General features: G+C 46.7%; 1 protein-coding gene and 1 non-coding gene across 2 annotated transcripts; both read right to left on the reverse strand.

Moving 5' to 3' along the window:
- Positions 1–8,204: 8,204 nt before the first annotated feature.
- Positions 8,205–16,859, reverse strand: LOC144120387 (uncharacterized). The gene is made up of 5 exons (XM_077652738.1): positions 16,410–16,859; positions 15,557–15,650; positions 14,947–15,022; positions 12,756–12,885; positions 8,205–8,329 (listed from the first exon to the last, which is right to left on the reverse strand). Exons 1-5 carry the CDS (start codon positions 16,423–16,425, stop codon positions 8,205–8,207), a joined length of 441 nt encoding a protein of 146 aa, XP_077508864.1. The 5' UTR covers positions 16,426–16,859.
- Positions 16,860–26,093: 9,234 nt separating this feature from the next.
- Positions 26,094–26,165, reverse strand: TRNAP-UGG (transfer RNA proline (anticodon UGG)). Its single transcript has one exon. It is a non-coding gene; the product is annotated as a tRNA-Pro (tRNA).
- Between the last annotated feature and the right edge of the window lie 45,924 nt (positions 26,166–72,089).

The following is a 72,089-nucleotide window of genomic DNA, read 5'->3' on the forward strand; positions in this document are numbered from 1 at the left end:
GGATTATAAACCACCACCGTAAAGTTCAATTTTATCACTAACCAAAAATGTAAATTCTGAGCTGCTAAATGCATTTAGGTTGTTCTGACGCAGTAATAAGTTCGAGGTAGTATGGCGAAGATGCGCATTTCCAGAGAATTTAGAATGATTCATCGATCGTTGTCGTTGCCACCAACGTCACCACAACAACCCCTCCGTGCTACCGTTCATTCCTGCCGCTCCTGTGGAGTTAAAATAGCTTCGCGAGATCGTATTTCTAGGGCCTGATAGCCTAAGAGAGCTTTTGGAACGGCGTCTTCCAGATTCCTGTTCCCGGGATGCGCTTGGTGGAGTTATTGCTTCGTAGGTGAGGATACCAAAGGCGGCCCCCTTATCTGGCACTACCTGTGCGCTGATATGGTGCTGTTTATTTCTTAACCTCTTGAAAACGCGCCGCATTTGTAGTAAAAAAAAAATTAAATCACGAGTGCTCCTGTACGAAAGTCCAGCTTTGTCGTGCAAAAATTTTGAAAATGAAAATTTTAAGACATTGTTATTAAAATATTGAAGATAATGGTTCATTATTCTGATATGTAGCAAAATATTTTTTTAAAGTTTTCCAGCGATCGCATCGAGCAGTTAAGATTGTCGTAGAAAACCACTTGGTAACGCGTTTGACGATAGCAAAAACGTGAATAGAAAACAAAAACTACAGGACTTCCGTCGGTTGATTTGCGGATATATTGATTGTTATAATGAAATCTTATATTGTGCAAAAAATGACTGCGTTCATGAAGGTTTCCCGCTCAAAAATGCTTTTATTCCAGAATTGATGGATATGGAGATCACAGAAGATTTTTATCCGAGAGTATAACTTGGCGTTCGAATGTACTTTTTGGAAAATGTTTAGTATCGGCACAAGTGCCACTCCGGAGTGTTCGATAAAAGGATTAGGACCTTGGTCGGTTTCAGTATCAGTGCCCTTAATACGTGAGCCGCTTGCTTTATCACAGTTTCCCCGTATCGCACGTTTTGAACATAGGACGCGTTTTTCGTCTCCGCGAACTCTCCTGGCCTTAACAAAAGGTTGTTCCAGCTTTCGTTTGCCCATCGTTAATGCGTTTTTGAAGTGCAGTGGACTACTTTCTAACCATGAAAAGCGCGCACATTTCCTTTGTGGGTTGTTCTTAACCCATGCATTCTTAGCAGTGCTAAGAACCTTAGTTGGCTGCAGGAAATATAGTTGATCCATGGCTAGGTTTATCTTCTTTATTGTCCTGTTATTTAATCAACAGCGTGGACACTGCCTTCACTTGTTTGCACTTACAATTCAAGAGTCGGATGAAGCCGCACAGTTCCCTGACACCCGTGTCTTTTACAAATGAAGCGCACTATTGATCTCACCTGTCCCGTGTCAACCGCGTTTAGTACTTCTTTGTGCCTGCGCCGTTACGCGTCCTTCGTCGACAAGATGTTAATGGCATTTATTTCACGTCACATAACTTTCGTGAAGTTTCATGAAACTCTCCACGACTGCGGGCTGATGGCCTTTGTGATGTAGGAATAGTTTGTTTCATGGGGGTTTAACGTCCCAATGCGACTCAGGCTATGAGAGACGCCGTAGTGAAGGGCTCCGGATATTTCCACCACCTGGGGTTCTTTAACGTGCACTCACATCGCACAGCACACGGGTCTCTAGAATTTCACCTCCATCGAAATTCGACCACCGCAGCCGGGATCGAACCCGCGTCTTTCCGGCCAGCAGCAGAGCGCCATACCCAATCGGCCACCGCGGCGGCGAGAAAATCATGGATCATTAGGGATATTTACAAGGGCATCAAATGAAATAAAAAAAAGTTTAGCCTGTATCGCAAAACAAATGAAGTTGAAACATCGCATGAATTTATGCGCTTCAGGAATAGGTTGAGTTCAGATATAAAAAAACTCAATTTCACGTTTTCTTCAACATAAATTTGAAAAATTAGCGCAAAATAGGAGCAGAACGTGGAAGGTTTTGCGTGACATGACCAATGCCGTGAGAAATCATTTACCATAAGAACTAGAAACTAATGAAAAAATATATTAACTCCAATCGTTATTAGGTCTGTTTAAAAATAATTTCATAAATGCCAGAGCTCCAATGACCGTGCCCGATAACCAAACAGAACGCAGCCCTTTATGTTCTATGAAATATGCCGTAAGTGACAGCATATTTCTTGCTGCTACACCGGACGGAAGTTGAAGTTATTTCTCTTTTAAGATCCTTCACAACAAATTCGCTGCTGGCGAAGATGATATTAAAGCTACACCGATTGAGGCAGTTGCAGGTGATATCGCAGAGCCTCTAACCCATATTTACAATCAGATACTGGTCCTAGTGTTTTCCTACAGAGATTAAAAATTGCTTGCCCTACTATAATACATAAAGGTGGTAAATACAATAATTTGAACTGCAGGCTAATCTCAGTCTTATCACTGTTCTCCGAAATTGCAGAGCGTGTCCTATATAAAAGATTCCGTACTTTTTCATCGTCAAGGAAAGTTATTGTTGAACAGCTGTGAGGATTTCAAAAACGCAAATGGCCCGAAATGGCCTTCCTGCGCACTAAAGACAACATAATTCGTAACATTGAAACTAAATTAGCTACTATTGAGATTTACTTAGATTTTCGGAAGGCATTCGATACTATACAGCATCATATCGTGTTCAGAAAGCTTGAAGCATATAATTTTAGAGGCGCAGCACAAAGTTTTATGCATATTCTGATTCTGACCAAATATCAGCATTTTGGGCAGAATATCCGGGTTACGAGGACTGCACATTTTCTAGAGGTACAAGAATAAGAAGAATCATCTTAGCATAACGGTAGAGGCAGAACTGAAGGCGGCCTTTGGTGTCACACTCATGAAACAAGCAATAATTGCAGCAAATGCACCTTGAGAAATGGAGCTCACCATCCTACAGCTTTGCTGTGCTGTCTCTTAAAGATAATATCTGGGAACTACATTCTCGAAACAGAAGTGGTATGGGAGGGGGGGGGGGGGCAAGTTGGTGGTCTTTGGGGTGGGGGTGATCTTCACCTGGTGGTGGCGGCGGTGACCACAACGGTTGATGAAATATTAATTGCCTAAATTCTCTAGAAACGCGGGCGCTATACCGCCTCGATTCTGTTAGTACGTCAGTTTAGCCGAAATGCAATTAACAGCACACAAATTATGTCTTTGAATAGTGATAAGATTTAGCTTTACGGAGAAATAATTTATAATCATATCAATATGAGTACTTTCTTTACTTAAAATGTGGCTTCGAAGTGAACACACCTTTTGGCCTTTCCGTGACTGCAATATACTACCTTGACATGAGTTGGTCGTCCAGGGTATCCGAATGTTATTATCGACTCCAAAATTGCATTATTAGGCAGGGAGGACAGCGAACCTTAGGGAAGTACTAATTACGACCCCATTGGACGGTTTCTTTCATTTACTTTAGAGACTAAGATGACTGACATTTTTTTGAGAAGATCCTACTCGCATCTATGGACAAGAAACTATCGGGTAAAAGTCACTAAAGTCATTCTGCATTAATATTGTGCCCACACGGAAAAAAACTGTTTAGCTAATCAGGCGAATCGCCACTAGATTTTCAGGGTCTGTTAACGAGATGAAGAGCACTCTGCTAGATCTCATTCTGACGCCAAGAGTGCTTCACGGTGCATTCCCCTTCAGATTGTCAAAACTGCTAGAGCAGAGGAGAATAGAGGAGCTGCGATAATAGAGGAGCTCTACTGCCTTATCAGGCTAACTCACATTAAAGAATTATGACAGACGAAACACAGGACGCTGAAACAGAGCTTCTAACAGTGCAGGGGTAGCAACTACTACATTTCGACTGCTAGAAGCACAATAAGATATATATATATACAGTCATTCTTATGTATGAGTCCTCAGGGCCGCATCTCCAAATTGCATACGGCAAAGCCAGCGATAAAAGAAAATGATGATCAGCGCGATATATGCAGAGGGGTATGTATGTGTTAGCAATGCGATTCTGATTGTGTGATCGAATTCTCTTGATGAACTAATTTCACTCGGAACTAATTTCCCTCGGCTACTGATCTGGAGTTCCCGGCTTCGAACCCGACCGTGGCGGCTGTGTTTTTATGGAGGCAAAACGCTAAGGCGCCCGTGTGCTCTGCGATGTCGGTGCAGGCTAAAGTTTCCCAGATAGTCGAAATTATTCCGGAGCCCTCCACTACGGCACCTCTTTCTTCCTTTCTTCTTTGACTCCCTCCTTTATCCCTTCCCTTACGGCGCGGTTGTGGTGTCCAACGATATATTCGACAGATACTGCGCTATTTCCTTTCTCCGAAACCAATTATTATCATTGTAATTATCAAGGCGTGCTCTAGCCAGAGTGAGGCACTTCTTACGCCTTTCCTTATTTCGTAACATTCGTCCTCCAGAAGTCGACAGGCATACCGCTGAATTACACTTAACGCCGACAAAGACCTGCGTCAATTTCCTGACACCGTGGATGGCAAAAGAAATTATCCTCTCCACAATTGGAGAACACTGTTTCAGTTCGACCGTCATCATTTACCAAATTGTTCGTACATTCGAACAAATAGTGCGATTGTACCGATACTACCAAGTGGGTCCTGCAAGGTGGTCACGAAGAGGCAGCACACCGGTAGCTTGGCTCCAGCAGCAGTTTGGGTTGATCAAAACTCATCAGTAGATAATATGACAAACCTAGGAAAAGAACCAGCGCCAAAGCATGCAACGCACACGAAGAAAGGACAAGACACAAGCGCTGACTAACAATTGAATTTTATTGAAGGAAGGCACGCCTTAAATAGGACGAGGAAATGAGGTGATAAAGAGAAGAGCGAAGAATCGAGAAAGATAACAGCAAGCCCAAGCAAACGACAAGACATGAAAGACTCAAACGTTAGCTGATTCTAAAAAGTCTACCATCTGCTGCAAAGAGTGATATTGAGGGAGTGCTGATGCAAGTGTCGCCATATCTCTTACTATAGTAAGCTTTCAGGCTAACACACGCAGTCTTGCGCAACCACATGTGCGTACTTATCTTTTAACTGACTTAAATTTCGATCATGTTCTCCCAATCGTTCGTTAATGCAGCGGTCGGTTTCGCCTTTTCAGAAGCAGATGCGTTTGAGTATTTCATCTCTTGTTGCTTGCTTGGGCTTGCTGTTATCTTTCACGATTGTTCGCTCGCCTCCTTTCCACCTCTGTTTATCGCCCTATTTAAGGCGTGCCTTCCTTCAATAATATCCAGTTGTTAGTGAGGGATTGTCTAGTCCTTTCTTCGTGTGCGTTGCATGGTTTTACGCTGGTCCCTTTCCTAGGTTCAAAATGCACCAACTAGCCCAGAAATATGTTTTACCAGGGAATGTGTAGTGCCAATCACACGTAGTAATAGCATCCGTATTCTTTGGATAGAGTATGAGCCGTGCGGGATAGTTGCTTCGACGTGAAATTTGGTACTAGACGAGGTATGCAGCAGTGTTGCGATGGCTGTTAACATTTCTGCCCTTGTTGGAGCGGCGCTATCTTGTCCAATCGGTTTTTCGCGGCCGGATATGGATCACTGGACATGTATTCCAGCCGCCTCTCCGGTTTCTAGATCGATTCAGACTCTTCTAGATTCTTTTTTCTCGGGTAGGGGGGTCGCACGGAGCTGTTCTGTCGTGCGGCGCTTAAGCAGCCACGTTCGAGGGGTGCGCTTTCTTCTCTGTCTCCGTCTGCTGCCAGCTGCTGGCTCTCCGTTTTCTGCTTCGTTGGTTGCGGGTGGACGATTGCTCAGCGCGGGCGCTCGCCTCATATTTTCTGAGAACGCGGCTCATGTAATTGGTACCTGATTTAGCAATCATTGGAATCCCGCTGTGTTTACAGATGCCTGCGTTTTATGCAACTGCTGTGACGTTTTATCAACACGCCCACCACGACAGCCCAGATTTAGATATCGCTGTGGACAGAGTATATAGCGGTGTATATGCACGTACTGCGTAGGCCTTTGGTGCCTCGCGAGCGCAGGCGTGGCGGAGTCCGTCTCTTGGTGGCTAGTGACAGCGTCGTTTCTTCCTGGGCACTTGCGTGATTTCGTGCGGCAACTGGAATGGGGGCTTTTGCCTACGGTCAGCGCAGTGCCCTCCCTGGCTGCCGCAGGAGTGAAACCGACATGTGGGTAAGGAATGTGTGGTTGCCGACGTTTTTTGGCGATCGGTGCATGTGGACTTTCGAGGCCTTGGAGTTGGCCGGTATATAGCACGCAGTCGTGGCCCTCGAGGCTGTTGTGCGCGAGTGTTGATAGTCGCGGGGGCTTTCGTGCTGTGGCGCAACCACTGTGTGGCTGTTGCCTCAAGTCGCCGCCAGTGCGCGCTAGTTTCGATCTCGACGCGCTTTCCTCGCGGAAGAGCTCTTTTTCCTTGGTAAGCAGGCATTTCTCCGCCATTGGTCATGTACTTTCGTGGTCGTATTCGACGGAAATGTCACGCTTGTTTTTCGGCCGACGTGATTTGTTTAACCTAACCGTTTGTTTGGCGCAAAGCATGGGTACTCCCGTTCCCAGAGTCGAATCATGTGTCAACATAAATGTCCCATAGCTATGCATCACAATGATGAAACAATACTTCTCTGCAGGTATGCATGTAAATTTCAAAGTACATCATGCATGCCTTCATTGTATATGTGAATGTATTCTCATTATATTATTATATCTCCAAGCTCACTGTAATTTTCTTGTTTATCTCATCGCCGTGAATTTGTATATAGTGATCCATTCTCTTCTGTACTAGCGTTTTTCTTATTGTCTGAGTTCTGATACGCGTCCTTTCTAGTGTTCTATATGTTTCCCGTTGTGACTCTCCGTCTCCTTTGGAATGTGAAATAAACTTTTTCTAACCACTAGAGAATGTGTATTAGTGGAAGCGATAGCAGTATTACTGTAAAGAAGACGACGATGTGAGCTGCAGTTTTGCACGAGTCATGATCGGATGCAGAGTTATCGTAGTGCTCGCAGTCTGTCTCTAGGCTCATCGTCAAAAACGCTAACTATTGGTTCTCTATGGCGGCGTCAACTGCTGGATGCGAGCGATGGAAAATCTATTTTGCCACGCTTTGGAAGAATAGACTAATACTTTCATTATTTCTATAACAGTAGGTAACAATATCGCAATATTGAAATTTTTTGTCCAAAAATGCTGGGCAAGCTTCCTAATGCGAAATTTGAGCGCTGCTCTCTCGCCGTCACACGCTCTGTAGGCTCATTGTTATAATTTTCTGGGTCCTTGGCACGTCCTTCGATGATATTAGTTGGATAGAAGTATTGGTTGATGAAGACAACCTTGTGCAATGCACACGGTGAGAGAATACGCATATTACTCCAATAGCAGCATTAGTTATGATGAAAACAACGGGCAATGCACAGCGCTAGTGTGTTGCAGTTTAACATGGGGCGCGATAGGCTGCGGCGACAGCCAGGTGCTCTAGAGCAGTGGCTAGCAAAGCTGATCTATTAGCGCCTCTGGGGCTTTGAGTCTGTTTCCGCAATAATTATTTATGTATTTTATATTTCTTCAAGGTCAATGCTTAAGCGATGAATGAACTTTTGCAGCTATGGGCATCAGAGCCCCATGGGTGTAAAATTCAAAATGAATCGCTTTGTCTACCGCCATTCCCAAGAACGAAGTCAACTTAAGAGTGAGTATTCCAGTCGGCGATCCAGAAAAAGCTATTTGCTCCATTAAATGGAAAACGCGTCCCAATCAAAACGCACTACAGGATTCTAAGACAGAAAATTTCTGTAGTCCGTAGTCTTGTCGTATTTTGGACATGTCTTGTGTAGTCTGTCTTGTCTTCTGTAGTCTGTCTTGTCTTTTGTAGTCCTGTCTTCTGTAGTCTGTCTTGTCTTTTATAGTCTGTGTTCTGTAGTTTGTCCTCTCTTTTGTAGTCTGTCTTGACTTCTGTAGTCTGTCTTGTCTTCTGTAGTCTGTCTTGTCTTCTGTAGTGTGTCTTGTGTAGTGCTCGTACGCTGTGTAACAGTCGTTACTGTCACCTGTCAATTAACACAGGATTTGTGTTCTGGAGTAGGCTATGCACAAAAATACACAGCTTGTTAATGGTCGCCTGTCAATTAACACAAGCTTTGTGCATTCCAGAGTAATTCGTGTACAAAACCACTAGAATTGAAATGAAAATGATCAATATTTATTTAATGTTTCGTGCTTTTTTTTCGAGCTTGCTGATGCATGCTGTCCAGCGTTGTCCTGACCGCAGGTTCCTAGATACATCGCCCATGAGCCAAGAAAAATGGTTTTTGTCTTGGCTGAAAAAAAAAAACAAAAAATAGAGATCACTGCTGCTACCTGCACAAAAAAAATGTGAAAGTGTTGATGCTTCCTCGACACTGGTCGCCTTTCAAATTTGGCGCCAAGGTTGTTTTCTCATTGACTTGATTGGTTATCAATTAACTCTTATTTTACCCTCATTTCATCCCAGCAACGATTTCGAGTTTTCAAATTTCCCTCCACGGATCGTTCCTGCCCACTCACTGAATACCCGCCCAGTCTAATCACGCGTTCATTGCCTTTCGCTTCTCAACAATTACCTAATTGCCTCTAATTTATCATTCTTTTTCCTATCTCCTGGTTAAGTATAGGACACTTATCACTGGTCACGTGATTGCTCATTTCGAGTTTTCAAACTTGGCGCCAAGCTTTGGCTTTGTCCATACTTCCAGTTTTTCAAACTTGGCACTACGCTGTAGCTCCACCTACTTTCAGCGTTTTCAAATTTCGCGGCACTTTTTCTCTGGCCCAGCCACTTTTTGGACATTTTTGGATGTAAATAATTATCCGATTATGAAATTTTCTTTTCGAGCAGCATCCTCACATCATCCTCTGCCAATTACACAACCAATCGTATGACGCTATCTCTTCTGAGTTGCCCACAACTGCTGCGGACACGATCCCCGGCAACATAGCCTAGTAAACTTCTCACTTTATTCAAAATGTTGTAATACTGAACAAGGCTTATGACTGGCCGAGTTGGTACTGACTCACCTTAAAACCAGCCAGAACACACAAGAAGACATGAGCTCATGAGGCGGGACTAACAAAAATTTAATTGAAGATTTTGATTATTTGATTTGTGAGGGTTTAACGTCCCAAAGCGACTCGGGCTATGAGGGATGCCGTAGTGGAGGGCTCCAGAAATTTCGACCACCTGGGGTTCATTAGCGTGCACTGACAACGCACAGTACACGGGCCTCTAAAATTTCGCCTCCATTGAAATTTGACTGGTGCGGCCAGGATCGAACCTGCGTCTTTTGAGACAGCAGCCGAGCGCCATAACCACTGAGCCACTGCGGCAGCATCATTGAAGGAAAGCCGCAAAAGGAGACCCGCGAAGAGATACAAGCGCACAATAACCCAAAGCAGTGAAAGGGCGAAGTGCAATCAAAGGTCACTGGCATACTAATGAATCATCTAAAAAAGCTAATTCCTTACGGTGAAGGTTTTCCGATGGCTTAGCCACACGTGTCCTTAGCCTTACCGATGTAGTAAGCCTCAACTACCTACCGACAGATTTATCCCTTCCATAAACCACTGATGTGTCGTGGAAATTAGGCGTGCAAAGAGACATGTCATCCTCAGATTTGCATTCCCAAGATTGAGCATACAGTTCCAGATTAGAATTTGCCTTCCCCCTATAGAGTGAAAGTGCTCAGTCAAGTGCAAATTCAAATATCTGCCTGTCTGCCCATATTAGTTGCAGCCATAAGGCAGTGGAACGCAATAAACTCCATTACTTTTGCAAGTGGTCAACCTTTTTTTGTGACACTGTCCATTGTGGACAAGTGCCCGTTTTATCAAGCCTTTTTAATGGCGGCGCAAAGGCCTCCTGTCTTGCACTTCGCTGTTAAGACAACAGCAGCATTACGCTTTCCCGCGACTTTCTTGAGACTGTGAAATACTGTGGAGGTAAGGTGTATCAGCATCATCAGAGTATGTGCTCCTTACCCTCGAGCGAGTGAAAACATACTATGAGAGGTTGTTGAGATGGGCAAGTGGGAACCCAGCTGCTTGGAAACCTGCTACAAGAATGCGTCCTCAGCAGTGATGGCATGACGTATCTAAAGCTGATGTCATGCACACGATTGCACACCCATCAAGTGTTTCCATCTTTACTGACCTTAACCAGTGCCAAATACACCTCTTCACCATCCTTCCCTAACAACGAGTGGTCCAACTCGTAGCTAAAAAGAGCCTTCCCCGATCTTTAGCTGTAGCCCCGACCAACATATTCGTCCACAAAGTGCAAGTCTGCATCAAGAAACTGCTAACGGTTCTGCTTAGACAATTCTGATGTAAAAGACAGGCCTTGACCGCATGCCTTAAAGACTCCTAAAGCAACTTGTGCCAACTTATCTGAGCCTTCTATGTCCAGAAAAATTACAGTCATGAACATAACGAAATGCTACTATGCCAAGGTCTTCCAAACAGGGCTCAAATGCCTCATTGACTTTAGACAAAAAAATGTTGCTGAGCAAAGGTACGACCTGCGTGTAAATACCGCCCTGCCAACTGACAAATGCGGATTTGCAGTAAAAGGACAACAGCCCCAAGAAGCCAGCAACCGAAATCACGCAATCATCTGTAAAAGCATGTTCATTGTTCACCCTGATGCAGTTTGCACATACCTCAGAGGTCTATCATGTGACAATGAATAGTGCAGGCCCTCCATGTCGATGCTCACTGCAGAGCACCTGCCCAGGTTGCTGTCCACAAGAAACTAGAACTCCACAGAACTCCACTTTTGTGAGTTGGCAAGGCGGTATTTACATCATAAATCAGGCATATGCAGAGGGTCCCAGGTTGCACTGTTCCTCATCGACATTCTTCTGTCCAGAGTCGATACCGCATCAAAGCCCTGTTTGGAAGGCCTCGGCATAGTAGCATTTCGTTATGTTGATAGCTACCTAATTTTTTTGCACAAGGAGGGCTCAGATAAGTTGGCACAAGACGTTTTAGAAATCTTTAGGCATGTGGTCAAAGCCTATCTTTTAGGTCTGAATTTCACTAAGCATAACCGTTTGTAGCTTCTTGACTTAGACCTGCGCTTTGCGGACGACCACATATGTTGGCGCCAAAGCCCAAGATCAGGAAGCCTCTTAGCTATGAGTTGAACCACTCGAGGGTGGTGAAGGACAGGTTGGCAATCACATGCATCACGACTGCTTTATGGAAGTCATGCCATCACAGTGTTTAGATTGCATTCTCGGAGCAGGTTTCCAAGCCAATGGCACCTGGGTTCCCACTTGCCCTTCTTGCGCACCTGTCAGAGTGTTTTTACTCTCTCGAGGGAACGGAACACCGTTCACATGATGCTGACGTAGTTGAGCAGCACAAAAAGACGGGCTCTATACCTTACCTCCACGCCATTTCGCACCATCCCATGAAAGTTGCACCAAAGTATGATGTTGCTGTTGTCTTGACCGCTAAAAGTAAGGTAGGAGCCCTTTGCTTCTTCGTTCAAACTAGGCTTGATACAACTACGGGTAATCGTCCACTATGCACAGTGGCAGATAAAAAATGTTCACCACTTGCAAAAGTAAACCGGTTTTTTGCATTCCACTGCCTCGTAGCTGAAACTACTATGGGCAGACAAGCAGGTATCTGAATGTGCACCTGGCTGAGAGCACTTTCAGTGTATAGAGAGGAAGGCGAATTTTCACCTGACACTGCACGTTCAATCTCGTGAATGGAATCGAAGGACGACCTTTCTCTTTGCACGCCTGATTTCTGCGGCACATCAGTGGTTTTAGGGAAGTGATAAATCTGTCCTGATATAGTTGAGGCTTACTACATCAGGAAGGTTAAAAACAAGTGCCTGGCTAAACCGTCGGTGAACCTTCACTGTAAGGAATTAGTTTTTTAGATGGTTTACTAGTACGTCAGTGCCTTTCGGTTATTTTTTTCCCTCTCACTGCTTTGGGGTCTTGCCTGCTTGAATCTCTTTGCAGGTCTTCTTTTGCCACTTTCCTTCAATAAAATTTCAGTTGTTAGACCAGCCTCATCTTGTGCTCATCTCTTCTCCTGTTTTGTGCCTTCCAGCTGGTTTTAAGATGTAATACTGAATGCCGAAAGAAAGCCATTGTAGAGTCAAGTGCACTTATAATGGCCACAGCTATAATGAATGTTCATTTATTACAAAAATAATGCTTACTTCATTAATTTATGCATGAACTATATGACACTGCATCAAAATAAAAAAGTACTAAGCCTCTAACCCTCATGGCCAAACTGCAGTTACAGCAAACAAAAGGACACCATAAACCTGCGCCACATGCAAAAGCTTGCACTACAGGCCAATGCAGAAATAAGATCAGATTACTTCCCAAACTGCATGACACTGCCATGCAAAGTAAAGATTGTGACAGGCAATAAAGGAGCAACAAAAAAGCAAACTGTAGGTAGCAGCCAATCTCATGCAGACAAGCTACAAGGTCAGGCCAACATAGACGTGGAAGAAATTTGAAAAAAAAGCCACAACAAGCATATAATTTTTAAGGTTTTCACAGCCCTTTAAATGGCAAATACTTTCCTGAAAAAACATAACAGAAGCGGCAACGTTTTTTTGGCAATCAATTTTTTTCATGTACTTCATTATTCATGAAGCATGAGCGGGCATAGAGTAGTCAGATTAGTGCATGCGTTCCTAAGCAATGCCATGCCAAAAACTGTACTTACAGGAAAAGCTTGCCTTACTGAGTGAATACCACTGGCCATCCACTAATTTCCCAGCCTGCTCCAGGTCCCTGGCAAAAATCACACGCAACTTGGTGGCTTGCACAACTTCCATGCAACTCTTGGTCTTTAGCTGGAAAAAAATTGAGGGATCAGTGAGATATAAAATTTTACATGCATTGCTTTGTTTCAATGTCCGACTAAGAAAGAAACAGCGGTTTCTGTGAGCGCAACTATTTTTTCACGCTAGCTTTCTACAGTAAACCATGTTTATCGCGACCTAATTCGCACTGACTTGCTGCACGGCCCCAGCACTACTGTGTATAGCTCTATGGTTTCAAATGCTTGTTAGCTCTGAGCCCTTGGGCTTGCACTCGTTAATGCAGAAAACCTCGGAAACGGCAACCAGAGCTTCGAGCTTTAAGCCATAGGTATTCAGAAGCTCAGTGGTCTGTGGGAGAACTTTTGGCTGGGTGACAAAGTAGCAAATGCTTCTCCAGCTACTTTCACTCCATTGCAAAAAACTCGCACAGCAGAGACCTGTCTTCCATTTTGCATTGCAGAAACAATCACTGAAATTCAAAGCACGCATACTAAATGCACACCTACCTTCCAACACAGCTTCATAATAATGGGTATAATTATTGGAATGAAATACCAGTCAGTACATGTAGTTTTCAGTTTATCCAAAAATTATAAGCAACCGACAAACAATAAACATTAAAAGAGAAATAAAATAACCAGAAATGTTTCAAAAATCTGTCAGAAGAATTATGTAACATCCACTACACTCCAGCAGTTCTTCGCCTTTGTGCACCTTCAAACCACACTTTCTTAACGGCACATTTGCACAGAAATTGGGTTGAACCTGATCTTTAAGAATCTTTTTTGGTGCAACAGTAGGAAGAAACCAGGTTTTACCCAAAAACGAAGCACCCTACACATTGCATCACAAGCCCAGATGGTGCACTTGAGTCACCTCTTATGCTTATGCAAGAAACAGGAACAGAGATATCTTGACTAAATCAAAAAAAGAGGAAGTGCAGTGCATGTGTAATGCAGAGAAGATATAAGCAATACCACACTAAAACACCGGGAGGATTCCAAGAGTAGGTGAATGCATGAATGGATGGCAATCAGGTGGCTAAATGAGATTAGAAAATTTGAGGAAAAGGGTGGTAGCATGTTGCACAGGAGACAGTTACCTAAAATGAACTAGAGAACCATTGTTCTGCACTAATTTTAACAGCACATTCACACGACAGACAAAATCACTAACTCCAGGAACAGACTGAGCATCATGCAACTCAATGTCAATCACCATTGCAAATGGCACCAGCACCGCAGACTGCACATGAGGAAAAGTAGACATATTTTTGCTCTCAACTTTGAGCAGCAGTCAGCTGCGCTTTTAGGAGCAAAGCTCTAAAGTACGGCAACATTGGCACTTCGTTTTACTGACATGAGGGTGCTTGTGAGCGTGCAAGTCCCATGTTTGTTTTGCACCAAATGTGTTAATTGCGAGGTATGTTTAACTAAAGAGGGGCATCTAACATGGGCATCAGCTCTTCATTACTTCCCTTCTATATCAATCCCTTATATCACGGTTCAAGTGTCCACCAAAATGTGAGACAGTTACTGTTACATTTCCTTGTATTTTCCTTCAACTAATTTTAAATTTTTCAAGTATACAGCTTTAAGAAGGTAGAGGTACAAACTGTGCAGTATAACCATATGCTATGGCAATAAACCAGCAATAAATCTGTGCTGACAGCAGCTTGCCCAGTGCATTGCAAGGATGCTAAACCATACAAGGATTGGTGTCATCGTGCAAAGTTACATTACTGACTGACAATTTGGTCTCTGTCAGAAATACTGGTAAACCATCATTGTAGAGCACAATGTTTGTAAAGAAATAAATGAACATATAGGTCCTTTTCGAGGACACATATGCATACCAGGCAACAGGTGTGCAATGTCAAAGCACATTTATGTTAACAGCAGCTGCGTCAAGAGCTACATCAGCGACTATACTTTGTGTACAAGCCTACAGTTCCAGTAATTATAAGCTGAGGTACTGCTGTGAAGTGCATGTAGAGTTTCATGCATTTCTAAGCCTAGCTGCAAGCCTATATCGAAAATATTTTTTCTAAATAGGCAGCTAAGATATGCATCACTGAAAAAGAATAACTACCATGAACGGATCAGGAGGGATGACACAGCCGAAGGCAGGAAGCACGCATGGCCCAATAGATGCTGGCCGCTGGCAACTGCAAATAAATACATCAAGAGCAACAGCTGTCAGTGGCTGTAGCCATGTCATGAATGACAAGAGAGGAAATCGTCTACTGCTTTAAAAACTAAACTTAGACGTAATATAAGTAAATAAAAAACCAATGAGCTAGCCCATGACAAAACAAATGAACAGATTTTATGTAATGCACCCATATACATTCTTTGAGAAGAGTCACAATGACTGTTATAACCACACTGAAAGATGAGCTGGCTGAAATACCGCACACCAATTTGAATATAGGATGTGCAGGTTTTCATTAATTCCTATCATGGTGCCTTGCACCAATGTCTAGGTATTAAATTGAAAGTTGCAACCAGTCTGCCTTGGTTAAATGAGAAGAGAGAATGGAAAAAAGCATGCCTTCACTAGCAAGAAGCTTGATATCTCACAGCACAGCTTGGCATCATAGAAAAATTGCTAGCGCATTTAACAAATCTTCATACAATTAAAAGCTGCACAAATTTGTCGACTGGCAATGCAAGTAAAGGCAAGAGAAACAAAAAAATACCAAAGAACACTCGTGAGTGCGGCGAAGGGAGGTCTGTGGGTAGGATCCCGTGCCTGGGAAGAGTTCCGAGCTCGGAGAATCGCCGGCACCACAGCTGATGGCACGCAACCAAGAATAAATAACAAAGCGAAAATAAGTAACAAAAAACCATCGACAATGGCGAACGACTTGAATGCGGCCAACAAAAGCGAGGGATATAGCAAAAAGGTAGCAATCCTAAATAATTGTGCAGTTGCATATCCGACAGCTCGCAGTGCTCAGAAGGAGAGGAAGCATCAACGTTTACAGCTCAGGAGACGCAAGATTGATCTAACTTTGACATAACACTGCCTCAAATCCTGTTCCACTGGGGAAGCACAGACAAGTTTACAAATGACAAGGCGATGAATATGAACTAGCCTTTCGCATGCGATCACTGTCTCAAAATTTAGTATGACGCATATTAAGGCACAAGCACTAATCCGATTAGTACTAACCCTGAGCAAAATAGTGCGGTGTCTGATCGCAGCTGGCCTAGCGCGAGCGCTCCGCCGCGCGGCAGTTCTCGCTCATCGTCTTCTACGCAGTGCAAATCCATGCTTTTGCACCGAGTGTCGAAGCGCTAGCAAGCGAAAGCGTAACTCTGTTGTGATATCTGGTGCCATTTTTATTTACCACGGCACGCGAGTAATAAATCACATAAAGACAATGAGAACAACACTTGTCATGCAGGATATAGGCCCTGCTTTTTGGCGCCGCATTATAGCTGCGGCAACCGCAGGCGGACTGCCTCCACTCACATCCCTATATAGCCGCATACAAATAGCGCGTGTGAATACAGATCATTAGCAAAGAAACGCAGAGCGGGACTCACCGGCCATGCGATTCATCCAGGCTTAGTAAAACGGCGCAGGAGTCTTCGTTCTCCTAACAGATGAAAAGACGTCGCAGCACTCTTCATGGCTTACCCGTTGAAACTCGCCAATGTTGAGAGGCCGAAATCCTGGTCGTTGGCTTCCAAAACACACTCCTGCTCACCTTCCTATTGAATGAGTTCTTCACACGTGTCCGCCGTACAAGTACTCAAGCAATGCCTCAAAGAGGCAAATAATACAAAACACGCGTTGTCGGTTGCGCTGCAATGGCGCCGACGGCTGCGCTTTCGTGTCGGTGAAAAATTACAACCGACAAAAAAATTTGTTTTTTAAACCATGAATACTTATATTATCTTCACAACAAAGACACTGCATTTATTTTAAATTATTTTTAGATTATTTAAGAATACTAAAGCGCTTTCAGTTACTTTTTCTGGCATGTCGTTTGTAGAAGCTGCGATCCTGTGATCCCCTGAAGTGAACCGGATGCACTAGCAGACGACGGAGCAGACGACGGAACAGACGACGGTGTTGACAGAATGCAATTTCGTTTGATGCCAGATAAAATTACTAAGTTGCGACAAAAACAGCGAAGAAAAGCGCCGTATCTCAAGCTGCCGAATATCGTGGATAAGTTGAACGCAATTGGCACGATGGAGAGTAGCTGCGATGCATTAGTTTGCGCGACACTGGCACGCTCACCGGAGTTCATGAAACTTAACAGCTTAATCGGTGACCAGTGCAAACGGAGTGATTTCATATCAACTGCGTTACGAAACTACGTCGATACTTGCGTCTCACTTTAGCTAATATGCAACAGTGGCTAGCACTCGCCGCATCCTGATCGCGTGTAGTTTAACAAGCAAGAGCCCACTAGCGCATCGAAGCAGGCGTGTTTTCGAGCTCGTATGGTTTCGGAAAATACGAGTTGTTTCGGCACGTACTGGAATTGAAGTTCTCAGCCTGTGCGTCACGGACGGTGACGATGGCGTCGCGGATGATCTTAACTAAGACTCGCCGCAAAGCAGCCGATAACCCAAGCATATGTGCGTTCAAGGTTGTTCACCAGTAGTGCAAGCGTGGGCATAAAGTATCGCTCAGTCGCAGCGCCAGTCGCTCGCTTCTCGATTTTCCAGCCTTCCGAGTGAAGGTCGCAAGCTGTTGAGCCAATCAGTGAGCCAGCGGGAGTGAGCGAGGCGAGCTTTCGGGAACGACGCCACCCGCGGGCGCGCCGGGCAATGAACTACGCGCTACCCCCTGGCTGCCCTAGTCGTCGCTAAGCCTAGCCGGTTTCGCATCGATGCAGCAGCTGAGTGCACTTCGAAACTGGCTAGCGCTGAGGTGCTGCTCTCGTCATCGTTTTACTGTGAACCTCGTCTCATAGTAAAACAAAGATATGCTCGGTTTCCGCGACACCTTCAGGAGCGGAGCCAGCTGAGGCCAGGGGAGCCGCGATTGAGCAGCAGCAATTAAAGGCGCCGTGGGGAGACATTTTTTTTTGTATTCCTGTTATCGCTTCTACCAACGACTCGATATTGGCCAACGATACTCCATCCGACGGCTTAGTATGGACTTGAACAAACATTACTGTCGCATTTTTCTGACGCTGGCGGCCGGTATTCATGCTGGCATGCCGCGCCCGTACGTTATCATGTCGCTCAACTGTACGGCCGTGGTGCACATCAAAACCCCCAGACATCCTCCTTTTCGCTCAGATTGTCATAGCACACAGTCACACTGGGACCAGAGTAGTTTAGAGGACCGAGCGCGGGTGCACAGGAGCTAGACTGTGTAAAGCAGGCGAAACTCTTTAAAGCGCGCTGTTGACGTCAGTCCCAAGACTTTATTCTCATTTCGACCCAGAATAAAATCGGTTCAAACTCGCCGGCCGCCGCATTTCACCTTCGGCTGCATACGCTGCTGTCTATATTTAGCGACATTTTCGTGTCACCGTCATGAAATTTTCAGTGAAGGCAATGAACGACATCGTAAAGTATTTTTTTTGCTATTTTATGATGAGCACCACGTCACTGCCGCTAAAACAAATTCTCCGCCAACACTGCATCAGCGTTGGACTTAAGAGCGTTAGCTACGAGAGCTTCAAGTGCTTAGATCGGGGTGTTCAGCAAACGTGGAGAAGACAAAATACAAACATCTGAGGGCATTTCGTTTCAGAAACATTCGTTGGATGGATGGATGGATACGGCTGAACCCTTTACATCCGGCGGTAGCTCAAGCCACCTAGCCATGTCTTGTGAAATTTTACTCCTGTCTTGCTTTTAGCCACCAATCAGATAACCTTCGCTTGGTTACTTCTAACCTCTTAAAATCCACTTTCCCTTCACTATCCCTATACCCCAATGCCTTGGGTAAGTCAGCCCCGCTGCCTTCCACTGTAGGGTGAAGCCCTTTACAGAAAAGTATCAAGTGTTCAGCTGTTTCCTCCTCCTCTCCGCACGCAATGCACAAAGTGTCTATCTCCTGGTACCTGACTCTATACGTCTTAGTCCGCAAAACTCCAGTCCTGGCCTCAAACAACAAAGAACTTCCCCTACAATTATCATAGATATTTTCTTTGACAATTTCCTTTTTAAAGGTCCGGTATGTTTCTAGTGCCGATTTCGTCTGCATCCATGTTTTCCACAAAGCTCTCTCTGTTCGTTTAACCTTTTTCTTAACCGATAATTGCAGAGTTGCCCTTGCCGCTGTCCAGATATTTGCTTGTCAATTTTCTAGTTCGCTTTCTCCATTTCGTGTCAACATTCTTTATGTACAGGTATCTGAAAACTTTCCTAGCTCACCGCTTTTCCTCCATCCTTCTCAATCGTTCCTCAAATGCTATCTTACTGCTAGCCTCTCTGCTCTCGAAAGACGCCCATCCCATATCACCCTGTACCCCCTGATTTGGTGTATTGCCATGTGCTCCCAAAGCTAACCTTCCTACTCCCCGTTGCCTAATTTCCAGCCTTGCTTGAACATCTGGCATCATACACAGGACCGCATTACCGAAGGTCAGGCTAGGGACCATCACCCCTTTCCAGATCCCTCTTACCACCTCATACCTATTGTAATTCCACAGTGCCCTATTTTTCATGACAGCTGCATTCCTACTAGCTTTATTCATTACATATTTTTCATGCTCTGTCAGATACTCAACACTGTTATTTATCCACACCCCAAGATACTTGTACTCATTCACTACTTTTAGCACGAACTCCTGTATTCTATGCTCGCCGCTTTCTTCATTAAATATCATGACTGCAGATTCTTTCTGACTATACTTGAAGCCTAATCTATCTCCCTCTGTACTGCATATGTTTAACAGCTTCTGCAGATCTTCCTTGTTGTCAGCCATTATCACTATATCGTCCGCGTATATTAGTCCCGGTAATGTCTGTTTAATCCATTCCCCTTGCTTGAAAAAAGATAGGTTGAAGCCTAGTCCGCTCCCCTCTAGCTTGGTCTCCAACCCTTGCAGGTACAACATGAACAACAAAGGGGACAGAGGACATCCTTGTCTAAGCCCCTGCTGAATCTCTACAGGCCCTGATACATTTTTTTCCCATTTTATGAGCACTCTGTTACCTCTATATATATATATATATATATATATATATATATATATATATATATATATATATATATATATATATATATATATATATATATATATATATATATATATATATATATCTTTTAAAAGATTAATTACTCCATTTTCCACATCCAATGTGCCCAATATGTCCCACAAATGCTCCTGAGTAACGTTGTCATAGGCTCCCCTAATATCCAGAAATGCTAGCAATAAGGGCCTATGTTACTTTTCCGCAATTTCTATACACTGTGTCAATGAAAATAGATTGTCCTACAACCTCCTTTGTTTCCGGAACCCATTCTGTAGTTCCCCTAACACCCCCTCGTTCTCCACCCAAGCCTGCAGTCTATCCTTTATAATTTGCATCACCACCCTGTAAACCACAGATGTCACTGTTATGGGACGATAGTTACTTACGTCTGCTTTGTCCCCCTTTCCCTTATATATCATGTTCATTCTACTTCATCGCCATTCATCGCGGTCTTTCTCATCCACTATCATTTTGTTCACTACCTGTATTAATGTTTGCTTGGATTTTGGTCCTAACTTCATTATCAACATAATCGGGATACCATCTGGTCCTGTTGATGTGCCACTAGGACCCTTCTTCTCTGCTCTTTCCCACTCTCCTTGCTCAAGTGAAGCTATTGCTGTAACCGGTCTATCCTCCTTCGATAAATTATGTACCACGTGCTTTGCTGTAAATTTTTCCGTCATCCTTGTTCCTATGTGTTTTATTGCTTCATCCCCTTCTAGTCGAATACCCTCATCTGTAACAATAAACCTTTGTTCTAGCCTAGTCTTATTACTCATTGCATTTAGATGTTTCCAGAATTTTTGGGCTGCTTTTCTATCCTTTTTATTTACTTTTGACATCCATTGGGCACCCTTTCTTCTAATTTTCTCATTAATCAAATAGGATGCGTCCCTTCTACACTTTATGAAGGTATCCCATTTTCTGTCTACTTCGGGTTTTGGTTCCCCCCTCTTCTTGGAATATCTGTGTTCCCTGGATGCTTCCTTGCGCTTTTCTATTGCCCTCTTGACCTCCTCATCCCACCAACTCTTGGGTTTGCATCTTTTCCCTTTTAGCTGTACTCGCACCTTAGCTAGCTCTAGCTCCAGTAATCGAGTTAATTTGGTATAAGTCCATTCTGTTTCACTATCCTCAAAAATTACTTTCTCGATTTGTTTGCCTGCTACTTCCAATTGCTTTTCTGAGTAAAAATTTCGCCCTGATTGTTTATCTTGATTCAGTCCTACATTGCTTTTTCTTCTGAAGCTCAACTTGATACGCTTGTGGTCGCTACCTAGACTTCTGGAACCATCTTCATCTATGCTCATTACCCCTAATCTGTTATACATCCTCTGTGACATTAGTGCATAATCTATCGTCGAGTGCAGACTCCCCGCCTCCCAAGTTATGAGCCCTTCACACTTCTCGGTGCTGTTGCATACAACTAAATCATGCCTGTCACACATGTCCTGCAGCATGCTTCCTGTCGAATCCGTGTACCCATCCAGGTCTTCTATGTGTGCATTCATGTCGCCTAATATAATTATCTCGCCCTGTCCTCCTAGCTCATCAATGTCGCTTGCAATACATTCTAACATTTTCCTGTTTTCCTCTTTGGCATTAACCCCTGTCCACAGGTATACAAAGCCAAGGAGTGTTTGCTTGCCTGCCACTGTTCCTTTTAGCCATAAATGTTCCCTGCATCCCAGTCTAACCCTTTGAAAATTCATACTTTTATGAATGAATGCCCCAATTCCACCTCCCTTTCTGCTGCCCTCTGTTCTATTGCAATATTCCCATGCGTAGTCTGGGTTACAGGGTGGTTGCTCCATGTCTCTAAGATGTGTTTCCGCTAAACCATATACCATTAATTCCTCCTGTCTTAACTGTTCTTCTATTTCCTCCCATTTCAGTCTATTCCTGCCACCTTGCATGTTAATGAAACCTATATCTGAATTAACTTGGCCCTGGCGCTTGCATCTCTTTCTTCCCCTATGGTTCCATTGTCCGTTTGATCTTAATTCTTCCTTCTCTACACTGGTTCCTTCAGAGCTCTGGGTCCCCCCAAAAAAGCTGTTGCCTGGCGACCTATCCTACTACCCACCTTCTTGCCAGTGGCACCACCGTAGTGGATGCCATCCTGTGCAAAAGGGTGGGGCCTAACCTCGTACACTTCCCTGTTGACCTCCATCACCTCGTATCTTAGTCGTCGACTCAATAGCCTAATTACCCGATTAGTCTCCACGACCCTCCTTTCCGCTTCGCGAGCCTGCCTCTGGACCTCTAGGATTGTGCATATGGTCACATGCACACTCTCAGAGGCCTCTCTAAGCCTACGCATCCCCACCTCCAACTGCGTCTCAAGATTCTGGCTCCTCCCCTGCAGTACATCATTGAGACCAGCATGGATGACCACAAGGTGTTCGCCATCCATGCTGCCCACCACCACCTCCCGGGCTCTGGCCATTGCATCCACTATGCACTTTCCCGACTGAGCCTCCACCTGCACCCGCCTGTCTGCCTTCACTGCCGTCAGAACGCCTCCCTCAACCCTCGATACATTCGAGTCCCCGACCACCAGAACTCTCCTGCGCCCCAAACGTTCGCTTCCTAATTCCATCTGTTGGCCTCCGGATCGCTCTAGCTGACTCTCCTGCCGCTGTACGCTATTGTCGCGAGTTTCCATGCCCGCTTTACCCTTTTTCATTTAGTTCTCATTTTTCTCACTCAATGCTCGCTGCACTGCAGCACTGTACGATCGACGAACCTCGTCCCCCACCTGACCCTTCTCCGAACTGGGGTGCCCAGCCGGCCGCGACCTGAGCGCTTCAACCTGTTTTTCTTGCTGGGTCCGCTTTTCCCGCTCTTCTTTAATCTCGCCCACCATTCGCTTCAACAGGGCGGCATTATTCTCCTCCTTTTTAATCAAATCGGCGACCTGAGCTTCCAGCTTAATCCGTGCCTCTCGTTCGACCTGCCGGTCCGCATTAAGTGCATTAAACCCAGCTTCCCATTCCCCTTTTAACGCATGAACGGCGTCCCCAAACCGCTTGCACATCTTACACACGAAGCTAGCCTCATCCGCCTCGGCTAAGCTCCCGAACCCTGTCTCATCTAAGTAACACCAACGGTCGCACTCCTGGCACTGTACTAACTCCTCGTCCTTGTCCTCCTTAACTTTCCTAGCTTGCCGACCCATCGTCCGGCCGACTACGCCTTGCGAAAGCCCGCCAAAATTCCTATGCGTAAAAACCCGCCAAGAATATTACACAAAACTTCGGCACTACGCAACGTAAAAGCCCGCCAAAATTCCTAGAGAAGAAACCTTCGGCACTAGTCAACGTAAGAGCCCGCTAAAACTCCTGCACAAAAACCTTCGGCACTGCGCAACGTAAAAGCCCGCCAAAATTACTACACAAAAAATCTTCGGCACTACACAACGTAAAAGCCCACCAAAATTCCTACACAAAAACCTTCGGCACTACGCAACGTAAACGCGCGACAAAAATCCTACACCAAAAACGTTCAGCAATACGCAAGGTAAAAGCGTTCCAAAATTTCTACGCAAAAACCTTCGGTACACACACTTCCGCTAGCCTTTCTACCCTTAACTCGGTTTAAAACTACTGCCCGAAAGCATGTACAAGCTCAAACACCAAAAGGCACTTAGCTTCAGACGTAGTCGCTGGAGCTGACAGTCGCTGGTTCGAAGTTGCGCCAGTCCCGTCTCGCCTGCTATGGGATCTGCGGCCACTGGTGGCACGTGTTAAGTTGCTCCTGCTTTGTTGTAGGTATCCAGCTCCTGCCGAGTACGTCATCGCCTTTCTAAGATACAAGCAGCGTCATCTACTTCAAAGATTTTGCACTACTATTGCGATTTACAGCCACCTTAACTATATCCGATATGTTTCCTCCGTATATATCAGTTAACGAATTTTATAAACGTGTGCGTTACAACAAGATGAATTGTTTGACTGCATCCGGAACTCGCTGCGACAAACGATTAGGCCTTATGGCTGTCTGGAAATCCCCGGAATGCACGGTTTGGGGGCGAAAAGGTCGTCGGTGCGAATCCCACACATATTTTAGGCTTCATCTAAATATTTATTTTATCCTCAGGAACATGACAAGTCAAATGACACCACTTCGATCGTTATGCGTCAAACGGGCGGCCCCCAAATTTGATGCAAATGGGGGTCCCCGGGGTTCCACTTCGATAGCCGCTATACTGGCATATGTAAAACGGATCGAAGGTATCTGTGACAACTGAGGCTCTACGCGCCCGCTGTTGCTATGTGATATAGTGTGGTAACTGTCTTGGCTAATTTGACCTTCCCTGCAGACAGACGTGTCCTTGACCAACGTAAGTAGTAAGAGCTGACGCTCTTAAAACTGAAACGCGCGGAAAAATGATATCGGGGTTGCCTTGAACATTTATACAGAGAACTGCGTGCATGTACACACATGCTGCCTTTGTGTAGCCGGATGATTATGGCGAGTAATTTTCCCTGATTGACGATTAACGACATTCTTTTCCGCGACGCATAGAAGTGTCCTTGGTTTTTTCTGCGCATATAGTAGTAGCGGTACATTATGTTACATGGCTTGAACATGTCACAGAAGCCAAGAGGACACTGACTTTCAGTAGCGCCATTCGACTTGCGCACACCGATTGGTGTGCAGGCGCTGTCGTGGCTGCAGCTACATGCCGCCACCGCAAGAGCGTGCGGATACGCAGGCACCGCTGGCTTCGCCGCTTGTGCATACAGATTTTGGGCTTTCAAAGCCGCATTATACTCTTGAGCATGCACTACTTTCGTCACATTGTCATGTGGGAACAGAAGGGAATTAGGTGAGTGCTCGAGCAGTGCCTCTCCTCTAGGCCAATTCTCGTTCGGTGAGAGAGCCAGGTCGCGGGAAGCGAGTTGAAAACTCGATTCGCCAATGTGAATGAGCACCCGACGCGGTGGCTCAGTGGTTAGGGCGCTCGACTACTGATCCGGAGTTCCCGGGTTCGAACCCGACCGCGGCGGCTGCGTTTTTATGGAGGAAAACCGCTAAGGCGCCCGTGTGCTGTGCGATGTCGGTGCACGTTAAAGATCCCCAGGTGGTCGAAATTATTCCGAAAATTATTCATGCGTTAATTATACATCACTCAATCAGCTTGTCAGCGAAAAAAAAGAGCGCCCCCTTGTGGATTTTGTATAAAAAAAGACCCATATCCCACGGATATGTTTGGGTGAGCAGGAGAGCAAGATCAGTAGGGGCGCATATAGCCACGAGCCGTCAGATGTCGCTGGCTAAGAGTTCGGTCACAGTTCCTGTGGTGTGCCCACTTTCGCTTATCTGCGATCTAGGGCAACTCACTGACCAAAAGAAGTAGCACAAAATACGGCCCTCTATTCGGCAGCAGTGGACAGCGACGTACTGTTGGCGCCAACAAAAAAAGATGTAATCTGTTCTTGGTGTTTTAGCGCACACAAATTTTAGTTTTGCAGCGTCTCAAGAGAAATTAGCCGACTGTTCGCCCTGTCAGCGAAACACTGACAGGATCTTATTTTTTATCGGTTTGCTTAACCATCTAATTTGTTATTATAATGATTGTACATTTAGCGTCTGCAGCATTTTTACTTACTGCTAGCGCTCCTATCGTGAATTTATGCTCTGTTTAGTTCGTTGACTTAGGTGGATCACTATCCTATTTTGGCCCACTTCCTGAGTCACTTTCTCATATTTACCTACGTTAACGAGCTTTTTTGTTTATATCTTCAGTTCGGTAGCTCTTCCGGATTTGTTCATTCACGTTTGCTTTTGCTCTGCGAATACATTATTTATAAGCAAAGTTTGAAGTTTCCGATACGATATGTATTAACACAAAAAGGGAGATGGCCCGCAGTAACATGACTCCACCAGGGCAGCAAAATTATGTGAAACCGCCCCGCGATGGCTACTATGAATGATCAAGCCCTCAGAATCCGTCGAGGCAAGCGTAGCTATTGGGCAGGAAACGCCTTCAATATTCTATTCCTTGCGAACATTGGAGAATAAATATTTTAGAAAAAAAGGAGCAACGGGCCCGTCCGGGATTTGAACCCGGGACCTCTCACACCCAAAGCGAGAATCATACCCCTAGACCAACTGGCCATTTTTTTTTCTTTATTGCATGGAAGAACTTCTGTAGAAAGGAGGAAACTTCAATCAGACTAGTTCGCGTCTCAAGTTACCGGGATGCTTAATATGAGCCCCCATAGCCGTAACTCACCACTGCATCCCCATCAAAACATCAAAATTCAGGGAGGCACACACAAGCATCTAGGCACGGCAGCCAGCTTGGAGGTTCGTCGCGAGCAGCATATACACTCCTCACCAACGCACACTGTTCCCGAAACACAGATTTGGACGATCTTGGTGGCTCGGCATGTCTGTCCATCATACGGCTTTTCCAAAGACTGAATAGTCCCATCAACACAAACACGTCATAAGGCACAACAGAGTTTTTGTCAACAGGCAGAAATCTAATAGTGTATGGTGTAATTTCAATGTCCTTCTTAAGAGTTCGTTGTAGTATGTCCCAAAAGAACATGGCATCACGGCACAGGATGAAGCAATGATCAATTGTCTCAGGCACGTTACACAGACGACAATTCACATTCCAGGGTACAAACATCCCCTTGTCATTAAGAAATGTCTTGACAGGCAGCGTCGCTGTGTGTAGTTTGAAAAAGAACGTTTTAGCGGCTGCCTGAATGCACATCCGCCTAACACGCTTTAGAATACTGATGTCCAAAGACCCCAGATAAGGCTGCCGATACAATGGTGTAGGGAACAAAGACTCAGTGAGAGCCTGGGTCATCTGCTTTCTCGAGAGGCTATACAGGTAATCTAAAGAGAAGCGCACAGTGAGAAAATTGAAAGTGTCAGCAACCTCCTTAAGAAATCCCCATAAAGTCCCCTCACGAGCCTGCACAGTCGGTGCGAATAAGTAAGGCAAATGAAAACTAAGCCGCCTAATGAGCACAGCTACCAGAAACGGGTCGTTTGCCGATTTGAAAAAGAAAAAACGGGAAACGAGCTGATGCACGAACAGGTGAACAAGGCCCACTCCACCACCCTCTAAGGGAAGGAACAAGTTGTCACGCCTCATCGGCTCCCATTGAGAGCGCCAAACAAATGCTGCAAATATTCTATGTATTGCTTGCACCTTCCTCCTCGCACAATGCAGGACTTGAAGGACATACGCGAGCTTTGCAAACAAAAAAATGTTACAGACCTGTGCCCTCGCAAACACTGAGAGTTCCCTACCCATCCAAGCCTGTGTTTGCCGCCGTAGAGTTACAGTTTGTGAATCCCAGTAGGCTGTACTGTTGCGAACTTGGTGCAGCGGAACGCCTAGGTACTCAAGAGGGCTACAGTTCCAGCATATACCACCGAACTGGCTTGGCCTAGTTCCCCAATGACCCAACCAAAAGCCTTTGGATTTCTCTAAATTAAGAGCCGCGCCTGATACATCGCAGAACTGTTTAGTCAAGTTTAGAGCCTCGAGTACACTCTTTTTGTCAGAACAAAAGAGGGCGACATCATCAGCGTAAGCTAAAACTTTAACTTCACATTGAGCCAGAGAGAAACCGCGGATAGCTGCGCTGTTAATTATACTGAGACAGAGGGGTTCCAGATATAGGGCAAACAACAATGGAGACAGTGGACATCCTTGACGAACAGATGCTTCTAGTGGTACTGGTTTCGTTAGCTCCTGATTAACAATAACCCTTGTATAGGAGTTCTTATAGCACAGCCTTATGCCTTTGAGCAAGACATCACCAATATTTGCATACTCCAAGACCGCGAACAAGAAATCGTGCCGAACTTTATCAAACGCCTTAGCCAAGTCAATTTGAATCAGAGCTACTTGGCCTATCTCATCTGATACTGTCTCTAATACTGAACGTGCAATATGGATATGTGTTTGAATACTGCGGCCTCTAATACCACAGACCTGATGCGGACCTATCAAGTCCATAATGACGAGCTGCAGACGACTGCTGAGAACCTTGGCAAAAATTTTGTAATCAACATTGCAAAGGGAAATTGGACGATATCCCTCAACAGTTTTCAACCAATTAGTATCTTTGCTTTTGGGAATTAATATTGTGTGCCCAGAATAAAAAGTGGGAGGCAGGACACCCACATCATAAGATGCTTTGAAAACTTCTATCAAAACAGGCACTAGGCAAGGCGAAAATGTTTTATAGAATTCGCTAGTAATACCATCTGGCCCAGGAGATTTCTGGCTCTGCAGGGCAGAAATGGCTGATTGAATTTCATCCAAAGTGATAGGTCCCTTCACTATAGCACACTTCTCATCATCAAGTCGAGGGAAGTTTCCGAGCAAGGAACTGTAATCTAAACCCTGACTTGGATCTTCGCAACTGCCAAACAGCTTCCGATAATAGTCGAAGAAAGCAGCAAGAATACCAGGCGCATCACTGTATGTGCAATCACCATACTGAATTTCCAATATTTCCTTCGCAAGAGCATTCTCTCTTTCATCACTCAGGGCCCGACGAGAAGGTTGCTCATCAAGAAACCTTCGGGACCTAGATTGTAGCAAGGCCCCCTTATATCTGTCTGTCGCAAATTGTTGAAGCTGTGCTTTTACGTTATTAATCTCTTCGAGATAGGCACCCGGGCTTACCCTCTCTAGCTCATGTAGCTCCGTTAGGGTGCGCCCAAGCTCACGAAGGCGGTGTCTCTTCAGGAAAGCGATTCTCGCTGAGGCCTCAATTGCCAAGTTTTTGATCTCCTGTTTAAACAAGTCCCACTTTTGAAAAATGGAAAGATCACGGCGTGACCATACGTCCTTCAAACAAGTAGGTACAGCACGCTGAAAGATTTCGTCTGAGAGCAGACAGTTATTTGTCTTTATTTGTGTTTATTATTATTTGTGTTTATTATTTGTGTTTATGCCCCCACAAAGCAGCGCGATAGAAGGCTTTTTTTTCTGTCATTAGTTGAACATTTGTGCACGGACCGCCAAATTATATTGTTGGGAGATTTTATTTGCGTTTGTAGGGATGAGGACCGTTCAGTGGTATGTAAGAGATACGACCATAGTGCTGCATTACTTACCGATTTGGTTTCTGAATATAGTCTTGTGGATGTGGGGCAGGAAAAAGGCGACAGTATACATTTCACTCATTTTCAGTTTTCCTCTAATGCTCGCCTTGACAGAATTTACGTTTCTGTTGACGCATTAGCAAGTGTGTTTGGCTACTGGGTGCGGCCCATTTTCTTCAGTGACCACTGTATGGTGTCTCTTCAGATAGGAAAGTACACTCGGCATGTACTTCACCCTCGATGGGAGTTGTGGAAGATGAATAACTGCCTAGACCAACTGGCCACGCAAAGCAGCGGCACAAAAGCATGCACTTGAGTAAGATGTTCAGAAATCCGGTTTTACGTTTTATTTAGTTTTTTATTTCTGAGCCGAGAGTCTGTACAGCTAGTTGAAATTCACTACGCGTTGCGTCCGTTTTACCGCACTGTGGCGTTCGGGTAGCCTGTATTTTTTTTTTTGAAAATTTCACAGCAATTTCGTAACACAGGGACTTCGCTAAATATGTCGTCAAAGCTAGGCATAGAAGGGGCACGATACATAGATATTCAAACAGTCATGCACAAGGCGGAGAATACACCGTGCCTCACTCATTAGAACTAATGGCCGCTATGTGCGGAATACCCAAGCTGTTCTGCTCGAAGCCTGAAGAACAGCTCAAGCTGATCGACAGAGCTCGCTTGACGGCAAAGGCCACTGGGGCCCTGAAGTGAAGACCCCACCTCCGCCGAGAGAATCCTTTTGCGACTGTAAATTTCTTCGCTCGCTCGCTGGCTCACTCACTCACTCACTCACTAACTCACTCACTCACTCACGCACTAACTCACTCACTCACTCACTCACTCACCCACTCACTCACTCACTCACTAACTCACTCACTCACTCACTCACCCACTCACTGACTTACTCACTGACTCACTCACTCACTCACTGCCTCGCTCACTCACTCACTCACTCAGGAAGGTCAACAGACGTTCTGAGGGCATGCCTCAAAACAACGGTCCGGCAATCTTTGAAAATAAAACATGATCCCTGCTCTTGGAGGCACATATGCAGACCGTCAACACATAGGGTACATAGTGCTCACCAGATCAAAATATAGCTACTATAAAACCATATATTTCAATACCTGAAGTCCAAAGCGCGAACCATCCGCCCAGCACCCCCTTCAGTAAAGGTATCAGGTTATTTAACATGCATTCGCTCCAAACTGGAATCCAGATGCGCCATTTGGGACTCTAATCAAAGCAAACTTCCTAACTAGAAGCAGCACGAAATTGGGCAGCAAGATTCATCCACTCTGTCTATTCCTATCATGTTAGTGCCACCAAAATAAAACGTAATGCTCCTGTATCAAGCTTAGCAAATCGCCGTACTATGGCGTGACTGTGCGTTTTCAAAAGTTTACTATTATTACATGAACAGTTCTGTAATCAGACCTGCCTACCGTATCTCCAGCCGCACGAACCCCGAGACGGCCGTTTACCCTCCTCCTGCCAGGGCATCTGCGTATCTGTCATTTTTTTTTGTTCGCACTAAAAAGGGCTGGAATGACTAGGCCAACGCGGTCGTACCATCATCCCTCATCCATCGAATCAACTATGTGCCAGGAAATACACTCCCCAAAGTAGTACCCCTTTAATGGGGCCCTCGAGGTAGTTATAAATATTAATAATAAAAATAACACGAAAGACATCTGTTCAAGTGTTCCCACTATTCTACTCTAAATTTTCAGTAGGGCTGCAGAAATCATCGCCCATCTTTGTCTCAAGCCTAATTGAGTTTGAAAACCGAACTCAAACCTAAAGACAAACCGAGTGAAAACCGAAGTGCTAGCGCGTTTGCACACCACGCTACTTCGTACATCCTTCTTCCTTTGCACCTTAAGCCCCGACTCCTAAGACACTGAAGGCGTACGTGTAGCTTCTGTACGCATTCCAGCGTCTGCCGGAACTTGTCCTTGCGCGCGCGGGAGCAGACGCGAGCGCGACGCGCTGGCGTGGCTGGCGTACCCCAATCGGAGGACGCGGCTACCGCTGCTTCCGGATCGAGTCCTTGAGCTGACTGCAGCTGCCACGGCTGCTCTTTTCTTAGCGGTGTGAAAGCGCGGGGACAGGAGCGAGCCAGCACGGCGTCTCTCCCTACAAGCATACATGGCAAAATTACTTTTTTAAATGTCAGTAAATTACATTGCTAATTACTTTGGTGAAAACTGCTAAACTGCCCATTTATTACAGTTCAGTTACTTTCATAAAGTAATTGCATTTGCTTTACAGTTACTTTTTACCTTGCACACACAGAGAAAGTCCAGTGGAGACATCTCCCACAATCATTCAGTCTTCTCATTTTACTGCATCGCAGGAGCAGCTCAGCTTCAAAGTGGCCCCTACGTTCAAGATAGTGTCCCCAATTCGCCATGTTGAACAGCCGTCCTACAGATGCATTTTATGCCAACTCTGTCTTCGGCATAACGAAACGCTTTTCAAGCCTTGCGTACAACTGGAAAACGGTAAAATCTCTTGTCAGGTGTGCGCCAGAAGCCATGTAGCTTTCTGTGTTTCTCGGTTCCAAGGTGGTGGCTAAGTCCGCGCGCGCATCGGCACCCGCCCGCGTGTCCAACTCAGCAGTGCTTGCTGGCCCAGGCTTTTCCGCGTGTTCCCCTGCTGTTGAAGTGCCCGACCCGGCAGACGAGAGATCAAATTTTTGCTGTCACCAAGAGCAGTGGTTCATTCTTAATAAAAGTAATCTGTACTGTAATTAATTACTTTCGCTTCCAAATTAACTGCTGAAAATAATTCATGACATGCAACTTACGCGAGTAAAAAAATAATTAATTCAATTAAAATTAATGAGAAATGCACTTAATTTCTGCAATTGCATTACAGGAATTTAAGTACCGCAATGTCTGCCTTCTACTCCTGGCGCAGGATGGCGCTGTGCGCACGGGATAGCAAGAGTGTCTCGATGTCACCTTCAAAGAAAAAGACCTGCCGCAAAAATGTATTTCGCCGACCAGCATGAACGGGCACACTAAGAAAAAGCGGGCCCATCCGGGATTTGAACCCGGGACCTCTCGCACCCATAGCGTGAATCATGCCCCCTAGACCAACGGGCCACGAACGTTGTTGGTTGAGAAACACGTTCTTGAGTAAGATGTCGAGAAATGCGGTTTTATGATTTGTTTCGGTTCTGTTCCTCACCCGAGAGCCATCTTCGTATTCACGCAGCCCTCCGCTACAGCTAGTTAAAATTCCTCTGGCGTTGCGTCTGTTTTTTCAGACTGTGCTATTTAGGTGCCCTGAATTTTTTTTTTTGCAGGATCTCGCAACCGTTACATCGGATAAGGAATACAATAAGGATGTGGGCAAAGCAAGGCGTAGAAGGGTATTTGAACTGTATGCGTAAGTAAGGCGGAGCATACACTGTGCCTCGCTCACAAGAGACAGAGACGTTCTGAGTGAATGCCTGAGAACAATTAACGGGCCCGACAATCTATGAAAAGAAAACCTGGCGCCTCCTCTGGGAGGCACGGCGGTGTAAAGAGCGAAAGCGGCTGTTCATAGACAGGGAGGGAACATTGGTCCCCACAACAAAATATTGCCACTGGAAAAGTACAGGTATTTCTAAAGCTGTGGCCAAAGGTGCAGTATGGGTATAAACTGTAATACGAAATACGGCTGTTCGCATGTTCAGGCAAGTCGACTCTAAATTTCAGTGCAACTCGAAAAATAAAGCGCACTTTCATTGCTGTAGTCTCGCAAAAGCATCCAGAAGGCGCCGCGCGATTTGCGCCCATTGTTCGAGGCGTCCAGCGAACGGAGGTTAATGGCAATCAGCAACGCCACGATGTAATCCGCACCATGTCTCCGCTTGTGGCTCTATTGGACACGAAAACCTCGGCATACAGCACCTGTGCTAAGAGGTCTTGAATTTTACAATTAGACCAAAACATAGAGTCACAGGGGCGAAGGCACGCACCTGTTTCACTTCGTCTTTGCTGGGAAAATTCTTTGATTTGGCCCTTATATGGATTCAATGATTTATCTCCGCTCGCAATACGTCAGGACCCCCTAAACAAGTGAGGCGTATATTCCGTGTGCCTGCGCGCACAGAGCCTCCCAACGCTAAGCGTAGTGTAGCATATGGTGAAATGCACATCCATGTGCCTCGTACTGGATCGCACTCCTGCCGGCGCTAACCACACACCGCTAAGAGAATAGCAGCTATGGCAGGTGCAGTTTGTTCCAGGACTCAATCCTTAAATCGCGGCAGCCGCATCCTCAGATTGGTATACGCCTGCCACGGCAGTGAGTCGCGCTCGCTTCTCCTGCCACTGGCGCAGAGGCGAGTTCTATCATGCAAGCTGGCCAGTAGGGCCGACACGTGAATTCCTCGAAAGCATCCCAAGGATTGAGGCTTAAGGCGGGAAGAAAAAAAAAATTTTACAGCGTCGGTGGCCAAATATGCGGCTGGGAAATGCAAATGTGACATTATGATAATAACAATTGGTTTTTGGGGAAAAGAAAATGGGACATTATCTGTCTCATATATCGTTGGACACCTGAACCGCGCCGTAAGGGAAGGGATAAAGGCGGGAGTGAAAGAAGAAAGGAAGAAGAGGTGCCGTAATGGAGGGCTCTGGAATAATTTGACCATCTTTAAAGTGCACTGACATCGCACAGCACACGGGCGCCTTATCGTTTTTCCTCCATAAAAATGGAGCCGCCGAAGTCGGATTCGAACCCGATGACTCCGGATCAGTAGTCGAGCGCCCTAAGCACTGAGCCACCGCGGCGGGGCAAAGTGACATTATAGCCGAAGGCTTATCAATCACAGAGGCAGATGAGCTAGTGATTGCGTTAGCCGTCTTTGCTACCAAAGCCAAAGTCATCATTAGCGACTGCAGAAACGCGGTGATGAACTACTCAAGGGGCAGAATCGGCAAGAAAGCGCTCGAAGTAATAGAAGGCGCAATTATAAACTGATATGTAAGAATAACATGGATCTCAGCGCATACTGGGGGTCCAGGCAGTGAAGCCGTAGATCGAACCGCTAGTCTAGTATTTTCAAGACGAGGGCTGCACTGCGCTCACCACATCGTGAAAAAATGCCAAGAAGCTCCAGGAAAAAGCAAATATGAAGGCGATGAAATTTGGAGTGAAGTATTAAGAAGCCCAGACTCTAGGGTGCAAAAGGAACAGAACCAGCTGGCAGCTGCAGCGTCGCTTAAAATTAAGTGCTAGTCTTGTAGTGAATAAACCCCCTACTCTCCCGGAGGCCTGCTTGCCGTGCCGGAGAGGGTAGGTAGGGGGGCCGGTTCAAACATTAAAAGTTATTCTGAATCATAATGTGGTTAAAATTCATGGGCTCATCCGGGATTTGAGCCCGGGACCTCTCGCACCCAAAGCGACACCAATACGCCTATAGATAGACGAACGGGCCGCACGTCGAGCAGTCGCATCGAACCTGCATACAAAAGCGCATTTACGTGAGAAATCTTTAAGACCGGTATTGAGGCTTTTTTTGGTCTTATTACCAAATCTCAACTCATTTTATATCCACAAAGCCCTCTGCTCCACTTGCCGATTAATATTCTGAAGACTTAGCGTCACTTACAGCGTACTAGTACTACATCATCGGTCTTCTTTACACCCTTCTAGAGGCCCTTGTACTGTGCGATGTTTGTGCGCGTTAAAGAACCCCAGGTGGTCGAAATTTCCGGGGCCCTTCACTATTGCGTCCCTCATAGCCCGAGTCGCTTTGGGACGTTAAACCCCCATAGTCCATAAAACATCCTTCACACTCGGTGTGTCAACGAAGCCCGCCACTAATTTTTAAGTACAGTCTTTATGAAACAAAGAGATTGCTTCTGCGGCATAGTACTAACAGTCTTGTATTAGGTCTGAAAAAGGTGTATCATGTTCACTAGCAAGCTGGTTAACTGCTTTTAAATGTTATCTTTATGCTACTACATTTTAGGCCTAGTTTATATGGGAGCTTCGCTACAGCACAGGTGTATCCCACGTAAGCCACGGAGCCAAGGTCAAGTGAAACGAAAGCCATGGAGTGGCGTGTACTGGTGACCGTTGCTAAGTGCGCTACACAGACGAGCGCTTTTCGTATGGCGCACTAGAACATCTGAATCTGTTGAACCACAGCACCGAGGGCAATCGCGTGTTCGAAATTCTAATAACCGATAACCGGCAGCTACAAATCCGTAAATGCAGCCAGGCGCCTAAATGTAATAGTTAAAAAGTTAAGTGCTTGAATTCTGCTAAAATTGTCGTAATATGCCTATAAACATATGTTTATGCCATAGAATGCCTAAAAATAAAATTCGTGGCGGGCTTCGCTGCAACACCTAGTGTATAGACCTTTCACAGATAGGTCGACGAGTGCTTCCAGGTTCGGCACTGGGCTGTGGAAGGCAGCTGCCATCATCTTTCGAACTCATAGCTCCCACACACCCTTCCCGCAGCCCAAAAAAGGTCGTAGAAAGTTCTCTGGAGCTACTCGAAAGCTATGTGACATTAGATAAATGTCATTAACATCTAGTCAAGGAAGGACTGAAAACGACATAGGCGCAAAGGTATTCTAAACAACTGACTCTCATAAGGTGAGATGAACAGTGTGCTTCATTTGAAGGAAACCTAGTGTCTCGGACGTTGTGCGGTTTTACCCCTGCATAGAAAGGTAGGAGTGAACAAGTGGAGATCGTGACCATGCTATTGTATAAATAACAGGCCACAAAGAAGACAAATCTAGCCGCGTGCAAACCGTGTTTCCTGCAGGCGACCCAGGTTTTCAGCCCTACCACGAAGGCTCTGGTTAAGATCAAGCCACAGAGGACATGAAGCCCTTTTCACAATTAGGAAGCAGTCCACTGCCTATAGATGTACTCTATTTATAATATGGTTTTAAAGTGCACACACCTTTTGGTCTTTTAGTGACTACAATATTGCAACTCGGCACGAGTAGCTCGACCAGGGTATCGGAATGTAAATATCGACTACGGAATTGAATTTTTAGTCAGGGATGGCAGCGAACTTCAGAGATGTGCTTTGCACATTGCCGTCTTCTTCTACTGACACTGCTACCGATGATGATGATTATGGATTCTTTATGGCGCAAGGGCATCTATGGCTAAAGAGCGCCTTGGCACAAGGTATTTGCGATTACTCAAGGTGGGGTAAAAGACCCTTTTTTCAGCACTTCACCCCTGATTAGCCGAGAACAAGGCTAGTGGTAAGCTTGTACCCATGGTATCACCGGTGGGTACCTGGTGGCGCTGGGGATCGAACCCCGCACCTCCTGCATGCGACGCGGATGCTCAACCGCTTGGTCGCCGCTGCGCTAATATATTAGACTAATATAAATAAGACTAGTATGCGCATTCTATCTAACAAATATCGTGGCTTGAGGTGCCGACGACTCAGCAAAGCATAACAATGAGCCTACAGTCCGAGACACCGACAGAGCTGCGTTCAAATTTCGCATTACTTATGGTCATAATCGACTTCAGAATTTTTTTAGAAGATTCTGCTGGAATCTATGGACAAGAAACTGTGGGTAAAATGCCGAAGAGTCATTCTGCGTTAATAATGTGACCACTTGCAAAAGCTGTTTAGCTAATCAGGCGAATCGCCACTATTTTCAGGGATCGTTAGACAGATGAGGAGCACATTCGTAGAGGCCATTATAGCACCAAGAGTGCCTCACGAAGCGTCCCGCTATAAATTTTCAAAAATACAATAGAACCAAATGGAAACGCCATGAACTGCCCTTCAAGTGATCACTGAAGAACCCCGGAATCCGGAACCCCCAAGAACAGCTAGAGGCGCTGAATACTGCCATACCAAGCTGACTCACGTTAAAGGATTCTGTCAGACAAAACGCAGAACGCTGACACAGTGCCTCTACTCAGTGCAGAGATAACTTCTACGTTTAGACGAGACATGGCAGTAATTGAATTGCTGTAATAAAATTATAGTCATTAAATTACTTTCTCGGTAACTTGTAGCGCAATTCACAACCTTTCTGGACTGCTGATTTAGTCATGTAATGAATTAATTTGCAGCAGTAATTTAATAGCATAAGTAAATAAATAGTAGCGAAATTACGTGTGCTGAGTAATGAGTCCGTGCTGCTCCTTGTAAGCGCCATGCTTTGGCATCGCACTTGCGGGGCTTAGCGTCTACAAAGCAAGAAAAACGCGTGGCCAGCAATAGTCAGCAGGCGATGTGCGCGGGGTGCACAGTCTTGGCGACAAGTCTATTGGACTTCTACGCATATTTCAGCACTGCGTACGGTCGCACACACAGACGCGCAGCAGAGCCACCAGGAGAGCTCGACGACCATGACATGCCCTATTGCACCTTCCCACGGACGCACATCGAGCGCCTGAGCGAGTAATTCCCTCTAGAACGCTTCATATACTTATCTTCACTTCACTGCACTGGCAAGAAATGGCATCTAAAAAGCTTGGTTGCGAGTTTTAGAGAAAACCAGCTTCTGTGGCCGGATTTGAAGCAATATATTTAAATCAAAGGCAACATAGGCGCACGCGTCACCGCGACATGCTGCTAATTTCCGTCAACGTGCCTCCAGAAGAAGTCAATTAAACTGCAGAATTCGCAGCTTGTCTGCGCAAAGGTGCATTTCCGGAAACTTTTGGATGAGTCGAAACAAGCAGTCAAAAGAAGCAGTCGAGCCAGTTCCACCGCTGGCAGCAAATTGCATCACAGGGTAGTGGCACCGATTAACCGCTACGCCACAGTGCCAAGAGTCGGATGAGGACTCCCGAGTATCTATGAATATTAAGCAGAGAGAGACGAATTCTGCATATATGGGAATTAACCCATTATGACTATCACGTCATATCCTCAAGGCGGAGCGCGGGCAGTTGTAGGGTGGCGACCCTTCATGAAATTAGCGCGCAGAAGGGACGCGGCAGCGGCTACATACAGCCATGCAGACGTAGGATTGTCAGCTGTGTGGCATCGGGATACATCACGCCGCATTGCGCGGCGACTACGTTCATAAATTTAACGGGCGGGCCTACGCCTTTTCAAACGTAAGCAGTCCTAAGTGTCACTGCCGACTCTTTTTCTCTGATTGCTTCAGTTCGGTGGGTCTTCCCGAGTTACTCATTCACACCATAGTTTGTTCTACGAATAAATATTTAATACGTAGTGTCTGAAGTGTTCAATATGATGTGTAGTAATACCAACTAGGAGACGGGGCGCTGTAACATGACTTCGCCAGGGGCAGCAAAATTGTTTGAAACCGCCCCGAGGAAGTGATGTGGGAAGGATAGCGGGATGGCGCTAAAGACGATTAACCGGTTGGCTTGCCAAGCTTAGATAAAGAGATGCGCCACCTAAGCAGAATGGAATCCGGGGGGGGGGGGCGGGGGGTAGCAAGCGTGGGCTAGAAAGGCTGTGTGTATTTTTCTGAGAGTGCAGCTCCGGAGGTTGCTGGAGTAAATATATTCTAATAACACATCTACTAAGGCTTTTCTCGCATTCTTAATTACATCCACAAATTTTAGCAGATATTCAACATTTCATTCTCGCGCAAATAAATTTTAAAAATAGACGTTTTCCTGGCCTGAACGCAGATGATTTGTACGGGAAACGCTGCACGTAATCCGCACAATGATCCCGCTCCCCGCCTAACAAAATTTTGAGGTGTATATTAAATGTTGTTGTTTGTTAGTGGCCATTTAATAATAAAATAACAATGGATGGAAAACATGTTGGTAGCCGCGGCATCTGCCATCCAAAGCTGAAGCACCTGAGCTGCGATTAGCGGGAATAAAAGGACAGGGATAGGGAAGGAAAGGGATGAGCGATAGTAAGAGCATAGGAGTGGGGGGAAATACGCACTATGTACCAATACAGAATAGGAAATATATGCGGCCTCCAAGGCATTTAATGGCAACTCGTCATTTACAGTCACTACTTCAGCCATTCAACTCGCGTACTAGTTTTCCTAGTAACGTTCACGACCTCATCACTGCGTGATGCGAAGCATCGTCACCGGCCACCAACTGCGTTTCGGCTTCGGTTTCCTCTTTCTGCTGTTCTAAAATGGTTTGTTGTGGGGCAGAGACGGGATCCTAGGGAATTTGATGCCAGTGTCAACACAAAATGTTCGAAGAGCCCCCACCCCTCTAGTTGCCGTTTATCTGTAGGTTAATCTTGAGAGCGTTCGTCAGCGCCGTGCCCGACAAGAGTGGTGGACATGTGGCGTCCTCTTTTATCGCATGTGTCACGTGGAACGTGATCGAGGGTAGGCAGCGTGATGTGCGCGAGAACCCTGGCATGCTCTCTTTGGCATCAAGACCAGCAGAACTGAGTCCCTCGCTATACGGTGAGCAGATCGAATAAGTGAATTGAGGGGCGCGGTATTATTTTTTGCAAAATATGCCAGAAGTCTTTGAGGCCATGGAAGGCATAGGGGAATGTTGCTTTTTATAGCTTTTCTATCACGGCTTTTGGTGATTAGTGATAAATATATAGAGAATATTGTAAAGGACGACAGCAGAATTTTGAACAAAAATAAAATACACCTCTGCATATGCAGCTTCTGGGACACACACACACACACACACACACACACACACACACACACACACACACACACACACACACACACACACACACACACACACACACACACACACACACACACACACACGCACACGCGCACGCGCACGCACACGCACACGCGCACGCGCACGCGCACGCACACGCACACGCGCACGCGCACGCACACGCACACGCACGCGTGCGCGCGCGCGGAGAGACGGGGCGGAAGAGAACACAATTATTCGCTTGTGCCTGTGTTTATCTCTTTCGTCCTGTCTATTAGCGCTGTTCAGTGGGCTTCCATCAAAATGCACCAGCCCAAGTCAGTCCTCTCCTTAGATATTAAAAAAAAACAGATTTGCGAAAATGATACGGCAACCTCGCCACTACGTCGTCTGTAATTTCCTTGGAGCTGCTTTGCGACGTTAAACCACACAAAACAATACAGCCGGGCAGACTGACCTTTTAATGCGGGAGCGGGTAAAAACACAGTAAACAAACACTGATTACGCTGAAGCATAAAGTCGAGAAAGGAACCCTCTTGAATTAAAGCAGTCACACTTAATAACAGCGCATCAAACACATTCGCATTAAGAATTAAGAAGCACTCACACACACGGACGAACGCTGCACTCGCGGCTGGTTTACTGCAGCAAGACATGCCCTGCGTCGTGATAAACCCTGCGTCGTGAAGGCGTGCACAAATATCTGCTGCGGGTCCTTGGACCCAAGATATTACACTTATTTTTGGAATATGGCGGAGCACTTGGCCCGGTATTGCACTGCCTCCGAGATCATCCCGGGGCATATTAGCGCGCTCCTTTCTATCTTTGCTCTCCTATCCTTTAAGTCTCCTGCTTTAGGCACGCGGCAGCGAGCGTGGCTCGGCTTGAGCCAGTAGGCTGGCCCATGCACTTTCCTATTCTTTCTTCCTATCAGCAACAGCAATGAGTGCTCAGAATGCACTGAGAAAGACACGTGCAAAAGGTAAACCTAGAGCCGAGATAAACCCTAAGAGACACCTTCTGGCAGGGAAAAGGTAGAATTCCAGTGTGTACACGAAAAAGGAAGCATCGCTTACTCCGTTATTGCCCTATAATAACTGCTGCAGTAATTGCGCAAGCGATGCTTTATTTTCTTGTATAGAACGGAATTCAACCTTTTCTCTGCCACAAGATATTTCTTAGGGTGCATGTCACCTCTAGGTTCGCCTTAGGGCCGTGTCTTTATCAGAGTATTCTGTGCGCGCATTCACGACGACGGGTTTATATGCGGCATGTCTTGTTGCCATTACAAAAATTTTTAGATAATCTATAGACTGTCTATAGGCTTCAGCATATAAATTCTATAGAATCTCTTTAGAGAAACCCCGCAGAGCAGTTTATAGGCAATACAAATCCTATAGACAGTCTATATCAACCCGCCGCCATCGCTCAGTGGCTATAGGACGCTCGGCTACTATTCCAGAGTTACCGTGTTCGAACCCGATTAATCCGGCGCCCTCAACAACCGCACCTCTTCATTCCTTTCTTCTTTCACTCCCTCCTTTATCCCTTCCTTTACGGCGCGGTTCAAATGTCCGCCGATATGTGAGACAGATACTGCGCCATTTCCTTTACCAAAAAAGCAAGTTTCATTTTCATAGACAGCCATAGATAGTCTATAGATTAATGGCCGCACACTTTTAGTAGACGTGTATCTATAGACAGTGTGTAAATTACGAACAGACAAAAAGAAATATCTATACGAAGGCAATGAGTATAACAAGTCCATAGACTGTCTGTACACCATTTTTATAAGGAATGCAGTGAACCAGCCGTGAGTGCAGCGCTCATCCGTGTGCGTGTGTTTCTTCCTAACATGAATGTGTTTCATGTGCGGCAGTTATGTGTGATTGCTTTGTTTTCAGGTAGAGTTTCTTTAATAATTTTATACTTGAACATCATCAGTGTTTGTTTATTATGTTGTCTTTTAGCCACACCCGCATTAAAAGGTTGGCCTGCCAGGCTGCATCGTTTTGTGGGCTTAACTCCCCAAATTAAGTAATTTGTGCTCAAGGACGCAACCGTAGGTAATGAAAACACGTATGCCACTCTCGTTGGATATTTCAACAGCGCTGTTTGTGCGGATTTTAGGGTGGGGGGTGTTAACGTCCAAAGCGACTCAGGCTATGAATGACGCCATAATGAAGGGCTTCAGAAATTTATTCCACCTGCGATTCTTTAACGTGCACTTACATCGAAGAGTACACGGGCCTCTAGAATTTCGCCTCCGTCGAATTTCGACCGCCGCGGCAATGATCAGCCGAATTTCTATGGCGGCGAAATTCTAGAGGCCCTTCATTAGAGATGCATTACATGAATGGGAAGGGGAGCAAAGTGTAGAGATGGTGGAACAGTAGCGAACGCCTGGAGATCTCTACTCGTACAAGGGTGTGCCTGCTACATTCGGCCTGGAACATAATCTGAAGAATGCTGGTGGTGGTAGTGGTTTTATTAAAAATAATAGTGAAAAGGAAGGAAAATATTTTTGCTAGCCCCGGCATCTGCCATCGATACTGAAGCACCTGAGCTGGGGCAGCGGAAATAAAGGATAGCAGGCAGAATGGAGAAATTAAATGAAAGAGGTGAGGGGACAGGAAGAGAGGATATGGGGAGCAGTAATATGTACAAACTATTTACACAATAAAATATGTGTCCAGGATGTCCGCGTGATTAGTTCATTTTAGAGGAATTAAATCACACGCGCGCACAGCACTGTGTCGGTTACAACTGGAGTGGGGCGTCCAGGGGCGCGATTACGGACCGCTCTCAAAAACTGTCTCAATTTTGAGATCGTGACGTCAAAATGACGACACCGAGTAATGCCGACCGTTGAATCGGCCAATGCGGAGCAAGGTTGCGGTGGCTAGTAGCAGGGCTCCGCCCCGAAACCACTATTCGCACGACAAGGGACCGTAGACTAATGTTTTGCAGTAAAGACGCAGTGAATAAAAACGAGTAATGTTTTATTTTGCTAAGAAACTGTATTTCAAACCCAACAGCACCAAGCAAAAGAAGCAGTGTTTTCATTTTTGCAATTAAGTTTGCTGTTCAGTCACTTTTCTTGCCGCGAAGGTGTGCTGTCAGCGGTATAGCGTGAACATGTTAGTCTGAAGGTGAACAAAAACGCAATGAAGAAAACAAGTAATGTTTTATTTTTGTAGTAAACTCTGTTGCAATCTCAACAACACGAGGGAAAATTAGAAGCATTCTCAGTTTTGCAATTAAATTTGCTGCAGGTTAACTTCCTTGCCATGAGGGCGCGCTGGCAGTGGTATCGCGTGAACATGGCGGCCTGCAAGAAAACAGCTGATTCCACGGCTAGTTCCCGATGTTTTCCGTGTCGTCTAAAATCAAGGCACTTTCCTGATGTCTGAAGTGCGCAGAAAAATCTGATTGAAGGCAGTGAATGCTACGGGCCTGCGGAGATCAACTTACAAGGAGCGCTGGGCTTGAAAATCGACGAAGACAACATATTGTGGTAAATGTGTATTTGCTTATTATCGATGACAACAATAGCCCAAAGATGCTCTTCGGTTGACGTGTGCGATGTGTAGTTCCATATTTTGTTTGCTAAATACAAGACGACGGGGAAGTGTGACATATGGGGCGAAATAAAGTTGTATGGCTGCGTGATCGTCAGTTCATTGTGTGTAGGCATGTAAATAAGGAACGATCAAGGACGAGAAAAACGATTAGGCGCACTCTATCAACAGTCTTGCTCGTCCTTGCTGCTTCGTAACCTTGTATAAGTTGTTCCAATAGAGCGCACGTCTATGCTCTGCTGTGTAAACCCAAGTTATATATAGCGCACGTCCGCGTGAAGCCAAGCTGTACATTCCCCATTGTTCCCTATTTCATTCCCTGACCGATACCTAGTAATGCTGGCGGAATTGGCATGACATACCGTTATCATTTGAAACGGCCATCCACCATCATGTCTGAAAAGACGACAGCACGCGTATCGAAGGAGCAATACCTCATGTTGGTGGAGTTTATGGAGCAGCACCCGGCGCTCGCCCACGCTGCCTCACCCCTTTCCGGGGGCTACACGGCGGCTCGCAGGCGCGAGCTGTGGCAGCAGCTTGCGGCCCTGCTGAACGCCGCGGGCCCCGCTGCCAAAAATGTGCTTCAATGGCGCCACACTTGGCAAGTGTGGTGCACCCGCTGCAAGAAGCAGGAGGCGCAGTTTTTGGCAGCGGGAAGGTGAGCGTGTCAACAACGGTCTTTCGAATGCCCTTGAATATCTCTGTCCGCATCCTGTCGCAGGGGCACTGGAGGCGGCAGGCTGCCGGGGCTGGCAGGCCAGGTGTGTAAGCTGCGGTCGCCGGGCCTCGTGCAAGGCGTCGCAGCTCCTATGTACTCTTCGTCCAGCCAGGTATGTGGTAAGCCGCCGTGACGTTACTAATAATGAGGGGGGAATGATAGGGGAGGCTAATGAAGAATAATGAATGTCAACCTCGGGGCCATGTACTGTGAGCAATGCACACACAGAATGAACTTGGAGACACTCGTGCATGAACGTGGGACGCTGTGCCTCTTGCTGAACCAGCCCCTTGTGTCCGTGGGGGAGATGCCAGGGACGAGCGGCCTGCAGCAGGCAGAGGCGCGCTCTCCATCTGGTAAGTGAATTTTTAGTCATTTGATATGTACACCTAACAACTTGTGCACATTGTTGACCTCGTTGTGGTTTTTATTTTAGTTAGGGAGGGATGCGAATGCTGAGCTAAGAAATGCAACCTCGAGTTATGTACCTTGTACTATCTTGCCCTCTTGGTACTGCTATGTTTCTTGTGTCTCAGTACCTAGTAACCGTGTGTTTTGCACCAATACACGCTCTGCTGAAACTGTCCACTAAGAGTGCTGTCTTGTGGAATGAATTCACATAGATGGCACCCCCCCCCCGGAAGAAGAGGAGCTGGAGGAGCTGGAGGAGGAGGGCGCACCTTGTGACACAGCCTGTGAGTTCGTGTTCCAGTATCACGCTGCACATTATCCATTTCGCAAGCTACCTAACATTAATACCATTCGCAGGAGCAGACTATCAGTATCACTTCAGAATACCCACACAAGTTTGGTTTGGTTTATGGGGATTTAACGTCCCAAAGCGACTCCAGCTATGACAGACGCCGTAGTGAAGGGCTCCAGGGATTTGGACCGTCAGGGGTTCTTTAATGTGCACTGACATCGCACAGTACACGGGCCTCTAGAATTTCGCCTCCATCGAAATTCGACCGCCGCGGGTTTCGGGCCCGCAGCCGAGCGCCATAACCACTCAGCCACCGTGGCGGCCACCCACATAAGTGTATTTCATATGCACCACTGGTACCCTGTGCAAGCTTTTTTCCTCTTACAGCGGAAACTGTGGTGTCTGCGATGGGTACACAAATGTGCACATTGAAACAATGCTGTTTTTGTCATACCGCTGATTATGAATGCTTTTATGTACTGCTCCCCAGTATGCATGTCAACAGCCCTCTGAGATATTGCACCAAACAGTCAGGTTATTGTACATCGTACGCCACTATATGACAAGTGTACATTCAGTCACTTTCTCCTTTCGACAGCTACACAGGAGCAGCGAGATGTGGTGGCGGGGCGTCCGTGTCAGCAGCAGCGGAGCACGCGGGCGGAGGAGGTCCACCAGCTGCTAGCAGAGACGCGGCGGACCAACGACCTCCTCGAAGCCCGCAGCGCTGAGGACGCCACATTTCATGCGCGCCTTCTGGAGGTATGTGCAGACAACACCCACCACATTTAGTGAAGGAGAAGCATCTGCATGCAACATGTTGTATCTACATTAACAGTTCGAAACCAATGCCTGACCTCTAGAGACATTTCAGTAGGTCATCTTTATGTGAAACGAGCCCTACATGTCTGTGAAGTGTGCAAATGAAGCTCCTTTTATGTGAAGGAACAGAGGCAAACATCAAGATCAGTGAGCAGCCTGACGGCGGCAGTGACACAATTGACTGCCGCCGTCACAGAAACCGGGGCCCACATGGTGCGCACTGCTGATGCGGCAAGGGCCGACACAGTGCGCCTCACCGAGCAAGTTTTACTTGCGGTGGCCCTGATTGTACGTGTTTTGAACAATCAGGTACAGCCACCGCAGTAACTTGTTCGGTGGGGCTTTTTTTTCTTTTTTACCTGTTTTTTTTCTGTTTTATTTTTGCCTTCTGGAAGGTGCAGAATATTTTCTTATTTCCCTGCCGGGTGCAGGCGTTATGTATATATTTATTTTCCTTCTGCAAGGTGCAGAATATTTTTTTATTTCGCTTCCGGGTGCAGGCATTATGTATACATTTATTTTCCTTCTGCAAGGTGCACAATATTTTTTTTATTTCCCTGCCGGGTGCAGGCGTTATGTATATATTTATTTTCCTTCTGCAAGGTGCACAATATTTTTTTTTATTTCCCTGCCAGGTGCATGGGGCTTGTGTATGAATGTTTTTTTTCTTCCTTTTGCACTTTTTAACTTGTGTGCAGTGTACAGGCTGTGCAGTGTTCGTTGTCCACTTTGGTTTCGTGTTTCAATGTGGAAGCATTGCTAGTCCCATTACGAGAAAACCTGACGGCATGTATGAGCACTCGCAGATGGTACAGAAAATCCCAGTCATGTCAGGATAAATTTGCCGTCATCACGTGATCGCTTGGCGCACACGGCAAGCCGAGGGCCGCCTTTCCTGACGGTCATATACATGACATTCGCCTTATACACCCCGCACTGGCTGAGTTCAATATGGCGCAACTTTTCCCTGCTACATTTGTGTCAAAATTGCAACTAACCATTTCTCGTGCAGTGTTCCAGGTGGTGTCATACGACGTGCTTTCACATTCCTGCACATAACCAGTCTGAAGTGTGTGTGCAAATTTTTTGCGATGGTACCTTGCAACATTGTGCAAGACACACACAAGGTGTGTGATATGTACTGTTTACTTTGATTTCGTTTTTAGATGTTACCTTTTTACCTTCTGCAAGACACACAAGGTATGCTATATCTAGTCAGTGTTTGGTTTTTCATATGTTCATTAATCTTCCTCCCTTGCACATTCACGATTGTGTGCTTTAACGACACGTTGCGACACACGTGCTTATAGGAACAATGTTGTAGACGGCTCCGGGTTAATTTACACCACGGGGTTCTTGAACGTGTCTACACACTGCGTAGCGCACGCACACTGTTTGTCCGTCGCAATGTGACCGCCATGGCTGACAGTTAACCTGCTCCACATCGGTAGCAGAATACTTCAAACAAACTGTGGGGTGCCACGACGGGGCTTACCATGCCTTGTTCCAAAATATTGGAAGGTATATATAGGAACTGTAGAGCTACCATAGTCCTCTATAAAGTCAGCATTAAAATTCCATTAAGGAAGGACGTCAGGCAAGGAGACACGATCTCGTCAACGCTATTCACCGCCTGTTTACAGGAGGTATTCCGAGGTCTGAAAAGAGAACAGTTCGGAATAAGAGTAAATTGAAAGTACCTAAATAATCTGCGATTCGCTGATGACTTTGCCTTGCCGAGTCACTCAGGTGATGAACGAGTTAGGCAGGGCAGAACGGTGGGTCTAAAAATTAACATGCAGCTGGCCAAAGTAATGTTCTACAGTCTAGCAAGGGAAAAGCAGTTCACAATTGGCAATGACAGCTGATCGTGAGATGGAAAAAAACTAGACGGATAAGAATAGGGTGGAGCAGATATGGCCGGTCCTCTCAGATCATGAATGGCAGTTTACCAATATCCCTTGGGCAGGGCATGTAATTGGAAGGCAAGATAACCGCTGCTCCTTCAGGGTAACGGAGTGTATTCCAAGAGAAGGAAAGCCAACAAGGGTGGCTGAACTATGTTAGGTGGGCGGATGAGAGACGTTTGCGGGCACAGTGGACGCAGCTGGCAAAGGACAGGGTTAATTAGGGAAATATGGAAGACGCCTTTTCCCTGTAATGGGAAATTTGTCATGTTACAGTCATTATGACAGCACAACTTGCCAGATTCATGATGCATTCCGTTGTGCGTCAATCTTCTCGGAACTGCTATGGTTTGCCATTGAGCAGAAATTCATCACACGTTGTCGTATTGATATTCATGCATTTTGTGGGTGATACACATTTTCTAGTCAGGCGAAATGTATTACACACGTACAGCGCATTGCTTTAGATATGTACCATGGTTTAATATGGGCTGAAATGCGTTTTATGTTTACATAACTCACGTAGAAGCTGTGGTAACACGTAGGCCGCTAGTCTTGTCATGTTTATCATGTTTGTATGTGGCAATTTGTGTACCACACGTGAAGATGTTACTTGTTCATGGTATTGCAAGCAGTGCATTTTGCACCTATCTGTTCAAATAAAAACACTTGTGATAAATGCTGGTAAAAAAATATAGAAGTGCATGCTGAAAGGAACCCTGAAATGATTTCGATGGACATATTGTAGTGCAAGAGACGTCAAGTGCTATTTGTTGGTATTTCAGTTAAATTTGAAAGGTATGCTTGCACCCTGTAATTTAGGAATAAATAAACAAGTCCTCCTCACAGTAGGCCATAACCAAAAGGGACAACACACCTCACTGCGCGTCCCCTAACTCGATGACGCTAGAAGCCAGACTGGGTAAGCTTGAAGGATGGCCCTTCTGCCCACTGATGTCATCACGGTAGGGGATGTGCTATGAGGTGTGTTGTCCTCTTTGGTTGTGTCTTTTTTATTTATTCCTAAAGTACAGGGTGCAAGCACACCTTTCAAATTTAACTGAAATACCAACAATGAGCACTTGATGTCTCTTGCACTACAATATGTCCATCGAAATTTCAGCCCTTGAATGCATATCGAGCAAAAAAATTGCTTCAGTGGGACTTCCTCATTTCAATAAGCATCACAAACATTCGGTGCTTTGTTTCACAGTACACTTTTTATTCACCCACTTAAACACGCGCACACACACACACACACACACGAAGACGTTTTTGGCTTGCCAGACGAGCTGTTTCGTCGCCAATTTCGACTCGGCAAGGAGACTGTACAGTGGCTGTGCGACCAACTCGCCAATGAACAGGGAGGTGCGCAGGCGAGTGCGCTGTCAGCGCAGCAACAGGTGTTGTGCACGCGGCGCTTCTTCGGCACCGGCAGCTTGTAGGCCCACACACGAAAAAAATAAATAAAAGTCGGCACTTTGCGGGCTGCGGCTAGGGGCACAATGCAGAGCTGCTCACACACAAGCGTACACTGACATGAGGGGATGACGCTGCGAACAGTAACCGTGGCTGCTGTGTTGCACAAATGAACACCTTGGCCAGCTACCCTGCGAGGTGGTGTCGATGGGCTCAGTGCTAGCGACGCTGGAGTTGCCGCGGCAACTGACGACGCACCGTGCGCAGGTATGCCAGCCTCTGGAGACGGGTTCTCCGAAAAATCTCGACAATACCGTCGCGCTCGGCTCTCTCCCGCAGGTAGGTAAGGCGGCTTGCAGCGCCTTGCGTGTGGACTGCAGCCGGAGGTGGCTCGTCGTCGTCCGGGTCAGCGGCATCCACGTCTCCTTCTTCTGGCAAGGGGTCATTCAAACACAGGTTGTGCAGCGCAGCACATGCTCCGATTATGAAGGCCGCTCGCTCCGGCTCGTATTGGAGCGTCCGGTACCTTTGCAGGCACCGGAAGCGGCTCTTCAACACGCCGATGGCGCGCTCCACAACGCATCGCATGGAGCTATGCGCTGAGTTGAATAACCCCTCTGGAGACGCCAGACTGGGATGCCCTGGCACAGGTGTCAAAAGCCAGGGCTCCAAAGGGTAGCCACTGTCCCCTGCATAAAAGAAATGGTGTGCAGTTAAGCGTAGCCTCTGTCGTCCTCAATCTCATCACTCTTGATACAATGGCAGCAGATGCATAGCAATGTCGAAAAGTAAAAAAACGCGAAGACGACCGGTCAACAAGAGGCACAAATACGCACACACAAAGCGCAGAACATGCGACTGACTATTTTGTGGAAACAGGGACACTTATAAAGGAGGAGGAAACAAGGTACACACGCAAACACACCGTGTGCAGTGCGAATACATTATCGACAGGGCCATGTGTGATCAGTAGGAATGAAAATCCCCAATGCACCCATGTAAGATTTCGATGTTTCTTTACTAGACATAATTCAGACGAACCGGCACAGTTGTCACCCCTTTTGGAGGTGAAGTAAGCCTCGATAACATCTTTCGGTTTTCATTTTTGCCTCACCACGGAATTTGTAACCGCGGTGGGGGTTTCTTATTGCTTACCCAGAAGAAACTCGCCACCTTGCAGCAGTCCTTGCCCTATCTCCTGCCGCAGCCACGAATAGCGCCACGAAAACGCGTCGTGGTCCGATCCTGGGCAGCGGGGGTCAACAGCTATAATTCTCATGTTGGAGTCACACACCTGTAAGAGAAAGCGCACCACAAGCTTAGTTGTGAACTTCCACCGTCAAGGCCCGAGCTTAAGGCCGAACATGCAGTCAAAAACGGAGAGCGAAGCCTACTCACTATCATTGTGTTGAGTGCGTAGAAGCCCTTACGACTCCAAAAGGCGGCCTTGTATGCAGCATCGCCCCGTGGCGCGTTGATGGCGATAAATGTGCCATCCACACACCCAACGACGCCGGGGATGCTGCCGTGGCGAAGGAAGCCCTCCTTCGCCGCCGCCTTCTCTTCCGGGCTCGCCGGGAACCGCACCCAACCGTCCCGCGACCCCACTCTGACAATAGCTGCTGACACCCGCCGCACACACTTGCTGACAGTGGGCTGGGCTATGCCAACGTTGCCCTCGTTGCCCACGGCGCCTTGAAATCCGCCGGTGCCGAAGAAGCGCAGCGCGCACAACACCTGTCGCTGCACTGACAGCGCACTCGCCCGCACACCTCCCAGTTCATCAGCGAGTTGGTCGCACAGCCACTGTGCAGTCTCCTTCCTGAGTCGAAATTGGCGACGAAACAGCTCGTCTGGCAAGCCAAAACCGTCTTCGTGCACTCTCCTACGCCGTTGCTCGCGCGGCCAGCCGCGTATGGCAAAATAAACAGCCGCCATTTTCTGTCTCAAACGTGTTGACACTATCTTTTTCAGTCTCAAAAAATCGTCTCAATCCGCCCGCATAATTAGATGGCCAACGTCACCACTTCTGCGCCATTTACGACGTCAGTCAGTGACGAAAAAAATCAAAATGGCCGCCGCCCACGGCCGACCAATAGGAGAGAGGCAATTGAGACACTTTTTGAGGCAGTTTCGATTGAGAGCGATCCGTAATCACGCCCCAGTTATTAATCGTTCAAGGTAGAACTCGCGGAGCGTTCGGTCACTGCGTGTAACTACCTGACGGAGAACAGACGGGACGTCAAGGCCGTGTGTTCGAGGAATGCACAGAGGCTCACCAAAGTTCGCTCACGAGTGCGCGCACTGCCCTGCGGCCACAATAGCGTCTTGATGGAGTCTGGTAGTATGCCCTGCGCCCTATAGACCGCGAGCATATCGCGACGAGCATCGGCGAACGCGGTACAGTGAATGTTCAGGTGTTCTAGTGTTTCCACTTCACCGCATCCGTCACATACATCACTCGTCGCGATTCCGTGACGCACCCGCCGTTCCCCGGGCCACACGCAGCCTATGCGCGCGCGGAGGATCATTGCACGTTGTGACCGTGTAAGTGCGCGACAGCCGGTGACACTGTCGATGCGCTCACCTCCCGCGATGCGTGGGTCGGGGTGCTGCTTTCGGAGATGGTCGTGGATGGCCGCACGCACGTCCTCCAGCGCATGGGGCAGATCGCTGGCCGATAGTTTGTGTGCAGCGGTCGCGAGGTCGTCAGCTTCTTCGTTGCCTGCGACTCCGCAGTGACCGGGCACCCACTGTGCGCGCACGGCACAACCTCTCTGCGCGAGGCGCTCGATGCGCGATTGAATTTCCCGCACTAGTGGGGTACCGCGGCCGTTAGATTGCAGGCGGCTGAGGGCGGCGCGGGAGTCGCACAGCAGAACACTCCTGGGCGGCGGAGGGCCGAGGGTGAGCAGCAGGTCCAGCCCGAGCCGGATCCCCAACAACTCCGCCGTGGTGGAGGAGCCCAGGAAGGTTGCGTGTTGCTGGCTGTGCAGTCGCAGGAACGGGATGGTGGCCGCCGCAGCAAGGGACCAGCTGTCGCAGGCCACTGAGCCGTCGGTGTACACGAGGAGATTGTCCTGGAGCTCCTCGTGTATGACGGCTAAGGCCAGCTGCTGCACAGCGCTTTCCAGCGATGCCGACGATCTCTCGCTGTACCTCCGAGGCAGCAGGCCAGGGCGCGCAGGAGCCGTAGGGGGGTGGGCCTTGGGTCAATTGCTCATACTCGAGCAGCGCCGCGCCCATTCGTGAGCGCGGGTGCCAGCGCATACGCTGCAGCAGCGAGCCGCCGTCCGGTGCGCGGTGAAGCCGGTCGATGTGATTCAGTGCCCTGCGCGCTGCTTGGAGCTCAAGGGGCCACGCTCCTGCCTCGGCCAACGTTGCGGCGCACTGCGAGTTTTTGGGCAGGCTTAGGCACACGCGCAGGGACTTGCGGTGCTGAAGCTCGAGCTTCTTCCAGCACGGCTTGCGCACCGTGACGAGCGGCAGCACATAGAGCACCGCCCCCAAAGCTGCGGCATTGTATAGACGCAGCGCGGCTTGCTGGGAGATGCCCTGGCCTCGAGCGGTGAGCTTGTGCACGGCGGCGGTGATCCTCTTCATCTGCAGACAGGCCTTCGTCGCCGCGGGGCGGAAGGAAAGGCGCCAGTCGATGTCCAGGCCAAGGTACCGCACCGATTTACGCCAAGGAATCAGAGTACCGTCCAGTGACAGTGGCGCAAGGTGCGCGCGCGAGCGCGAAACGCAGGCCATGGCCACCGATTTGTCCGCGCTCAGCGACAGACCAAGGCCGCGCAATCTGGCATCGATTGCGGTCAGAGCTCCCTGAAGGCACCCCCGCACGCGGAACTCCTCGCCCGGTGGTCCCGGCACCACAGAGCTATGTCGTCTGCATATATGGACATGTACACATGGTGTCGCCCGCTCGTGGGGAGGGAGGCCGGCACCACCGACATGGCCACATTAAACAGAAATGGTGATGGGACAGAGCCCTGCGGCACGCCCATGTCGACCGGGCGAGGCTTGGAGAGCTTACCCCCTACTCGTACGTGCATGGTGCGCCCGCTCAGGAAGCCATGAACGTATCGCAAAAGGCGCCCGCTCACACCGGCCCCCTCAAGCACCGCGAGAATTGGTGCACGGTGAACGTTGTCAAAAGCGCCCGAGACGTCCAGTAGCAGCAGCAGCGCGACCTGGCCCGCTGCCCTGGCATGCTCCAGCGCTGTAACAGCGTCCGATATAGAATCAGCCGTGCACCGCATCCCACGGAAACCCGTCTGCCGCTCGTCAAACAAATCAGCCTCCGCAGCCCGCTCGTTCAGACGCTGCAACGCCATATGCTCCATGAGCTTACCTGCCGCCGATGTTAATGCCACTGGCCGGTATCCGCTCAGCTCCGTAGGTGGGCGCCCTGCCTTTCGGATGGGACAAACGACCGCGGTTCGCCAATCCTCCGGTAGCTCCCCGCGTTCCCACACCAGGTTGATCTGCTGCAGGCGGATCTGTCGTTGCTGCGCATCCAGGTTTCGCAGCATTTGGTATGTCACCCCGTCCGGTCCGGGCGCCGAGCGGCGGCGGCAGCGCTGCAGCGCATTGTTCAATTCCGCCGCGGTGAACGGCGCATCACATGGACCTTCCGAGGCGACGGGCGAGGGACTGGCGTCGCTTCTGGGGCTCTCAGGAGCAGCTATGATAGCGGCGTTTGCGGGGCTGGGCGGCGCGAACCGATCGGCAAACCGCTCTGCCAATTCTACAAAGCTGAGCCCGCTGGAGATTGCGAGGGCGGCCAGCGGTTGACGGTTTGCCTGTGGTTCGGTGATGCGCCGCAGGGTGTCAAACAGTCTCCGCGAGCTGACATCTTCCTCCATCCATTGGCATAGTGAAGCCCACTGCCGGCGGTATAGCTTGTTGGCGTGGCGGCGCGCTGCTGCGTCCAAGCGGTTGTAGACAGTCCAGTCGGCGGCTCTGTCTGTCCGTCGCGCCCGTCGCTCTGCGCGATCTCTCTTCTCGCGCAGATTGAGCAGCTTCATATCAGGTGTGGGCTGCCCTGCCCTTACCTCTGCTCGTTGGGTGGCTGCGAGAGCGCTTCGGACTAGACTTGAAAAGAAATCTGCGCCAGTGGCCGCCGCCTCGTCGACCGCCCGCCTGAACGCACTCCAATTGGTAATGGAGTAGGCACGTTTGGGGCGCGCCTCCATCGCAGTGGGTTCAATTAGGATGGAGTAATGATCCGAGCCCCAGAGAGATGGTGATCGGCGCCATGTCGCCTCGATGCCTCTGGATGCGAAGGCAACGTCGATGCAGGAGCCGGTTGCTCCGTGTCGTCGAAAGGTGGGCTCGCCGGTGTTCAAGGGGGTGAGTCCCAGCTGCGTTGCTGCGTCGTGCAGGTCGTCTCCACGCGCGGAGTTCCAAAGCGGCTTGGGCTATGAGTGATGCCGTAGTGAAGGGCTGCAGAATTTTCGACCACATGGGGTTCATTAACATGCACTGACATTGCACAGTACATGAGTGTCTTGCTTTGCACCTTCATTGAAAAGCCGCCGTCGTGGCCAGGCTTTCAGAAAATTGTCTTGCATTATATAGCTAATGTTAATTATTGGTTCTTGTTATACTACAAAATGAAGTGGTTCGTACCAACTACTAGTACTCCTTATGACAAACAAGCCTTCACCTAGAAGCAACCATCTCTAATGAACTAATAATGAAGATTTCATTACTTCCTGTAAACAAATCTCTTTCTTCAAACAGTTGCTCACAGACGATAGTAAAATGCCGGCATGAGCTTTCCATTTTTAAATGATTCATTCCTGCTGAGCACTGCTGTTTATGTTGCTGTTTCATCGTCATTGTACTACATTTTTCATTGTTGTGTTTGTGTCACATGGTCTGCGTATTGGCAGCTATTCTATCACTTGCTGTTTGCTTATATTTTCGTGCATAACTGGCCATCGTCTTGCCACATTGCCAATCAGCAACTTGTTGGTACCTTGTCAAGCAGTACATTTAGTCTTGCACTCTTTCTTATGAAAGCAGAAGTACTTGCTGGAGGCGTTAGTTGGTTGATCATAAAGTTGAATGGCACAAAGGAACATACACAGGAAGACACAGCAGTGGCGCTTTTTCTGTCTCTGTGTCTTCCTGTTTTTGTTCCGTTGCACCATTTAACTTTATTCTGAAAGCAGTATAGTGAATGAAATGCATTCACTATATAGACCTTTCCAATAAGGGCCCCCTGTGTATCACCATATTTTTTCGCTAGGCTGTTCCATGCACCTGATGCTAGTAGCCCAATGGAAGCGGATACCTCTGACCAAAAAAGCTGTTGGTACTTACAGTCATATTACAGTGAAAAATTTATATCCAGTTGAAGATTAAGCAATAGCTGCGAGAAATTTTTTCCTTTTACTCATGAAGGTAACGAAATCATGTTGGTCGCAGGTGGAAGCTTCATATTTTTGCACACATCATCCACACACAAAGCAAACACAAACATGTGATGCATATGTGACCCAATGGTGAGAGCTTTGAAAGACTTACAGTGTGATAAATTTCATTACATTCCCATCCACACTCGTTAAACCAAAGTACGCTTTCTGTGAACAATTTCATGTCATTACTATTTTGCTGTTGTCGAAATTCCCCACTGTTCTATAACTTGCCCCCCCCCCCTCCCTCCCCAAGACAACCAGTTATGTTGCAAGAAAAATATCAGCCTTGTAGCAAACTGTTTCTGGTGAACATGCAACAGCCATTGGTTCTGAGTGGAGAAACAGGTGGAGTGTTACTGCGAGAGCACAGCAATGTACTTGCAAGACTTGTTTGGTTATTGCACTTGTGTACCCATGCAGTGTAAGCATCGGCTCTGTTAATAACTGATACTGCAAGCTACCACGATAGCCAGCCCGCCTAATACAATTCACTGTTTAAAACATAATACAACACTTTCAGCAGTAAAAGGTCTTTCATCTCACCACATGCTGTAATATCAAATAACTTCCAGTTGTCTTGATCACTCTTTATTGAGCGAGTCATTATTGTCTTTGTTGTCTAGAAATTTTGCAAGCAATTGCACCATGCTTGCATTTATGGCATTCGCTTCATTCTGAAGGCGCACCATTATCTTGCGCATTTTGTGTGCCTTGTAGTCGGCCTTTGCTGCTAACTCACTTTTAACTTCATGGAGGGCAACTAGCTGCTCTATAGCCGATCCTTGTCGCTTGTGGCGGCTCTTTTGGGATTCCCTTCTTTTTGCGCTTGTGCCAGCACCGGTACTGCTGCTTGCCCCTGCTGTGGCACTGCTGCTTACGCCAGCACTGGCTCTGCTTGTGTCGCCACTGCTGTTGCCTGTGCTTTGCAGTAGAGTTACTGCAGCACTGGCACTGCAAATGGGGGAGCTGGCCGCAAGTTGTGAGAGGTCGTCTCTTCTGCTTCCTTCAGGCAGGCTGTCTTCCCATGACAGGAGCACTTCTGAGCCGTCTGGTGCCTTATTGACAACTGGAAGCTGCACATGATGAAACATACAAAACAACATGTTGTCATCTCAGAAAAGAGGTTAAATGTAATGCAATCATCCGCTTCCACAATATATTACAAAAACACAAACTTGTGATAGCCAAACTGGAAAGAAGGCAGCGGTTCAAATTTTTGTTTTCCTGAACATAACTAAATAGATATATGAAGATCCAGACATGTACATCAGCATTCCCTAGCCCCACTTTCACATGGACCAATGGGTTCAGTTGTTTTTTCCTGAATACTGTTGCGGAGTGCAGTCGCCTTCATTTAGGTTTATGTGTCTCGAAATATTTTGTGAACGAGTTGGAGGACATTTGTACGGCTCCTAGTGTTGGTGTTGTGATGAATGCAGATTTTATGTCCTTTAATTGACTTGTGGCTGTTGCGGCTAATGCTTTTATGGCTTTCATAATTGTGCGCCATCCTGCTTCGGCCAATGTTATGGCTCGATGTATCTACAAATAAATAAATGAACAGCTGAACAAGACAGTATACAAGCTGATCAAATTCAATAACAAGCAATATGTTAAACATTTGCAAGTATGTGGGGCATGGTTGACCAAGGGTAAACCCAGCTCATGGGGTTGAGTTGAACAGAAGTACATGGAAGGTGAGGTGCGAACTCTGGCACGACAAGGCACAGCGATTTCAAAACGCAAGCGCCATTTCCGCTCCCCACTGCCATTAATGCCCATGGTTTTGGGAGTAGCTCACTTTATCATCCCCCCCCCCCCAAGTCTGTCCAATGGTTCCAAAGGAAGGATTGCTGGGTCAGTTGGTTCGCCATTCAAGGCTTAAAAACAAAACGAAAAATGGGGTGATACAAAAAGAAGGAGTAGACAGCACTGAACCTGCAATTGAGTGTATTTTATGTGAAATGGCAATAAATACAGAAAGCATGCACAAAGAGCTTATAGACAAAAACCCCATACAATACAGATATTATTTATATACTTCGAACGAAGACAGCGCAAAAAAGGACAACCACAGAAGAGGACACTACACAAAGAACGCTTCTCTTCTGTGGTTGTCCTTTTTTACGCTGTCGTTCATTCCAAGTATGAATCACCAACTAGCCCACCACTTTGTTTTATTGAATTTCTTGGACATTACATATATCACATAGAAATTTATTATCTACTTTGCCACTTCCCTTCAGTGCCCCTGTAGAGAAAAACAGTTCGCAATAACTGCTTATGATGCACAGGTTTCTGTATTACTCCACTGTATTCAAGCCTAATTGCTAATAGAGTCAATGAACGAAGATGAGTATCTAAAAGAGAGAAGGATGAAGGTGAAGTTGCATGTGCACAGGTGTGAAAGATGAATTGTTACGCACCGCTAGCAATATTCATATATCACGCAAATAAAGGCACCAAATTCTGTTGCGAACCATAACTTCATCCAACTAGAGACTTAAGTCGTATCCATCGGCAGTGTGTGCCTTTTGACATATGATTCCCACGTGAAAAAAAGGACGTAACCAAAACCAGCAATGCACATTGAACTCCCTGTACAACAAAGTAGTCTTTGCTCTGGCATGGTAACATTAAGTGTAGGGGGAAACAATCAGCTTACTACCGATATGTAGAATTGCTAGAACAAAACAAGGATTTATGGACCAGCAGTGGGAGTTACTTGGCTAGTTGGTTCACATTTCATGACAGAGAACAGCAGCACAAGGCGAAAATGTAGACGTGAAGGCCAGTACCCATGTTTGTGGGAGTGGTTTACACAACTGCTTGAGTCTGTTCTTTATTATCTATTGTTGGCCAGCATTTTATAATGAGTATAAGTTCCGCACTGAGAAATGAGCAGCAATAGAATTCTGAAGTGATCTGAAGGACAGATTACACGCAATGGTATAAATCACAAATTACCTCTAAACTTTCCTCGACTCGCCCATTATCGTTGATGGGAAGGCAGCCAAGGAAACTGGAGCTGCCAGTAGAAGATATGTGAGACACCAGGCGACCCAGTTGAAGTTCCTGTCCGTCTCAGCTGCCTGGACAAATAAAAATGATGTGAGCTATTAAATGTGTTGCTAAAAAAACATTTGAAGGTTGTGATCACAGCATTTATCTCAGTGGATTAAGCTTCACTGTACACATTCTCAGTGCAAGCATAATATTTCATAGATAAGTGTCTAATGCATATTCACAGGTACTGGTGAAATTAATGCATGCAATTTACATTTGCAATGTGGCTAAACTACATCCTGCTAGTTGCTGCTTTGCAATTGAAGCCACGACTGTGCATTATGGTCCAACTATTGTCATTTTAGCAATATCTTACTTGGTTAATTTCTAGATTTATTTCTTTCAAATATCTTTCCCAGGCTGCACTGTGTATACTACTACACAAATGCTACTAGTACACAGTGAAGCCTGGTAAAGGAATATGAAATAAATCTAGAAATTCAATTAACTACATTGTTGCTCTAGCAGGTGGCCAGAAACAGCGACGTGTGCAGCAATGCTGTCAGCTCTGCAGCTCGCAATTTGCAAATAAAAACGACGAACAACACGTGTGTAACGAGGAAGACGAGTTTTGCATGCAGCGCCGTGCACGCGTGCACGAGCGAAGATTCTAAGTGCTGCGTATGCTCCTCCTGCCTGAGGACATTAATCTCGAGTCCTTACTACCTCAACAATACATTCTCAAGATCGTTTTCGACACTCCAGAACTGTGCCATGACGGCGAAGAGAATCGACGCGTTGCTCCAGCGACAACACATGCTACGGTTGAACATGTGAGGCTGACTTAAGCAGTTCATCTGCACTATGAAAACAGCGCCAAGAACCCTAAGGCACGAGCATCGTTCGGTAAAGGTCGCACTTACCGTATTTCTTGTTGAGGTTTTCCATTTTCAGCTTCACTTGTTTGCTGGTGTATGGGCCTTGTCCTGGCGGCAGCCTGGCGTTCAGTTCCGCTACAATCGCAGCATATATCCGAGCATTGCGCGTGCTACCGTATTAGATGCGTATCAGGGCCGCGGTTGTTGAATCAAGCCAGATGACACAACTCTGGGAGGACGAGTCGTTCGATATTGCTGCTGCCACGGGCGCCGCCATCTTGTCGGTTAAGGTAGCAAACGGTGGTCAGCAAACTCGGTTTGGGTAACTGTGGTTAGGTGGCGTAACTGCAGTTTCGCCTGCCGTGTGAGCGCGGCTAACTATTGTTACGAGGAACCGTAGTTGCCTTAACTGTGGTGTAAATGCAATGCAGCTTCTCGCTCTCGGCCTTCTTGAGGTTCAGGTAGGGGGTGGCGCATACGCGCCGGGATTACGAGCCGACTGATTCCGAAAGCTTGAACGAGCCAACTGTCTTCTGACACGCGAGCGCCCCGAAGTGCGTCCCTGGGCTCAAATGGTGCCATAACGCAATACACGGCCGGTCTCGAGGGGATCGCGCGCTTTTCTTATGGCCTTTGCAAAAAGGGGTGTGTTTCCGCCTCCCGTCGCACCTCGGTGGGGTTGCCACTGCCCCACCGCTCTGCCGCTGCTACGGCCGTTCACGCGGAAGCAGAACGCGCACTCGCTCCCAGTGCGGCCCGCCTCAGTGCTAACCGCGAAGCCTTTATATTTTACCTCGTACGCTTTACGCAAAGACCGCGTAGACAGCCCCTTTGCCACGGGAGAAGTCCGAAACAGCCCTTGGCTTGTTGCGGCCTCTTCCACCAGATGGATGGTGCCTCGCTGGATGGTAGTGTGCGCGCTTCGCGGCAGGGTCTCCCAGGCTTCTCTACTTACTATATTTTGTCCCACCCGTGGGGATTGTGGGCATGCCCAAATTATGTGGTCGAGGGTCCCTCTCGCCCCACAGTGTTCGCACTGATCGCTCTCCTTAAGCTCTGGTAGCACGTGAAGCGCACCGACCGGGTTCATGAAGGTATTAGTTTGGAGCCGCCTCCACGCGACAGCTTCTCTATTTTTAGGACAACATCTGGCGGGGGTACCAGCCTAAGTCTCAATTTATAATGGCTGATGATTTCCCCGTAATTTTGCAGACGCTCGTCGTATGCCTGGTGTGCGGGGCGCTTGACGTCTGCCCGAAAGTAGAGAGCTCGGGCTAGCTCCTAAGCGGCGTCGTTACCAGCGACGGCAGCGTGCGCGGGTGTGTAAATTGACTGAATTTTTCTATTCAGGGTTCTTTGGGGGAGGATTTTGGCCGCTTCCAGTGATATCCTCCCCTTTCCAAAATTTTGGATGGCAGTTTTGCCTTCGCTACTTATGAACTTGGCCTCCATTCCTACGCAAGCGAGCGCTGTTGCAACTTCCTCCGCAATCTCTATGTTGCGGCCTGGATGGCTTCCGCAGATACCGGCGCCACTCGGCCATCGACTACCGAGGCTACCGCCGCACCCGTTCTGTCACTCGCCGCATCGACATACGCTACTTCCTTGGCTTCGATATTTTCGAACCTCCGCTGTGGAGCTTCAGCTCGTTTGGCCCTTCATTCTACGTTAAATTCTGGGTGCATATTTCTAGGGAAGGGGGGGGGGGGGAGGGGGACTGCGAAGTCGTTTCTGCTTTCCCTGCGAATTTCGACTTTGGTTGGCATCGCTCTGTCTGGCTTGAGTCCCACTTTTGCAAGGGTAACCCTGCCCGTCTCGGTCGTGCTCAGTCTCTCTAACTGGGAGACTCGCACTGCCTCCGCCAATTCTGTGCACGTGTTGTGCACCCCGAGTTCAAGCAGCCGCTCGGTCTAGGTGCCCATGGGCAGTCCTAGCGCCTTCTCAACGCATCTCCGGATTAGGGAGTCTAGTTTGTCTTTCTTGCCGGCCTTGATGCCGAGGTAGGGCGTCGCGTAACTGATTCTATTTATTACGTATGCCTGGATAAGTTTTAGTAAGTTTCTCTCCTTGAGGCCTCTTCCTTTAGTCGCGATCCTCCTCAAGAGCCCGAGAATTTGCATCAAGTAGGTTTCTAATTTCTTCAGGACTTCTCCGTTATGCCCGTGCGATTGGATGACCATGCCCAGGATCCTGATCTGTTCCTCTTTTGGCAGCGGTTTGCCCTCTACCTGAATATGAAAATCCCCGCTGTTTTTGCAGCGAAGGTATTTTGGGTTGTATACGAACTCCGATTTTCGCGGTGAGCACGAAAGTCCCCTTTCGGCCGCGTATTCGACAATGATGTCTGTCGCTGCCTGCAGGTCTTCCTCCGTTCTCGCATCGCTCCTCTGGGTAGTCCAAAGGTTGGTGTCGTCCATATACATGCTGACATTTATCCCCTAGATTTGGCTGAGTTTCCCCGGGAGGCCTCTCATCAGCCCGTTGAACAGGAAAGGCGATAAAACTGAGCCCTGCGGTAGGCCTCTGCTTTCTAACTAACAGAACCAATTGGAAACGCCATGAACTGCCCTTCAAGTGATCACTGAAGAACCCCGGAATCCGGAACTCCTAGGAACAGCTAGAGGCGTTGTATACTGCCATAGCAAGCTGACTCACGTTAAAGGATTCTGTCAGACAAAACGCAGAACGCTGACACAGTGCCTCTACTCAGTGCAGAGATAACTACTATGTTCAGACGAGACATGGCAGTAATTGTATTGCTGTATTAAATTTATAGTCATTAAATTACTTTCCCGGTAACTTGTAACGCAATTCTTTAATTTTCTGGACTGCTAATTTAGTCATGTAATGAATTAATTTGCAGCGGTTATTTAATAGCATAAGTAAATAAATAGTAGCGAAATTACGTTTGCTGAGTAATGAGTCCGTGCTGCTCCTTGTAAGCGCCATGCTTTGGCATCGCACTTGCGGGGCTTAGCGTCTACAAAGCAAGAAAAACGCGTGGCCAGCAATAGTCAGCAGGCGATTTGCGCGCGGTGCTCCGTCTTGGCGAAAAGTCTATTGGACTTCTACGCATATTGCAGCAGTGCGTACGGTCGCACACACAGACGCGCAGCAGAGCCACCAGGAGAGCTCGATGACCATAACATGCCCTATTGCACCTTCCCACGGACGCACATCGAGCGCCTGAGCGAGTAATTCCCTCTAGAACGCTTCATATACTTATCTTCACGTCACTGCACTGGCAAGAAATGGCATCAAAAAAGCTTGGTTGCGAGTTTTAGAGAAAACTATCTTCTGTGGCCGGATTTGAAGCAATATATTCAAATCAAAGACAACATAGGCGCACGCGTCACCGCGACATGCTGCTGATTTCCGTCAACGTGCCTCCAGAACAAGTCATTTAAACTGCAGAATTGGCAGCTTGTCTGCGCAAAGGTGCGTTTCCGGAAACTTTTGCGTGAGCAAGCAGTCGAAACAAGCAGTCCAAAGAAGCAGTCGAGCCAGTTCCACCGCTGGCAGCAAATGCCATCACAGGGTAGTGGCACCGATTAACCGCTACGCCACAGTGCCAAGAGTCGGATGAGGACTCCCGAGTATCTATGAATATTAAGCAGAGAGAGACGAATTCTGCATATATGGGAATTAACCCATTATGACTATCACGTCATATCCTCAAGGCGGAGCGCGGGCAGTTGTAGGGTGGCGACCCTTCATGAAATTAGCGCGCAGAAGGGACGCGGCAGCGGCTACATACAGCCATGCAGACGTAGGATTGTCAGCTGTGTGGCATAGGGATACATCACGCTGCAGCGCGCGGCGACTACGTTCATAAAGTGAACGGGCGGGCCTACGCCTTCTCACACGTAAGCAGTCCTAAGTGTCTCTGCCGACTCTTTTTCTCTGATTGCTTCAGTTCGGTGGGTCTTCCCGAGTTATTTATTCACACCGTAGTTTGTTCTGCGAATAAATATTTATTACGTAGTGTCTGTTCAATATGATGTGTAGTAATACCAACTAGGAGACGGCGCGCTGCAACGTGACTTCGCCAGGGGTAGCAAAATTGTTTGAAACCGTCCTGTGTTGGAGATCATTATTGATCAAGCACTTGGAATTCGTTGTTGCAAGGGCTGCACTGACCTGCATAAGTGCGAAAATCTTTCTGGATTCGACCTCCGGCCAGCACAAACTCTGCAGGATGAACATTGCTGTAGAAAAAAAAATGGTGGTGGTTCGGCTCTGGTGTAACCTGGAGTGACGCGATAGCTACAGCTGGCCGAGTGAAACTTGGTCACGTGACGAACCACGGGATCAGCCAAGGCGCCGCGCCATCGGCAGCGGCTCCGCACCATGTGACCAACCACGTGACAGCTTGCCGGCGCAGCGAGAGGTTTGCGCGCCGTCATGCTGAAGGCTCGAAATGCTACAGTAATGTAGCTATCGCTACAAAAGAGCCCGTCCGGGATTTGGACCAGGGACCTCTCGCACCCAAAGCGAGAATCATACTCCTAGACCAACAGGCCACGTTTGCTGTCGGCATAAAATAACACATTCACGTAAAATATCCAACAATCCGGTTTCGCGATTTCTTTTGGTCTAATTCTTGAGCCGAGAGTCATCTTTGTAATCAGCAGCCTTCCGCTACAGGTAGTCAAAATTCTACAGGCGTTGAGTTTTTTTTTATCGCACTGTACTGTTCAGGGAACTTGCATGTTTTAAGAATTTCACAACCGTTGCATCTCACAAGGAATGCCATAAAGATGTGGTCGAAGCAAGCAGTAGAAATAAACAGATGCAAGGATATTCAAATTGGCACGCGTATGGTGGAGAATGGGCCAGGCCTTACTCGGGAAACACAGGGACGTTCTGAGTGAACGCCTTAAAACAACGGGCCTGACAACGTTTTGACAGCGTGCAGCGGAGGCCATACAGTTTTGAAGCGAAAGCTCCACTACGCTGGATAAAGCCAGTTTCTCCATGCGTTGCCGGTTGACATTCAAATGAGCCAGAAGTCAAGTGTCGCTACAAGCCCTTATAATAATAATTAGTTTTTGCGGAAAGGAAATGGCGCAGTATCTGTCTCATATATCGTTGGACACCTGAACCGCGCCGTAAGGGAAGGGATAAATGAGGGAGTGAAAGAAGAAAGGAAGAAGAGGTGCCGTAGTGGAGGGCTCCGGAATAATTTCGACCACCTGGGGATCTTTAACGTGCACTCACATCGCACAGCACACGGGCGCCTTAGCGTTTTTCCTCCATAAAAACGCAGCCGCCGCGGTCGGGTTCAAACCCAAGCCCTTACCATTTGTGGTTCACCATGGTGTCGCACTAATTCGCCTTAGATCTTTGTTTAAAAGCGAAATATTTAACTGCTCCCCTTAGTAGCTTCTTCGCCGTGTGCGCAAGTTCGACCTTGAACCGAGGAGAAACCACGTGACAGGTATGACGTCACTCAGCCGCCGCGTCCATCGCCGCAGAAACGGAAAGCACGACGTCGCCCCTAATTAATAATGGAAACAGACGCGCGGCGCAAAACCGCGTCATAGTGACCACGTCATGGGCGCAGATCGCGCTCCGCGCCAGAGCGCATCATTTAAGACCGCAGCAACGAGAATGCGGATTATTTTTCTAGCGGCGCTGATAATTTAGAGTCGATTTGTCTGAACATGCGAACAACCGTATTTCATATTACACTTTGCACCCATACTGCACCTTTGACCTTAGCCTTTGAAATACCTGTAGTTTTGCAGTAGCGATATCTTGATGTGGGGAGCAGTGTTCCTTCCCTGTATATTAACAGCCACTTTCGCTCTTTACACCGCCGTGCCTCCCAGAGGAGGCGCCAGGTTTTCTTTTCGTAGATTGTCGAGCCTGTTAATTGTTCTCAGGCATTCACTCAGACGTCTCTGCTTACTTATTGAGTTGCTTATTGTCCACCAAATTCGCGCCTTTCGCCCTTTCTTGATAAACTTGAAGGAATTTTTGAAACGCTTGCTACACACTTAGAACACATAAATATTGTTGGCGATTTCAATATTGATACAAGTACTGAATACCACAAGGATTACGTGAACCTGTTAACATCGTACAATTTACGAAACATGATTAACACATCCACGCGTGTAACTACCTACTCTTCATCTATTATTGATAATGCATTAACAAATATACCGAATGGGAGACGCGCTGGGGTTTTTTACAGCGAACCCATCTCCGATCACCTCCCACTTTTTGTTGTTGTTGACATTGAAATACAACCAGAGCGTGAGAGCAAGAAGTACCTATCTAAAATAGATTACGCCCTTCTGGGTGAAAATTTACTGGCCGTCGACCCCAGTGTAATATAGCATGACGACGTCGATACAAAGTTTAATAACCTAATAGACACGCTTTCGTGAATGGTTACTAACTGCAGCAGAAATATTAGTGTTCGCTCTTGTGAAGCACCACTATGCCCTTGGTTGACTGAGCCAATCCTCGCCGTTTTAAAAGAAAAACATTCATTGTACCGCAAATGGAAGCCCCCCCCCCCCAACACAAAGATAATGTTTACTATCTAAACCAATTTAAGAGCCTGTGCAACAGATCCGTGTCATTGATGAGGGCCCGAAAAAAGAATATTACACGCGTCTCGTTGAACAGGCTTCCGGTAATTTGCATAAAGTCTGGAAAATAATAAATGAAGTCGCTGGCAAAGCCAGTTTGCGCCGTGCTCTCCAGGAGAGAATAGATGGAAATACTACAGAAAAATTTAATTCCTTTTTCACCAATATCGGCCCGTCCCTAGCTGCTCAACTCCATGAATCACAACAACAAAATGCTGCATCCAAACCAGCTCTCAATACTTTTGGAATGTTTGAAATAGAACCCGAAAAAATTACATCCATTATTCTCAGCTTAACAGGCAATAAATCTGCTGGACTGGATGGAATTTACCCACGTATACTTAAGGAAAATAGTGATATCTCGGTACCCATCTTATGCAAACATTTTAATCATTGATTAAAATGTGCAAAGTACCCATCCGCACTAAACATTGCCAAAGTTGTCCCAGTATAGAAAGATGGAGACCGATCCAATCAGTCAAGCTACAGACCCATTTCTGTCCTAAGTGCTATTAATAATATTAACGAAAACATTCTAGCCAACAATATTTGCAAATTCTTAGAAAAGCATAACTTACTCTGTCAACAGCAACATGGATTTCGAAAACATCATTCAACGGCATCTGCTGTCCTAAGCTTGACTCAATTAACACAGCATTACATGAAAACAAACTGGCCGCCATTGTATTTGTTGATTTAAAGAAAGCATTTGATACCGTGAATCACAGTAATATGGTCCACAAATTAAACCATTATGGATTCCGCGGTAAAGTCTACAGCTTACTTTCTAGTTACATCGAAAACCGTCAACAAGCTGTAGTTATTAATAACATTACAACATCACTTCAATATTTACAGACCGGAGTTCCTCAAGGATTCGTTTTAGGGCCAATGTTGTTTTTGTTATACTTGTACGATTTGCCGAAGGCCCTAAGTTGCTCTGATACTTTAATGTATGCATATGTCACTGCGATCATAGTTACAGCTGACAACCATGAGGATTTATAAGCAAAAACAAATGCTGAACTGAAAAAAGTTTCAAGGTGGTTTTTAATAACAAGCTAACAATTAATTCAAGCAAAACCATATATATAGAATTTAGCTCATGAGCAAAAGTCATTGGCAGCAACCAAATTAACATTTTCATTAACGACCACTCACTTGAACGAACACACTCACTTAAGTATCTTGGTGTCATTCTAGATGAACACCTTCACTGGAAAAATCAGGTTAGCGCCGTCTGTTCTAAGTTGGCTTCTGTCTGTTATGCCTTATTACAGGCCCGCGATTGTTTTTGATACACATACACTGCGTACTCTTTATTTTGCCCTTATTAACAGTCATTTATTATACTGTTTAGAATCATGGAGGTTGACATACAACACTTACCTTGATCCTATCCAGCGATTACAAAAACGGGCTATCCGAATCGCAACACAAAGCAAGTATGCCGAGCCAAGTACACCACTTTTCAGTTAATCAATATCCTTCCTTTAGACCTCTTGCGGACTTTAAAGACAGCGGTGTGTGTAAACAACATAGTAAAATATAATCAACCTTTCAATGCCTCCCTGTTGCGATCGCTCTCCTTCTCCACTGACAAGATACCTCACACATAGTAACCCCTGTTGCGATCGCTCTCCTTCTCGACTGACAAGATACCTCACACATAGTAACTTTAATCTGCCACCGAATAATAACATCTGCAGCAAAAAGTTGGTGCAGTTTTCAGGAGCCAAGGTTTTGGATCCTTTACCCCCAGAAATAAAGCAGTCCCATGAAACAAATAAATCATTAGGAACATATTTTATGAGCCTCATTTGACCTCTGTGGTAGTCGTTTTCGGTTTGTATTTCCACTACAGTGTTGTTCTTGATAGATCTTTACTCATTCTGCTGTAAAATGCACATTATTTTGTTTTCTTCTCATTGTATGTGGTATTTTGGTCATTCGCCATTGATTTTCTGCTTTTCATTTTACACAAGTGCTGTGTCATTGCCATTATGTATTTTTTTCAGAACCCCACACTAGCCTCTGGCTATGGGTTCCGACAGTGTTTTGATAATTTGTATGGCAAGATTATGAATAAATGAAAATGAATGAATGAATGAACTGTTGGGGACAAGAGTTCATGGAGAATACCTAAATAATCTGCGATTCGCTGATGACCTTGCCTAGCCAATCACTCTGGAGCTGAACTGCAAATCATGATCAATGAGTTTGACAGGCTGAGCAGAACGGCGGGTCGAAAAATTATCATGCAGAAAACCAAAGTAATGTTCAAAAGCCTAACAGCCTAGCAGGAGAACAGCAGTTCACAATTGGCAGCGAGGTGCTGGAAGTGGTAAATGAATACGTCCACATAGGACAGGTAGTGACAGCTGATCCGGATCACGAGAGGGGAATAACTAGAAGGATACAAATGGGGTGGAGCGCATTTGGCAGGTTCTCTCATACTGTGAATGGCAGTTAACCAATATCCCTGAAGAGAAAAGTGCACAACAGCTGTATCTAAGCAGTACTCATCTACGGGACAGACACGTGGAGGCTAACGAAAACAGTTCAGCTTAAGTTAACGACAACGCAGCGAGCCATGGAAAGAAAAATGATAAGTGTAACGTTAAGAGACCGAAAGTGGGCAGAGTGGGTGAGGGAACAAACGTGCATTAATGACATCCTAGTCGAAGTCAAGAGGAAGAAATGGGCTTGGGCAGGGCATGTAATGCGAAGGCAAGATAACTGCCGGTCCTTAAGGGTAACGGAGTTGATTCCAAGAGAAGGCAAGCATAGTAGTGGACGGCAGAAGGTTATGTGAGCGGGTGAGATTTAAAAGCTTGCAGGTATAGGGTAAGCGCAGCTGGCAAAGGATAGGATTAATTGGAGAAACATGGCAGAAGCCTTTGCCCAGCAGCGGGTGTCGTCAGGCTGATGATGATGATGAATCAGGCATGTTCGTAGCTTGCATACGCTATCAACTGATTACAATCTACCAGCTAAGGAGTGCCGGATTAGCTTCTCTTCACCTTCTTTCGGTGGTGGATGTCTCCATTGAAGAGCAAGGCCACGATGTTTTGTCGGCGCTTGCTGGGCGAGTAGTTCACGTTGTTCATCCAGTGGTTGTGCTCTTGTGGGCGGCCGTCTACCACGAACTCTCCACATCGGCACACCTTCGCAACGCAATGGTTCAACCATCTAAACGCTCACGCCAAATTTTTTCACCACTGTACTCACGTGAAACAACAGACACAAAAAAATGTGGCGTTAATTTTAAGTGTCCGGAAACGGGCCAGTATCTTGTGTTCTAATCTGACAGTTCTGTCACATAGGCATTTCGAAGGCATTCGAAGCGACCAGTCCATCCACTGTAAAGCCAGTGAGCGCTGTTACACGAATGGTTTCTGTGGCCATCGAGACACCGTTAACGTACCGTGTACCCTGTTAATGTTAGCAAAGTACCAGAAGCCCACCCTCCGCATGAGAGCATGCGCTGATTGGCCCAGATGCTGCAGGACCGCGCATAGCCTGCCGGGTACCTGGCGTCATCTGGCACAGTCAGGAAGATTTCACATGTGCATTGGATGCTTGTGGGCTCCCGGTAGAATTTCTTTTTCAGCGCAAACCCAGCCAGGCCACTGCTCATTGGCTCTCTGTAATGTACACGTCACTTCCGCTGCAATTTGCAAGTAAGCATTAAAGTAAATGCTTGCTATAAGAAACTTTCTTCAGAGACATTTTACATGCACAAAAAAATGTAATAAATGTATAAACCTAGGCTGATACGTTGAGTTTGGTCACGTGACTAGTTAGATGGAAAGGTGGCGGAGATTTGACGTGCGAGCAGGCGCGAGTGCCCGCAAAGGAAGGGAGACGACAAAGTCGCGAGGGCCACAACACAGCTTGGACAAACAGTGCAGGGGCAGAAAACCAACAGCAAGACCGTAGAAAAATTAAACAGGTGGAACTACGGCGTTGTTCGCTTCAGCGGAGGGCGACATCATAGTGGCGGAAAAGCGCAGAACCGCAGGGGCCACACCAAAATGATTAGGCCGAAACCTAGCCACATTTTCCTTCAGCGGCCAGTGGTAGGCACTGTAGAAAACGTGCGTTGAGTGAAGAAAACGTTTCACATTATACACATGCGAGATACCTTCGCTGCCAGGCAATGCAGCGGGCGCAACTAAGGCATCGTTTGGTTCAGCGGCCAGCATGAAAACGATTGACATGTGTGTCAGACAGCTACCGACTCCCTCGTTTCGTAAAGGTAAGTTAGCCGTGATTGTCCTTGGTTCTTCTAAATTCCGAAAATCCACAAGTTAGATGACAAATGGCTCTTATTCACAGCATATCAGAAGAGGTATTCAGAATGTTGTATTGGGACGCACGGCTGAGTACTGCATAACACAAATCAAGGATGCTATGGGGTATGTGTATTCTGACATTTTTATTTGTTACTTTTCTGCGTGTGCTGAAAAATTTTGTAGCTTTTTTCAACCTTACTGAAGAGAATAACTCAACTAAAATCTTACTGCTCAGAAAACAGTAATGTTACTGAACTGCAACATCCTTCACATGCCCTCATATAAAAACGATACTGCACTGCACAAGTGAAACTATGAAAGACTCACTCATAAAATTGTTGCTGCTTTTTATTTTCAGCAATAAAATTGCACCTCTCATTCATTCTGGTGTGAATTTTTGGAAGTGGAAATTCAAGAATGCGCAGAATTAGTACATGATGTATAAAGAGAGAACAAGAAGCAGGAATAAAAGAGGGCAAAGAATGAGTTGCAAACATGGCTTGCTGAGATTCAATACAAGTGTTGGGGACACATTGCCATTGCCAACAGTTAGTACTTACTATCTGCCAGGAGCACAATGTAACCATGTTTGGAACAGCGGCTACGTAAAGACAAGTTTTTGCGGGTAGCCAGTAGTTAAGGATGCTTAATACAACCCAACCGACCTCTTGGCATTTGCACCCAACTAGAACACTGCAAGCTGTTCTACTGGGACACTGTGGATGCATTTTAAAAAATGATATACAGATATGTGCTTGAGGAACAGAAAAAAAACTGCTTCAAGGCTTTTCATTAGCAAGAACCGCAGCCACAAGCTTCAGTTATGAATGGTTTCCCGTTCCCTCTCGTCATCTGTGGCATGCTGAAAGGTAGAGCTCCAGCACACATTTCAGATGCAGCTCATGCTCCCAGTGTCTAGGTGGTCTCACGCCAAGTGGTTATTTCTTGAATCCTTTTTTTTTGATAATGCTCTTCTGAACACGCTCTTATTCCTTCCGCATTAGACCCCTTGGTCATGGTACGTGCATGCAACTTGTTTAGTGTGGGTTTTGGTTACTGCCATGATGTAGTGTACTGCTGTGTAGAGCTGTCCCATGCAAGGCGCAAAGCATATGAAATGAATGCATGCAGAAAGGTTTTTTTATGATAGATGCTTCCACATTTTATGGTAGCTCTAGTATGGTTCTTCAAAGCATTTAGAGGTTGCACTCCTCAATTTAAACCGCAAATAGAAGCAATAATAGTATTCTAAACTAATTTTGTGAAATTGAGTTCAACCAAGAAAATTCAGCGTTTTAGAGGTGTACTTCATAGCCTGCTGGCTACTGCACACGAGCTTCACTCAGCAAAGTGCTGCAGCCAGGGGAGCAGTGGCATCGTCAGACTAACTAGTGCTGTTGTACATTTTTGGGCAATACTCCATGACCTTGTAGACATCGTGGTGCAGACTTGGGCTCCAAATCCTTGTCAAGCTTAGTCTACTAATATAGCATAGTTTGAAACGGCTGTTACTTTGCCAGAGACAGTTTTTAATTGCATGTAAGAACAGTGGCAATGTTTGCAACCATATCAACCCTTATGAAGAAGTGTCCTGGCTTCCGCGGTGGTCATGATGTAGACCATGTGATGTATGGCCCTCTGTCTTCTGGACATCAGCTAAGGTAACATTTTGCTGTTTTTAAGGACCGCTTGCTGCATTCAGAACTGCTTAAGTTAGTGCAGCAGCAAGTTGAAAGCAGGAAATAAAGATCAATTTATCACAACCAAATAAAGTGATTCCGGCACGAAGGCGATTGGACAGAAAGGACTCGTTCCACTTGCCTAAGCATGTAATGTGTATACACCCATGGTTAGCCTGTTGCTTTTTATGTATTTCTTTTTGCTTATTTGATTTTTGCACTGCTCGGCTTTTTATGGATGAACTTCAATTTCTGCTTTTGTCTCGCGGCCCAACCTCTCAGATTCCATGCTATAACATTTTCCATTGGCTG

This window comes from Amblyomma americanum, chromosome 1 (assembly GCF_052857255.1).
Source record: "Amblyomma americanum isolate KBUSLIRL-KWMA chromosome 1, ASM5285725v1, whole genome shotgun sequence".
NCBI classification, from domain to species: Eukaryota; Metazoa; Arthropoda; class Arachnida; order Ixodida; family Ixodidae; genus Amblyomma; species Amblyomma americanum.

Excerpts from the sequence above, each read along its gene's own strand:
- LOC144120387 (XM_077652738.1), bottom strand. Across the intron at positions 12,886-14,946 it reads TCCCTCCTGATCCGTTCATG|CTAAAGACCAAGAGTTGCAT; the intron begins GTAGTTATTCTT and ends ATTTTTTTCCAG. Across the intron at positions 8,330-12,755 it reads CAGTAAGGCAAGCTTTTCCT|CCAAGACAAAAACCATTTTT; the intron begins GTAAGTACAGTT and ends TTTTTTTTTCAG.